Raw genomic sequence first — 63461 nt, 5'->3', positions numbered from 1 at the left:
CCAACAAAGGCACTATATATACCCCTCAAAGGGCAAGGTAAAGGGGTCATTCTCTAACCCTAGAGAAGCCACCCTACTCTCTCTCTCCCCTAAACACCTCATTTTATACATCAATTGTACTGACTTGAGCGTCGGAGGCTCCGCCTCGGGGACCCCCCCTTGGCCCGGAGTTCATCTTGCAGGCACCGTACGCGATCGAAACTCAAGACATCAAGGACGCTCCTTCCATCGTTTCAACCCCGGAACAATTTGGCGCCGTCTGTGGGGATCGAGAGCAATAACCCATGAAAATCCACATTTTCATACTATTATGTTCAACCGCAAAAATGGCCGGAAATCTGAAATAGCCGACCAAAAATTACTGTTTGTCAACAAATTACGTTATAATGGGTAGTGTGGTGACAAATAATGTTGCTACAAATTGTTGCTACAGATCGTTACTACATTTTGGTGGCCCAGTAGCCTCAAGGCCAAGTAAAGATGCTTTCCCACTCTCCCAGATCTGCAAACTCATTTTCAGAATAAAGAGGATTCATTTTGCTTGAGTACAGATTTTTGGAGCCAGTAACAGCTCACGCGTGAAAGTTATGAATTTGGAAATAAAGCAAGTTTCCACAACTCAGACTCAACTGAGCCCACAATCACCTTGCACGATTGGTAACAACAGCATACATTGGCATGATGGCACTACATCACTTCCGAAGGTAAAAATCCGAAGGATAAAACCGAGCCGAAGGTAAAAATCCGAAGGATAAAACCGATCCGAAGGTAAAAATCCGAAGGATAAAACCGAGCCGAAGGTAAAAATCCGAAGGATAAATCCGAGCCGAAGGTAAAAATCCGAAGGTAAAAATCCGAAGGATAAAACCGAGCCGAAGGTAAAAATCCGAAGGATAAAACCGAACCGAAGGTAAAAAGCCGCTCCGAGATTACAACTCGAACCGATGTTACAATCCGAGCCGATTTTAGAAGCACGTTCTTGAACAGATCTTCGGATTTGAAGAGCGAGGTTAAAAATCGCTCCGAGATTACAACTCGAATCGACGTTACAATCCGAGCCGAAGTAAAGAAATCGCTCCGAGATTACAACTCGAACCGATGTTACAATCCGAGCCGATTTTAGAAGCACGTTCTTGAACAGATCTCCGGATTTGAAGAACGAGGTTAAAAATCGCTCCGAGATTACAACTCGAATCGACGTTACAATCCGAGCCGAGGTAAAGAAACCGCTCCGAGATTACAACTCGAACCGATGTTACAATCCGAGCCGATTTTAGAAGCACGTTCTTAAACAGATCTCCGGATTTGAAGAACGAGGTTAAAAATCGCTCAAAGATTACAACTCGAATCGATGTTACAATCCGAGCCGAAGGTAAAAAGCCGCTCCGAGATTACAACTCGAACCGATGTTACAATCCGAGCCGATTTTAGAAGCACGTTCTTAAACAGATCTCCGGATTTGAAGAGCGAGGTTAAAAATCACTCAAAGATTACAACTCGAATCGATGTTACAATCCGAGCCGAAGGTAAAAAGCCGCTCCGAGATTACAACTCGAACCGATGTTACAATCCGAGCCGATTTTAGAAGCACGTTCTTAAACAGATCTCCGGATTTGAAGAACAAGGTTAAAAATCGCTCAAAGATTACAACTCGAATCGATGTTACAATCCGAGCCGAAGGTAAAAAGCCGCTCCGAGATTACAACTCGAACCGATGTTACCATCCGAGCCGATTTTAGAAGCACGTTCTTAAACAGATCTCCGGATTTGAAGAACGAGGTTAAAAATCGCTCAAAGATTACAACTCGAATCGATGTTACAATCCGAGCCGAAGGTAAAAAGCCGCTCCGAGATTACAACTCGAACCGATGTTACAATCCGAGCCGATTTTAGAAGCACGTTCTTAAACAGATCTCCGGATTTGAAGAACGAGGTTAAAAATCGCTCAAAGATTACAACTCGAATCGATGTTACAATCCGAGCCGAAGGTAAAAAGCCGCTCCGAGATTACAACTCGAACTGATGTTACAATCCGACCCGATTTTAGAAGCACGTTCTTAAACAGATCTCCGGATTTGAAGAACGAGGTTAAAAATCGCTCAAAGATTACAACTCGAATCGATCCGAAGGTAAAAATCCGAAGGATAAAACCGAGCCGAAGGTAAAAATCCGAAGGATAAATCCGAGACGAAGGTAAAAATCCGAAGGTAAAAATCCGAAGGATAAAACCGAGCCGAAGGTAAAAATCCGAAGGATAAATCCGAGACGAAGGTAAAAATCCGAAGGTAAAAATCCGAAGGATAAAACCGAGCCGAAGGTAAAAATCCGAAGGACAAAACCGAGCCGAATGTAAAAATCCGAAGGACAAAACCGAGCCGAAGGTAAAAATCCGAAGGATAAAACCGAGCCGAAGGTAAAAATCCGAAGGATAAAACCGAACCGAAGGTAAAAATCCGAAGGACAAAACCGAGCCGAAGGAAAAAATCCGAAGGATAAAACCGAGCCGAAGGTAAAAATACGAAGGACAAAACCGAGCCGAAGGTAAAAATCCGAAGGACAAAAATCCGAAGGTAAAATCCGAGCCGAGATTACAACTCGAACCGATGTTACAATCCGAGCCGAGGTTAAAATTCTGAGCTGAAATCGACTTTTACTTGGAAGTGATCAAAATCAAAACACAACCCATTTTTCAAATAGAATTGGGTCTGGGGGGCATTTGTTGGGGTGTTAAAATGGGCCCACCATTTTAACCTAAAAGCCAATAAAATCCACTCAAGCCCAATATCCCTTACAAGGCCTCAAAGGCCCAACAAAGGCACTATATATACCCCTCAAAGGGCAAGGTAAAGGGGTCATTCTCTAACCCTAGAGAAGCCACCCTACTCTCTCTCTCCCCTAAACACCTCATTTTATACATCAATTGTACTGACTTGAGCGTCGGAGGCTCCGCCTCGGGGACCCCCCCTTGGCCCGGAGTTCATCTTGCAGGCACCGTACGCGATCGGAACTCAAGACATCAAGGACGCTCCTTCCATCGTTTCAACCCCGGAACAACAACCAATTCAATCATTCACACTAGAACAAAAAAAACTTAAAATTAAATGCTTGATGGCTTTGGCTATCAAATAATAAATATGGTCCTGACCATCTATTTGGCTCTGAATACTTTGACTGTTATTCCATGCTCAATTTTTTTTTTTTTTTCTACTACGAGGAGTTCCCACCGCCTTCAGCGTGTGGACTAATCTTCTGCGGGAGTTTGCATGGGTATCTCGATGGGCAGCATCCCTCCCAGTTGAGATTTTTTCCATTTCCAAGGCTCGAACCCGAGACCTTGGTTAAGGAGCAAGAGTCCCTTAACCACTCATGCCAACCTCAATTGGTCTATTCCAGGTTCAATTGATCATTCCTAAATTATTCCTGTCTAAAAGGTTTTGCCTGCATTCATTGATAATAAATTTATTGTTTAATGGGATTTTTTTTACTCAATTTTTTTTGTAATTTTTAATTACTCCGGCGAGAATGGCATATTTTGACTAAAAAATAAGTATCTTTTACATTAAACTGAGGTAACTTTTTAAGTATTTTGAGGTAACTGGCTTCCACCTTACAATATTTATTGTATAGTATTCCATGCATGCAATGCGTGCATATATTTTTAAAAATCTGATTCGAGATATATATATATATATATATATATATATATATATATATATATATATATATATATATATATATATATATATATATATATATATATATATATATATATATATATATATATATATATATATATATATATATTAACGTTTTATAATTTTTTTTAACAATTTTTATAAGTGTATTATAGATATCTTATGTGGACACCTAAGTGCTAAGTTATTAAACTAAAGTTTGATCATAATGAATTAAAATAATATTTCAATGACTTTCTTCTCTAATTTGTTAATTAAAACATAGTCCTACATACTACACATTCTTAAAAGTATGTACATTTTCTAAAACATGTAAGAAAATTTATTTAAAAATAAAGAAAAAAATATACATATTTATATGTAATAAAATCTATTTAGTAATTAATGTACTACAAATTAACAAATTAAACGTACAAGATTGTGTTTTTTTACTTGTTCGTTTGTTTTGCGTTTTTTTGCCGCAAAGTGCTTGTATAACCATATAAAATTAGGGTATGATTAAGGGTAAGACTAAGTTTAATTGGGTAATAAAAAAAATGTAAGATTGAAGGGATGAATTCCAATTTTTTTAACTGCCTTAATAATTGCTTTCTTGTTTGGTATAGGAATTAAATTAAATTATTGTTGACTTTAGGTTGTCACATGCAATGAAATTCTATTTTTTACAGTATGACATTAATTATCAATTTTAAGAATTATTATAATTAAAATAAATTAAAGCTTATTAAGGGTATTATAGTCTATTTCATAAGGGGACACCAAAATGACATTTACTAAAATGACCTCATAAATTCCCTTATATATATATATATATATATATATATATATATATATATATATATATATATATATATATATATATATATATATATATATATATATATATATATATATATATGCACGCGATGCATATAAAATTATTAAAAAGTTAAAATTGTATTTTTACTGAATATTGATGTATGGGCGTAAGCAAAGATCTTGTACTTACTACGTGCAACTATACTCTTACCGTCTTTTCTACATAATCATATCTTACCATATATTCTTATGGAAAATAAATGCCATAATAGTTTTCTAATTTTATCGAAAGTCAAAGATCTCCAAATATTAGACCATTAAATTTTTCACGTATGGGAATTATTCCAGAATGCTGGCACCAAAAAACTTTCCTGATTTGTTATTGCTTTTCAGTTTTTAAAATCAATAAATAATCAGATTTTTAAATCAATAAATAATTAGCTTTTTAATTGAATTTAATTGTGGAATTTTAGAAGGTAATTTAATCTTATCCAAGGGGACACCAAAAGTGATGTTACCGAAATACCGCTCCCCTCTTAACTTATATAATAGAGATATACCCGCTTTTATCAAAAATATGTGGGGCTTATCATTTAAGAAATAACACGGGTTTATAAATTGTTATTGTTCTATTGGGTCCAATAATAAAAATTAACAACATCATATGTTCGAAAATTATAAATCCTCCAAGTATAACATGTTTTCTAAAAAAGTTTACATTTCTTATAACAAAAACATGCGATGAGATTAAGATTTAATTTTGCTTTATTTTGACTTATTTCAGATAAAATAAGCCCAGATAAGATTACGTTTAGATAAGTTAATTAGGTATATGTTTTGAAAAAATTATTTTTTTCTAGACCTTTTTACTCACAAATAAGTTTCTTTCGGAAAAAAATAAATTTTTACGAGATAAAATAAGTTCAGAGAAAATAGATAACTTCATATAAGATAAGATAAGTTTAAATAATACTTTATATGACTTCATATAAGACATATAAGTCTATTACAACTTACCATGAAAATATAATGCATAACGAACAACAAAATGATAGAAAGTGATTATGAAAAAAATTAGTATTTCCTGCCCTTGAAAGGTGGTAAATATCTTATATCTAAACAGCTAGTGCGTCTCTTGTGCGACCGGTCACACCATCAACTACCTGGTGTGACGCACGCGCGCACAATTACTAATCTTGATTTGTGTTACTTGAGTTTCTATACTGGTGTTACTTGTATTTTATGTTAGAGATTCCTTGTATATATAGACTGGTCTTACTTGACTTTCTATGTTGGTGTTATTGTACATTGTATTTGATAGAATATGTAATTATTATTTAGTAAATATTAATATTATGTATAGTTAATTTTCTAATTTTACAAATCAGTAGCCTTAGATTGTGCTTCAATGTAACTGCTAGTTGTATATAATGTACGCTTCTCAATCAATACAATTCAGGGAATTACTTCTCACATGGTATCAGATTAGGTTAGCATCCTAAACCTAGTTGTCGCCCTCCTCTTCTCTTCCTCCTCCAATCTTCTTCTCTCCTCTGTTCTCCATAGCCATGGCATACTCTTCAAAAATTTCACTCTGCCCTCACCGTCACCAACGTGAAATCCCTCATTCCGCTCACGTTGGACATGAAAACTGGAAAATATCATTCAAGGGCTACCCTACTCAAGGTTCAGGCCAACATCCATTCTGTCCTTGAACATATTATGTTAAGTTATGATACATATGACAAAACATAAATCATGCGGTAAAATCATAAAGCCAGGAAACATATTATTTACACATAATCATTTAGCATAGTTTAGATGCATACACTTTGTTGCGTGCCCTCCCTAGCTGCGCCCGAACCGAACAAGAACAAGTCTTTAGGACTCCAAGTGTCGTCCCTCCGTAGATAGTCCACAGCACGTCCGGATCCGCCTTAAGCTTGACCAACTAGAATCGCCCTTAAGGTTACTAGGAATTTCGGCTATTTGGGTTGCAAGTGTTTGGCTGATTTTTGCTTGAAAATCTTACCTTTTGAATACTTCAAATCTCGATGTAAATATGTGACCCTAGGCACCTATTTATAGAGTTTATGGAAAGGAATTATAATCCTACTAGGATATGGATTTATTAATTAGAATCCTATTAGAACTCTAAATAATAAATTTAATCTTTTAGGATTAGGATTTAATCAATGCACGAATTCTGATAGGATTAGGATTCGTTACGAACACGAGCGTCGCACGACCACGAGGGAAGCACGCACCGCGCAGGCCTTGCGGCCCACACGCATGAGCGCAGCCTCGCAGCCCACGAGCACCCTCAGCGCGCTCACCAGCAGCCTTGCTGGGCCTGGCGAGGCTTGTGGCCTTCGTGTTGAGCGCTTGGCTTGCTGGGCGCGGGCCTGGCTTCGTGCTGGGCCTTCGTCTGGCAAGCCTCGTCCGATGCTAATTCGTACGATGCGCTTCCGATTAAATACGCGGTTCCGGAATTAATTTTCGATACGAACAATATTTAATATTTCCGATTCCGGAATTAATTTCCGTTTCGAACAAATATTTAATATTTCCGTTTCCGGAATTATTTTCCGATTCCGATAATATTTCCGATTCTGACAATATTTCCGTTTCCGGCAATATTTCCGATTCCGGCAATATTTCCATTTCCGGTGATATTTTCCGATACATACCATGTTTCCGTTTCCGGCAACATCTACGACTTGGATAATATTTATATTTCCGATACGATCCATATTTCCGTTTCCGGCAACATCATCGTTTCCGGAGTATTCATTTCTTGCTTGTGACGATCTCAGCTCCCACTGAAACCAAGATCCGTCGATTCCGAATATCCATAGATGGAGTATTAAATTCCATTAAATACTTGATCCGTTTACGTACTATTTGTGTGACCCTACGGGTTCAGTCAAGAGTAAGCTGTGGATTAATATAATTAATTCCACTTGAACTGAAGCGGCCTCTAGCTAGGCATTCAGCTCACTTGATCTCACTGCATTATTAACTTGTTAATTAATACTGAACCGCATTTATTAGACTTAACATTAAATGCATACTTGGACCAAGGGCATTATTTCCTTCAGCCTCCCACTTGTCCTTAGGGACAAGTGTGCATTTCCTAATTCCTTCGTCGCTCGATGCTTGCTCTTGAACATAAAGTAAGAGTTGTCATCCTTATTATGTCCAGAGGTGTTTCTCGGTTTCAGAGTTCAACTGATCAAATAAACAGATAATCATAGCCTATGATTCATTCGAGCACGGCCATGCATTTCACAGTTTCTAGCTCTCCGAGTGGCCTTGTACAACTTTTAAGCATCTCATCCCGATTTACGGGAGGACAATCCCTATCTTGCGATCTTGATATTAGACTTCGTTTGATAGGTGATTACCTGAGCGTTTCCTTTATAGCCTCCTTTTACGGTGCGACGGTTGGTCAACGTCAAAGTAACCAGTTCTCAAACAAGTAATCTCAAGTCACTCAGGTATTGAGGATTTAGTGTCTAATAACTTTAATGAAAGTTACTTATGACAGATTTTCATCTCTTACAGTAAAGTTTCATAGGTCTGTCCGATACTAGTCTTCCCAAAGTAAGTATCTATGCAAATGGTTATGACATTGCCATGTCCACATAGTTCAAGAAACAGAACTACTAGTCATCTTTCATTCTAGTCGTCTAACGTTTTCTATGCGTCCATCTTTATAGAAAACTCCTACCAGGGACCATTTTCAACCTTTGACATTCAAGTTCACTTGAGAGACATTTCTTAGTCACAGGACTGGTCCTGACAGTCTATCTTGAATATATCGTCAAATTGAAGGGACTCATCATTTAATACTAAACCAAGATTAAATGGAATATGAAAATACATTTCATATATGATAAATGTTCAACCCCAATGTTTTACAACCATGGGCCTCAAACCCATCTTTAAAACAGTTCATGGAATTCAAACCTATGCTTGATTTCCAGTGCCACAATGTGAGTGTTGTTTCTCACTTGTTGCATAGGTTTAGTTATCATGCTTTGCCAATCTTAATATCCTTTTCATCGAATGTTCTTCGAGATAGATGATAAGATCTTTTGAGTATGTTTATTTTGTGATCTAGTCTTTTCTTGCTTCAAGAGTGGTTCTACGCATTTTTCAATGAAGAACCATCAAGCCAGAAGACATGTGATCTACCCAAGTTCAGTGAAGAACTCTTTAACATAAACAACCCTGTTTTATTGCTTCTTAGGCAATAAGTACTTTTACTTCAACTTTATAGGTTGCTAGTGATGCTTTGTTTGGAATTACTTATCCAAGCAGTTCACAGATATGTGGAATACTTTCCAGCTGTATCTTAGAACATTAATATTTTAATATCCCACGCAACAACTCATGGTCTCCAATCCATGTTGCCATTGCAAAACACGATGTTCTATAGCTTGTCCTTATCAATGGTTAACTCCAAAGGGTCTTGCTTGATCCTTTGCCAGTGTTTATGCGTGTAGCATCAATATTTAGCATATCTTTATTTCCTTGAATCAAGAACTATTCCTATGTACCTTTTCAAGTACCATAAGTATTCTTGATCTCAATCTAGTTGATCTTCACTTAGATCAATAGAGATTGGTATATGTTCGTCATGCCTAAAGTCATACGATACGTTTTTGGCAATCCTCATATTATATCATACATGATAAATTCTTTTGCAGAATAATTCCCAATTGAATTCTATTCATGTAACTTTAGCTCATCTAGTTTCAGTAGATACTAAATCCAGATAAATTCTTTGACATATAATATAGGTTAAGAATCTTACTTAGATCCTTTGATGTTTAACTTAGTAAATGCTTATACATAGTTCAAACATTCTTTACTTAGATTTATTCACATGGGTCGAATATCTCCAATGGAGTCTTTCGTGTTTGATTTAGTAAATGTCATTACTTAATCCAAAACATTAATATAAGATCTTTGTAAATACATCTTAATACCCACTATGTACTAAGTTTCGCCTTGGTCCATCATTGATGAATAATTTCAAATCTAAGTCATTAGCATTTGAATGTTATTTCACAATAGAGAGATATGTGTGTGATACACATAGGACCAATTAAGTTTTTATGTACTCCCACTAAACTTCTTATACATCTATAAGAATCATGTACATTTTATGAAACTAAAATGCTTATTAGCTTCACTAAAATACAGTTCCAATTCCCAATTGCTTGCTTAAATCTGTACTTAGATTTCATAAGCTAGCATTCCTTTTCAAGCATTTATTTGGATCCACAAATCCTATGACATGCCATGTACATAGTTTTCTTCCAACATTTGATTGAGGAATATGTTTTGTCATCCAATTGCCATATGTACCAATATGCAATCATTGCTTGAATTATAGACTTAAGCATTACGATTTTGCATGAGGCTTCAACACAATCTACGTCGTGAATTTGCTTGTAACCTTTAGCAACTAATCTAGCTTTGTGTGTGAACACAATTCCATGTTTGATGGTTTTTATCCTTAAAACAAACTTGCAACCAATAGGTGTGAAACTATTCTTGCAAATCAACAAAATTTCAATTTTGTCATCAAAACATTGAGTATGTTTAATGGCCTCTAACCATTTAAAACATTTGAGTCTATATATGGCCTCTAACCTTTTTAGGGAATCTGGGTTTCGTCATAGCTTTCTCACAGGTCACAAACACACGATAATAGTTTGACTGCAAGTTGTAGGTTTCTTCACTATCTAATAGAAGAATCGCATAGCTTCAGTGACCTGAACTCAATGTTTCTTCACTATCTAATAGAAGAATCTCATAGTTTCAGTGACTTTAACTCTATGCCTACATGGGTATAGAACATCAAACAATAGAATATCAATAGCCACTTGAAAGTCCTTTGAATATTTGTTCTCCTTGAAGCACTTGTGAAGTCTTCTAAGAGATGTCTATTCTTTAAAAGCCACTTCTAAAGTCCTTAAAGAATAAGTTCGGATTTTCTGAAGCACTTCGAAAAGCCTCCGGAATGTCCGTTTATGTTTGTTGTTCGCCTCGAAGACTTTCGAGGTCTATTTTCTCCCACTTGTCATTTTGGAAAGAATCTCCGAAAGGACATTATTTCGAGCAAACAAACATTATGTTCTCAAAAATTCGTGGTAGAAACAATACCCTTGTGTCTCATTTGAATAAATCACAATGAAACATATATCTATACTTGGGCCTTAGTTTGTTGAATAACAAACACTAAGCTCCCACTGAGTTTAGTAACTCTTTAGATATATTTGAAAAAGTATTCTGAAATTAATTTTTCAATAGCTTTGACGAATTTGGTTTAGTTTGGTGGTAGTTGAGCATTTTGTTTTAGAAATTATAGGAAAAGTCTTTATGATCCATCATTGATCGAATCAAGTACTAATTGACTTCGATCATTTCAACGTAGATATTTCATATCTTATGGACCTCGATCGTGAAATTACTACACACAATCATTGATGATCATTTTTGGTCTCAAGTAATCATCAACGTGATCTAACCTAGATCTTTATGATTTCTTGCCATGTGGATTTTATACTTCTGAATCTTTGAACTAGCCAAACAGATTCAAACTTATATCACATTGAGTAAATAAACTTATATTCACTCAAATCTGTGTGAAATAATAAAGTCATAAAACCTTTCTTTAGCTTTAAACTCTATTGTCTAGGCGTTCTAACAATAGTTCATATCTTTTGTTACTTTCAACAAGTAAGACTAGTTGTCTTAAATTGATTTAGAAATCAATGAACTTTCAAAAGTCCATCAAAATAGAGCTTTTGAATGTTAACTTGTTGATATGGTCTAAGCGACAATGCTAAAGGTTAGTGGAACTCAAATCAAGAGATTGATTTGAACCTAGTAAAGTTTTATTGTTAAAGATTTGTTTGTTTTAATCAAGCATATTGACTCAACCCGTAAATGACCATTTCATTCAAATAAACAAACAAACATTGTTTTTGTTCTTCTGAATGTGAGTCTTTCTGTGTTTGAAAACAGAAATTTAGGTATGCTGATTATGGAACAAAATAGCCATTAAGTTTCAGCCTTTGAAAGGACTTAAAACAAACCAGATGACCCTACAATTAATGTAGCATTGCCATGCTTCATTTACCACTTGTAGGCCATTAGTGTAGCCTAGCTTCCATTGTTTGAGTTATTACCGAAGTAAGAACCTCAAGCGGTATATGATACCAAGGAAGTTTGATTGCTAGGTCACTTTTCTTTAAACATAAACTTTAAGGTAGAAACGGAACTGTAAATTCCTTTCATTTGTTCCTTGTTTTCCTATTTCTTATACCCTTTCTTATAGCCTTAAGAATTGAATTCTCTAGTGTTGACTTTTATACTTTGTTTAGACATGTCCAATGTCATTCCAACAAAGTTCTTACCATTTTATTTATGTTGAATGTTTTGCTTCAACTAGATGATCTTACCAGAAGCTTCTAAAGTTCTCTAAGCATCAATCTATTCGAATGTCTAGGGACTAGACTCATTCGAGAATTAAATGGACAAAGATATTAGGTTGTTAACCATTGGTAAAGTTGAGCGTTTAAACTCAATGCTTTATGATCTCAAAACTACATTGTATTTTGAATTCACAAGCACCAATCGGTTTGCCATTCGACTTTGATACTCGAAAACAACCATAAAAGTCGCTAAAAGAAACGTACATTTTAAATTGCTCACATCTCTCATTTCCGTGAATCGTTCTTGGATTCACTACGAATTGAGGAAATTTACTGTTACCTTTCTAAAAGGATTTATTGCAGTGCAAGATATTTAATTATAAACAATAATTAAAACATACATCGAAGCATGCAAAGTCTAAACATTTATCATGAGTAATAACTTGAAAATTAAAGCAATCATGCAATTCAAACAAGTTATTAGCATTTTATTCGATTTTATTGTTCCGGCAGGTGTGAATAAAATGATTCCAAGACCCTAAAACCATTGAAGAATTAAGCACATTATTTATTTTGACTCAATTCTAAAACATTTTAGGTAAGCAAAAACCTTTTGTTGATAGTCTAGAAACTACTCTTGGTTGATAGGTACGTCTAAGAACTTATTAGGTAAACCTATCGATTTTGCCACGACATAAAAGGACTCCTTACTTATATCGTTGAGTTTCACCAAAACTAACATGGACTCACAATTATTTGTGTACCTTACCCCTTTAGGACCAATAAGTAACACCTCGCTGAGCGAAAACTATTACTAGATTGATGTAAAGGATATCCAAGCAAGTGTTTATTTTGGCATGGCACCTTTTAACTCAATTTTTAAGTTTGGAACTTAAGGCTCTTACTATGTTGGTTAGATTTTAAGTGAACTAAAATCCTTAATCATGCAACATAATCAAGCCACAATCTCATGCATAATTAAGAAATATTAAAAGCAATAAATAACTTAAAGCATGCATAAGATAAATGTGATCTAGTATGGCCCGACTTCATCTTGAAGCTTCAACTTCAAAGTCCGTCTCGAAAATGGTAACTTCGTATTGAATTTCACCGTGGGAGGCGCCATTTTCTTCAAATAGGATAAGCTATAATTAAACTAATTACAACTATTTGATGGTACGCAGACCATATTTAAATTGAAAAACAAATTTGGTGCATTAGACCAATTACATTCAAATTAATGGTACGCAGACCATATTTTTTATCCTATTTGGGCCATACTAGTCACTCCATAACCTGCAAAACAGTACATATACAATATATACCATTCACCCATTCATTATCATGAATGGCCCACATAGTTGGTTAGTAAAACACGTTATGCATCACATAAATATTTGCAGCAATTAATTAAGGGCACCAATAATCTACCAATTATTCAGTCCTTATTAATTCTAATCAAGTTGTTTAACCTTAAATGATTTGTAGACCTAATCAAGAGTTTATGACTAAAAATGCTCCCACTTAAACCAATAAATTCATATGCTTTACTAATTTTAAACATAAAAATGTATTTCTGGTCTAACCGGAAACATACAAATTTAATTAAAATTTAAAGCTCATATAAATTTATAATCGAATCCATTAATTTAATTTATTTTAGTAAAATAATTAGTATAAATAAAATTTAAGATTTAAATTAAACGAATTTAAATTAATTCAAGATTTAATTTTAGTAAAATAATTAGTATAAATAAAATTTATAATAATTATAATATTCAAAATTAAAATCCAAGTAAACAATTTAAATTACGAATTTTAAAATTAATTAAAATCGTTTCCGAACTGAAAATTAAAAAATTAAATTCAAAATGCATCAATCGGGTCAAGACGAGGCCATGGGCTTGCGCCCATGCCCCGTCGAGTCCTCGAGGCAGCATCGCCCCTCACGAGTGATCGCACAGTAAGGCACGAGCAGCTGCCACGCGCAAACGCAGCAAGCCGGGCCACGCTTGCGCGCAGCATCGCTCGCTGCTTCGTAGCGCAGCAGTTGCTTGGCGAGGCTAGCTGGGCGAGGAAGCGCTCGTGCTGCGAGGCACCCCTCGTTGCCCCCGCGCGCGCGCCTGACATGCTCGCTCGCCTTGCTTCTTCGCCCATCCACCCATGCATCATCGCAGCACTCGACGCAAGGCTGGGCTGCTGCCTTGTGCTCGCGTGCTACTAGCCTTGCTTGCTGCATTCGTACCCCATGGGCGACGAGCTCCCTTGCTCGTCGTCGCATGCCCGCACTATACAACACCCCTTAAGGGTAACACGTAGCGTCCATTGCTTTGTGCGCGCAAGTTGTATGAGCGAATTTCATAAAATTTAAAACTTTTATTTCCAAAATTAATGACAAATTAATAAATCATATTAATTTCATAATTTTAGGGCGAAAAATCGAAAATTTATTAATTAATTGATTTCCGATTAACATGGATTCAAATCTAGGTCATAAAAATTTAAATTTAACATAAATTAACAATTTTTATGGTGGTTTTTAATCATTGCTACCTAATTAAATTATTAATTAATTATGAAAATCAAATTAATTCTAAATTATTCGAATTTCAACAAATTAATCATAATTACAAATTAGGTTGTAAAGTTAACAAGGCTAGGCATTCAAACTTGTTAAACATATACTGTAGTTCAATCAAAAATTCAAGATTTATCAACAAGAATCGCAAATATTTAATTTAACATCTTAAATTTACAAACTTTTGCGTTCGAAAAACTAAAACCTCCGAAAAGTCATAGTTAGGCTTCGAATTTGGGAATTCTGGCTTCGGCCGAAAAATAGTTATTTTGTCAAAATTTTAGAATGCCTTTTACATGCGGAATTGACACAAAAATCACTCGATTTGGATGAGTAACGAAAAAACTGCCGAAAAACTGCGTACATATAATTAAATAAACGCAATTTGCAATTAATTAACAATTACGAAAATTAATCACCCCTTTTAATTCCTTGCAAATTTGTAAAATTTAACCATGTTCATGCAATTTAGATTATGAAAATAATAAGAGGATCGTGATACCACTGTTAGGTTATGATACATATGACAAAACATAAATCATGCGGAAAAACCATAAAGCCAGGAAACATATTATTTACACATAATCATTTAGCATAGTTTAGATGCATACACTTTGTTGCGTGCCCTCCCTAGCTGCGCCCGAACCGAACAAGAACAAGTCTTTAGGACTCCAAGTGTCGTCCCTCCGTAGATAGTCCACAGCACGTCCGGATCCGCCTTAAGCTTGACCAACTAGAATCGCCCTTAAGGTTACTAGGAATTTCGGCTATTTGGGTTGCAAGTGTTTGGCTGATTTTTGCTTGAAAATCTTACCTTTTGAATACTTCAAATCTCGATTTAAATAGGTGACCCTAAGCACCTATTTATAGAGTTTATGGAAAGGAATTATAATCCTACTAGGATATGGATTTATTAATTAGTATCCTATTAGAACTATAAATAATAAATTTAATCTTTTAGGATTAGGATTTAATCAATGCACGAATTCTGATAGGATTAGGATTCGTTACGAACACGAGCGTCGCACGACCACGAGGGAAGCACGCACCCCGCAGGCCTTGCGGCCCACACGCATGAGCGCTGCCTCGCAGCCCACGAGCACGCTCAGCGCGCGCGCCAGCAGCCTTGCTGGGCATGGCCTTGCGCTGGGCCTGGCGAGGCTTGTGGCCTTCGTGTTGAGCGCTTGGCTTGCTGGGCGCGGGCCTGGCTTCGTGCTGGGCCTTCGTCTGGCAAGACTCGTCCGATGCTAATTCGTACGATGCGCTTCCGATTAAATTCCCGGTTCCGGAATTCATTTCTGATACGAACAATATTTAATATTTCCGATTCCGGAATTAATTTCCGTTTCGAACAAATATTTAATATTTCCTTTTCCGGAATTATTTTCCGATTTCGATAGTATTTCCGATTCTGACAATATTTCCGTTTCCGGCAATATTTCCGATTCCGGCAATATTTCCATTTCCGATGATATTTTCCGATACGTACCATGTTTCCGTTTCCGGCAACATCTACGACTTGGATAATATTTATATTTCCGATACGATCCATATTTCCGTTTCCGGCAACATCATCGTTTCCCGAGTATTCATTTCTTGCTTGTGACGATCTCAGCTCCCACTGAAACCAAGATCCGCCGATTCCGAATATCCATTAATTCCACTTGAACTGAAGCGGCCTCTAGCTAGGCATTCAGCTCACTTGATCTCACTAAATTATTAACTTGTTAATTAATACTGAACCGTATTTATTAGACTTAACATTAAATGCATACTTGGACCAAGGGCATTATTTCCTTCATATTATCCCACCCACAGAAACCGAAGCTGCTAAAGCATACCTCGTCGCAAAAGAGCCTGATTTATCACTGTGGACGCGCCTCGACAACGTGGTCTTTCAATTGATTTATGCCACCGTATCTCCTGACATACTGGACACCATTCTTGTTCAAGATGATCTTGCAGTAAAGGCATGGCAACGGGTGGAAAACCTATTCCACAACAACAAGAACACACGAGTAGTGTTCCTGGAGACTCAATTCACCACCACCGTCCTGGCAGATTTTCCTTCCATCACCGCATATACCAACAGGTTGCAGTCCCTCGCCACCCAACTCGGTAATGTGGGGGCTCCGGTGTCCGAACACCGTCTGGTTCTTCGTCTTCTTGCGGGCCTTCCCGAAGCCGATCGCAACTTTGTCACCAATATGCATCAAAAGAAAATCTTCCAGGGTTTGTTGAAATGTTCTCAAGGTTGAACATGGAAGACAACACCAACAAGGAATGGGTCGCTCGTGATTCCGGTGGGGCAGCCCTCCTAACCATTGATGATGACACACCACCACCTTCCCAACCTCATGGTGGCTCCCACAATCACAATGGTGGCAGAAACAATCATTATCGAGGAAAGAAAAATTACAGGGGCAAAGGTAATAACAACCACCAGCACCGCGGCGGACATAACGGTGGTGGCAGTGGCGGGAACAACTCAGGCATCATCCACAACAATGGGGGCAATGCAGGTCGTGGTTGTGGTCAGTATAACAACAATAATGGCAATTCATCTTCTGGCCCATATTGGCAATTCCCACAACTGTAATACCTCGTATTTTTCGTAATTTATAAATATAATTTATTGTATTTATAAAGATTTTTACAAATTTAATTGCATTTAATGAGAATTAAATGTTTTTTATTTTAAGTAATTTAATTATTAATTATTTACGAAAACCGGATTTTTATTAAATAAATTAAACGGATTTATTTATTCGGGAATTGTTGGGTCGTATTTTGAAAACGAATTTAATTCTAATCTAAGCAGGATCCAATTTCATTCACAAACCCAACAGGGCTTGCAAGAAACTAATTTTAATTAAGACCGTATGCAAGCCCAACTCAAAACCCTAAAACCTACCCAATGAGGGAAGGAAAAGCTATAAATACAACCCTTTCCCTTATTAAATCCCCACATTAATTTCAGAATTTTCACTGTCTCTCTCCTCTTGCTCTCTTTCTTCGGCCGCAAGCAAGCAAGCCACAAGGGCCTTGCTCGCTGCCCAGCCCGTGCATCCCGCGCCCATCCTCGTACAGTGCCGCGCAGCGCCCAGCGCACACCTGTGCCTCGCTGCCTGCCTGCCTTGCCCCGTGCCTCACGCACTCCCTCACACACTCCGCACATTGCTGTGCGTTGTTGCTGCGTCGTGCCGAGCAGCCCGCTCCCCACTCGCCCCTGCTCGCCCTCCTTGCAGCGCACCGCGCACCCCTGCTCGCCTCTGCTGAGTGCTCGTGCTGCTGTTGTTGCTCCGTGCCGCTGCCCCACACACAACACAATCGTGTTGTGTGTGTGTGTATCGTTGTTGATCGATTTCCGTATACTTTTTAACTTTTCCAAATTCCGTTTTAAATTATTTAATTATTATTATTGTTTTAGATTATTTAAATTGCTGGGAACGGTTATGAACACTGTATTTTAATATTGTCGTATTTAAAATTGATGAGATTGATTTTAATTATAAGAACTATTATTTTCAGATTTAATGATTAAACAAAGTGTCAATTTTTAAGGTCAAAACATGGTTTTATTGATGACCTATTGATAGGATTTTAATTCCAATTGTTCAAGCAATTGATTCACATAATTTAATGACGATTTAAATTATGGGAATCAACTTAAATTTTCAGATTTATTATAAAGCTTTAAAGTGTTGATTTTAATGATTTTAAAGCCAAAAAGTCAATGTTTTTATGCTAGGACTTGAGTTGACTATTTGAGACAATTAAATTAAGGAATAACGATTACCTTCTAAATAAACCAAAGGTTTTAGAATCTTAAATAGTTGCTGGAAATTTAGTAAACATGGATAATAATTAAGTTTCTCCTTTGTGTTTATAGGAGTTGATTTCTAGCTTGATTCGTGATTCGCATAGTGGTCCCCGTACTTAGGTATTCCAGGTACGTACATGACTAGGGTGACCACCTATCCCATGAGGACTTTATGATGTGTATGGATTGTGAATCATGTGGACTTAAAGTGTTGAGAATTCATGTTTGATGTGTGAACAAGCACATTGGAAATTATTATTGAATCTATGTATTCTACGTGAATGAGCATGTTATGGATTGATTAATACTTTATAGATTCTATTGAACAATCATGTTATGGAATTTTATAATCGTTGAATTATGTCAAGCATGTTGTTCAAATTGATATGCATGTATGAGTGTTTCGCATGCATGCAAGTTATTATGATTATGCTATTGTACGGGATGTCTAGCATACTTTGAGCCTATTGAATATTTCCTCAGTACATCGTTTATTCTACCGCCGTGTAGAATACATTTAAGAAGTTTATGTGAATTGAACTAAGGACTATTCGTGCTAAGGGCACACCCCGCTTGTTAACAGGCAATGTCGGGTTATCTCAAACAGTGTTTTTGAGAAGGAACAATGGAGTAATTTCACTTGAGTCCTATGTTTGATCACAAGTCCTAAAGGATTAAAATGAAGTGTCATTGTTTAATTATTTAATTGTGTAATTGTTGAATTGCTTGCACGTTATGTCTTTGGGTTGAGTCTTGAACATAACACACTAATTAACGTAAAGTGTAACCCGAATGAGCTTCAAAACTCTTGGAAAGTATATACCTTGAGTATGAACAATGGGGGGAGTCGCGTCGGAGAAACTCGTACTCCTTGAATGCTACAAGACGTTGTTTCATTCTTTTGGTTAATCGCTTATAAAATGCGCAAGAATTCCGTCGGTATGGTCCGACTGTCGGTAGAAATCCCGACCTTATTTATTTGGTGCTTGGTGGGCTCCTAACACCCTAAGTTTCCCTCAGTGGTTTTTGTTATAATATTTTACCCGTTCGAAGCTAATTCTTATTAATCTGTGAGTTAAGAGTCGTGTCAAGTATCGAGTCTGTCTCCATGATTAATTTTTTAATTAAATGGCTTTTGCATGTGGATTATCATTATCGTTGAGTGAAGCATGTTAGACTAGGATTTCATTATAGCTTGTTCGTACTCAGCTTTTGCTGACTTCGTGCTTCATGTCTTTCGGCCATGGCCTTCGCCTTAATGACCCTATGATGATCCATCATTGCACTTGCATTGTTGGGGAGTAGTTTTCAATAAGCAGGTTTGTAGAGATAACTTGCGGGAGAAGTTATCATGGGAATAGTGTTGAGAGACTATTTCATCTTCCGTAATTATAAACTCTATTTTGATTTTTAGTAATGACTACTACTATTATTTCTTAAACTATAGTTAATGGATTTTAAACTATTTTATGCTTTGGGTTGGGCCGTAATGGTTCCAGTTTGTTAAGTGACCATTAACTATTTAATATGTTTTGAAAGTTAGTTATTTCCGCTGCGTAATTCTGGTAAATAGCCTTAGCCGCTATGACGGTGTTGGTAATATCTTGGTAATTCTTTTATATTAGTCGAAAAAGGGTAATTATAAATATAAGGAATTATCAGGGTGTTTCAATAACAGTGGGCCTGGGCTCCTCCTCAATGGGCCGTTCCCTCCTGCTCATACCCCACTATTCATTGGCAGCAGACCCAACGACCCAACAACAATGCAGGGGTACTTGGTGCACGGCCCCAACAGTCATACAATGTGCAAACTGCCCCTTCAACCGGATACACTCCAACGGATATAGAAGCTGCTATGCACACCCTCTCGCTCCATCAACCGGATGCAAATTGGTATATGGATACCGGTGCTACGTCTCATATGAATGCAAACTCAGGTAGCCTCACGTCTTATTTTAAATTGAGAAAAAAATAATGGTATTTTTTTTGGTAATGGTAGCACTATTTCTATTCATGGTTATGGTCATAAATCTCTCACTCCGTCCCAACCCTCCTTAATCCTTTCCAACGTCTTGCTTGCTCCTAAACTCATTAAAAATCTTATTTCCATTAGAAAATTCACTAATGATAATATGGTTTCAATTGAGTTTGATCCTTTTGGGTTTTCTGTGAAGGATTTCCGGAGGGGGAGCCGCCTAATGAGATGTGAGAGCTCGGGGGAACTTTATCCTTTCACTATCGACAATTCAACCATAAAAAATCACTCAACTTTTCTAGCTGCTGCCTCCTCAAACATTTGGCACTCTCCCCTAGGCCATCCGGGAGATGTCATACTTAATTCTCTTCGTAGTAATGTATCAAATGTAATAAATCTCGCAATTTTCGCAATTCTTGTCCTTTGGGGAAACACATTAAGCTGCCTTTTTATGACTCTTTGAATGTTACTACTATGCCTTTTGATATAATTCATAGTGATTTGTGGACATCACCTATCTTGAGTTCTATTGGTCATCGTTATTACGTGTTGTTTTTGGATAATTTTAGTAATTTCTTGTGGACTTTTCTCATCTCCAAAAAGTCTCAAGTTTACTCTATTTTCCAATCCTTTAAGGCATTGATTCGGACTCAATTTGAACGTGACATCAAAAACATTCAATGTGACAATGGGAGGGAATTTGCAATGGCCCATTTCAAAATTTTCGCAACACTAATGGCTTACAATTCCGCTTTTCTTGTCCACACACTTCCCCTCAAAATGGTAAAGCGGAAAGGAAAATAAATTTAATCAACAACATTGTGAGAACATTGCTTGTTCACTCTTCCATGCCACCTTCTTTTTGGCACCATGCTCTACAAATGGCAACATATCTTCTTAACATTCTTCCTACCAAACTCCTAGAATACAAGTCCCCTACGCAAGCCTTGTATCACCGTGATCCATCCTATTCCCATCTCCGGGTTTTTGGTTGTCTTTGTTATCCATTATTCCCTTCTACTACAATCAATAAGCTCCAAGCCCGCTCTACACCTTGCGTATTTTTGGGATACCCAACCAATCATAGGGGTTACAAATGTCTTGATTTATCGAAGAATAAAATTATTGTTTCGAGGCATGTTATATTTGATGAGTCACAATTTCCTTTTTCAAAGTTCGTTAATTCCACTTCTCAAACTTATGAATTTCTTGACAATGAAATATCACCTCAAATTCTATATAACTTGCCACAAAGCCAACATATTGCCCCTGATGTCTCAACTACAGGCCAGTCCAGTGGGACACAACAGCCCACGACCCAATTGGATCCCACAACTCCAGCTTCCCTCTTTGGCTCACCTGACAGAACTATCTCAAACACTCAATAGATTGGGGCACCTCCTAGCCTAATCTAGTTGAGCCCAACTCAGCCGCCCCAATCCACAAACCCACCACCCTCTCCTACTCCACCTCCTAGGTCCACGGTACAGTAGCCCCCACCATCCCGTATGGCCAAAAGAAGCCAACACGGAATTTTCAAGTCTAAACGACCATTCAACTTGAGCACTTCTACTACCCCCTCCATCTCCCCTATTCCTTGGAATGCTATAAGTGCTCTAAATGACCATAACTGGAAAGCGGCTATGACTGACGAATATGATGCTTTAGCTCAAAATAAGACGTGGGACATGGTTCCACGCCCCCCGAATGTGAATTTAATTCGTCCTATGTGGATTTTTCGACATAATATTAAATCTGATGGTTCTTTTGAGAGGCATAAAGCCCGTCTTGTAGGTGATGGAAGTGGTCAATAGGTTGGGGTAGACTGTGAAGAAACTTTCAGCCCGGTGGTAAAACCGGCTTCTATTCGGATTTTGTTAAGCATTGCATTGTCCGAATCTTGGCCCATTCATCAATTGGACATCAAAAATGCTTTTCTTCATGGTAATCTTAATGAAACCGTGTATATACATCAACCTTTGGGATTTAGGGATCCAGCACATCCTGATTATGTCTATCTGCTGCGGAAATCATTTTATGGGTTAAAGCAAGCTCCACAGGCATGGTACCAACGGTTTGCTGATTATATTTTCAAAATTGGATTTACCCATAGCAAATCCGATCATTCATTATTTGTTTATTGTTGCGGCACTGACGTTGCTTACAGTCTTCTGTATGTTGATGATATTATTCTCGCAGCTTCTTCAGATACTCTTCGCAAGTCTATCATGTCTCTTCTCAGCACCGAATTCTCCATGAAAGACTTGGGTCCCTTGAGTTATTTTTTGGGAATTGCAGTTTCCCGCTATACAAATGGTATGTTTCTTTCTCAACGAAAATATGCAGAGTAAATAATTGACCGTGCAGGCATGACCCATTATAAGCCGTGTCATACTCCGGTAGACACGAAAGCCAAGCTCGATGCAAAGCTTGGAACGTCCTACGAGGATCCCACATCATACCGCAAGCTTGCGGGTGCACTACAATACCTCACTTTTACTCGACCAAACATCTCTTACGCCATGCAACAGGTTTGTCTATACATGCATGATCCCAAAGTTGAGCATATGTACGCACTCAAGCGTATTATACGTTACATACAAGGTACTATCACTTTTGGCCTGCATTTGTACAAGTCTTCTATTGGTTCCCTCACATCCTATACATATGCACATTGGGGTGGATGCCCGGATACTCGTCGATCCACCTACGGATATTGTGTTTTTCTTGGCAATAACTTGATTTCTTGGTCTGCAAAACGACAACCCACACTATCTAAATCAAGTATAGAAGCCGAGTATCCCGAAGTAGCTAATGTTGTCTCATAATCTTGTTGGCTACGTAATCTCCTTCTAGAGCTACATTGCACAATCCAGAAAGCCACATTAGTCTACTGCGATAATGTTAGTGATATATATCTCACAGGTAATCCCGTTCAACATCAACCCACTAAACATATTGAGAGGGAAATTCACTTCATACGTGAGAAGGTTGCACGTGGCGAAGTTCGTGTCCTACATGTTCCGTCCCGTTACCAGATTGCTGACATTTTTATGAAAGGGCTTCCGCGCGTATTAGTTGATGATTTTCGGGACAGTCTCAGCGTACGCCAACCTACCTCTTCGACTGCGGGGGTGTGATATAATATTGTAATTATTTATTTAGTAAATATTAATATTATGTATAATTAGTTTCCTAATTTTACAAATCAGTTGTTAGGTTATGAATAATATAAACAATATAATTCATGAGAAAAACCATAAAGCCAGGAATCCAAATTAATTGCCACATAATCAATTAGCATAATTTAGGTGACACAAAATGTGATGTGTGCCTTCCATAGCTTCTCCTGAACCGAACAAGAACAAGTACAGGACTCAAAATGTAGCCCCTCCGTAGATAGTCCACAACACGTTCGGAACCGCCTTAGATTCAACAAACTAGAATATTCTCTAAGGTTTAATGTGCACTCGGGAAACTCACAATGGTGATAGGCAAGTATTAAATTCTCCCTTGAATTTAATGTGTTGGAATGGGTTTTAATTAGTTCATAAATTGTGATCATGAATCACATATTTATAGGGTGGAAATAAGGAATTACAATCCTACTAGGAATCAATTAACTAAATCTATTAGGACTCTAGTTAATTAATAATATTTGAATTCTAGGGACAATCAAATACTCAGTATTTCAGATCTACCCTTAATGTGTAATTTTAGTAGAATTAGGAAAACTATAACTTGTGGCCCAAACTACTTGCCGCGCAAGTAGCTTGGCGCACAAGCTTGCTTAGCGTGCAAGCAACCGGCCGGCCAAAGGCCTTGCAACTTGTGGCCTAAGCCCACGTTGTTGCGTAATGCTTGGCGTTAAGCCACAGCACGCGACCCAAGAGCTGGGCGCTGCTGCACTTGCTCGGCCCAAGCGTGCTTGCTCTACGCGGGCTTGCTTGGCGCTGGGCCTGGCGCTTGCACTGGGCCTTGCGTCTTGCAAGCTCGTTCGTCGAGCACTCGCACGTCGCTTTTCCCATTCGTTTTCTGATTCCGAAATTTATTTCCTTGTTTAGATCGGTGTTACTTGACTTTCTACGATGGTGTTACTTATACATTATATTCGTTGTTACTTTTCTTGTTTTATTGCATGTTCTTTAATTTCATGTTAGAGGTTCTGGTATTAGACCGGTGTTTCTTGATTTTCTATGCTAGTGTTACTTTTAGTTATTGCAGTTCTTCAATTTCTTTTTAGAGGTTCCTTGTATAAACTGGTGTTACTTGACTTTCTATGCTGGTATTACTTATACATGTTATTTGTTGTTACTTTTCTTGTTTTATTACAGTTTCTTCAATTTCATGTTAGTTTTTTCTTGTATATATTGTTGTTACTTATTTTCTATGTTGGTGTTACTTTTAGGTTCTTAACCAACGCCGTAGGCTTATTTATAAGTGTGAACATGTCACACCATTAAGTTGATGGTGTGACTGGTCACATATAAGACTTGAGGCTATCTAAAATATGCATTAAAAATGTGTAGTTAGAAGAGTAATTGAACCCCAATCTCATGTTTGAACAATAAATCATTAAATTCTAAACCATTCAGCTATGTTAACTTACATTTTATATTTCCTCCATTCCGGAAATATCGCACCATTTGTTTTTTACACTATTCACACTACGACTTTAGCCATTTGTTGTGATTCGTACGTAAGAAAAATTTATGCATATTAGGTCATGTTAGATTCGTATCGATAAATATTTTTCTAAATATTTTTTTTTATATAATTTTTACTTGCACACAATTTGAGATATTAAGAGTCAAAATAATGGTTAGAAGAGTAAAAGTCAACCATGGTGCGATATTTATGGATCCCAAATTTCACGTACAAAGACATAGCCATCTATACTGCTATATTAAAAAGTCTTTCTAATAACGTATACGCATCACATAAAACTCCTCTATTCACTAGATCGTACATACATGTAATATTGATTTCCTTATCATAGGATATATTTCCTCCGTTCCACAATAGATGCATCGTTTCTCTTTTGGACGCTATTCGATCATTAACTAACTTTGACAATTATTCTTTCACATTATGTAAAAATAAACATATATAGTCAAGTGGGAACTTTTTAAATTCGTATCAATGTGAGGATTCCAAATATCAATTGTTTATAATTTTTACTAGCATGCAATTAGAGATATTAATGTTCAAAGAAGCATGTTGGGATGCGTGAAAAAGAAATGATGCATCTATTACGAAACAGAAGAAGTATATATACATACAACAAAAAGTCACAACAAGAATTTGTATCTTTAATGACAACCTAATAACGACGGGTCAAAAATCCGGTAGCAAAAGTCTTTTGAGACGTGGATAACAACCAAACAAAGACGGGAACAACCGTCGCAAATGTCTTTTACGACGGGTTGACGACAGAATTTTCCATTAATGACGGCCCCCTTTTATGACGGATTCACGACAGGAAATCCCGTTGTTAATCAACGATTATTTGGCCTTTAGCGACGGGATTTCCCATCGTTTATGGTACAATTTCTTATAGTGAGTTCTTATAATAAAATTCGAACATGAGACATGTCACATGCAAAGTACGTGAATGTCCTTTCATCTTAGCCAACCATGAGATATTATTTTTTCTTGCACATAAATATATGCAACTTGAAACATCAAATTATATAGTCTATACTAACTTTTTACGTATTACACACCAAAGTAGGATATCCAAAGTAGTAAGCCGCGCTCGAAATCACCCGGTCCAAACACTAGTAATCCATGTAAAATCCGCTACATGGTCTGAACCATGCCAATTAAAACTACTCCATACAAAGAGAAAAAGTCGTGCATGGTTGATATAGGTAATTAACCAGAAGAGCAATTCAGGTGAAGTTTCCATAAGTATGCAAGTGTCGGCTCAAAAACTAAGTAGTTATACTTTGAAGTTTTAATTGATGCATATTTTTTGAGTCTTCACTCGTATATATTTATTTGACCATATTTATTAAATTAAATCCATACATAATTTGAAAAGACTTCAAATCAATAGAATTGACGATGATAAAATTCTTGGATTAGTTTCAACGATTTTCGATTTCCAGATGTAAAGATGTCTAAGAGCCACGCCATTTTGTTCCTTTTTGGCATGCAACGTTGACTTTCATACCAAGTCAACTTAATTGGTAAACAAATACGAATTATCATCCTACATTCCCATAGGAATATACGTTCGATCTCTATATAAAGGGCACCAAATATTGCTAAGAAAATGCAAGAAACCCATCCACAATAGTACAATACTAAACCAACCCTTTAACATTAGATCGACGATTTCGCAACACATATATTAGCTAACAGAATGAATAATCTTGCATATTTCTTTGTCTTTTGCCTCCTAGCCTCTCTTTCTCATGCCATAGAACTCGACTTTTGTGTTGGGGATCCTAGTCTCCCTAGGGGCCCTAAAGGATATGCCTGTAAAGATCCTGCTAGTGTCACAACTGATGATTTCGTTTATACTGGTTTTCGTGGTGAAAGAACCATTACAAATGTCTTTGGGAACAACGTGACTTTAGCATTTTCAGATGCATTCCCCGCCTTAAATGGTTTAGGCATCTCGATGGCAAGGTTAGACTTTGGCGTTGGTGGAGTAATCCCACTACACTCGCATCGTACATCAGAAGTTCTTATTTTGGCCAAAGGCTCCATCATTGCAGGATTTATTGATGCAAACAACACTGCATTCTATAAAAGATTACAAGTTGGTGATGTCATGGTCTTTCCACAAGCAATGCTTCACTTCCAAATCAATGTTGGTAGATCCCCGGCTACTGCATTTGTGAGTTTGAATGGTGCGAACCCAGCATTGCAACTCACTACTCCCTCATTGTTTGCTGGTAATTTACCTGCTAATATAGCTGAGCAAATCACACTTTTGAGTCACGAGGAAGTAATGCGGATGAAAAGAATGTTCGGTACAGCATAATAAGACTCTTACATAAATTATTTCAATGGTCAATAAATAATTTTTTCAATTAATGATTTAATAAAGAGTGTAGAATTTCCCATTTCTGATACTTTTTTCTATTGATAGTTGATTTTCATGATGTATACTCAGATTCTATTTGATGATTAATAAAATACTTCCGTTTTATTTTATACCCTTCCTCCAAATTAATGGTTAATGTAAGTTTTCATGATCTAGTCATGAAGAACTTCAGAGAAAACTATAAGCTAAAGCTTTTAGAGAGAGAGAGAGATTGGAGAGAATCAATCATAAGATCCTGCTAGTGTCACAACTGATGATTTCGTTTACACTGGTTTTCGTGGTGAAAGAACCATTACAAATGTCTTTGGGAACAACGTGACTTTAGCATTTTCAGATGCATTCCCCGCCTTAAATGGTTTAGGCATCTCGATGGCAAGGTTAGACTTTGGCGTTGGTGGAGTAATCCCACTACACTCGCATCGTACATCAGAAGTTCTTCTTTTGGCCAAAGGCTCCATCATTGCAGGATTTATTGATGCAAACAACACTGCATTCTATAAAAGATTACAAGTTGGTGATGTCATGGTCTTTCCACAAGCAATGCTTCACTTCCAAATCAATGTTGGTAGATCCCCGGCTACTGCATTTGTGAGTTTGAATGGTGCGAACCCAGCATTGCAACTCACTACTCCCTCATTGTGTGCTGGTAATTTACCTGCTAATATAGCTGAGCAAATCACACTTTTGAGTCACGAGGAAGTAATGCGGATGAAAAGAATGTTCGGTACAGCATAATAAGACTCTTACATAAATTATTTCAATGGTCAATAAATAATTTTTTCAATTAATGATTTAATAAAGAGTGTAGAATTTCCCATTTCTGATACTTTTTTCTATTGATAGTTGATTTTCATGATGTATACTCAGATTCTATTTGATGATTAATAAAATACTTCCGTTTTATTTTATACCCTTCCTCCAAATTAATGGTTACTGTAAGTTTTCATGATCTAGTCATGAAGAACTTCAGAGAAAACTATAAGCTAAAGCTTTTAGAGAGAGAGAGAGATTGGAGAGAATCAATCAACTATATTGAATTATGACTGAATGAATAAGTTCTTACAACCTTAGCTAGCTTAAATACTACATCAGCTATGAGGTGTTACAGCCAATCAGAAGTAAGCATAAATATGAGAGTCAATCAGAATGATTCTGCTCGTACACCTAGGATGCAACTAGCCTATTACATATAACTGAAGTCATAACAAACTTTCCGAAATCAAGGAGAGGTTGTTATTAGTTCAAGCTTCTAGAAACTAACTGCTGACTTGGTGCTGACTGTATTGCAATGCTTGCTGCAGTGAGGTGTTGTAGTAGAGTTGCACTGCATGCTGCAGTGAGATGTTGATGCAGCATTACTATGGTGTAAACCAACACCCCCCCTCAAACTAGGTGTGGGATAAACATGAACCATGCCAAGTTTGGAGGATAATGACTTGTGTTGAGGACTAGGGAGGATTTTTTTGAATATGTCAGCTAGTTGATGTTGAGTAGGTAGATAGCTAAGTTGAAGCAAGCCTTCAACGACCTTATCCCTGGTGAAGTGGAAGTCCCCTTCTATATGTTTGGTATGCTCATGAAAAATGGGATTTTTGGCAATGTGTATAGCAGACTGATTATCACAGTGCAGCTCAAAATGTTTTAAATTAGTGATGCCAAATTCTTCTAAAAAAGGAACAACCCAGGTAACTTCACTAGCTGCCTGGGACATAGCCCTATATTCAGCTTCTGATGAACTCCTAGAGACAGTTGATTGTTTCTTGGACTTCCAGCTGATAGGATAATTACACAATAAGAGAATGTATCCAGTAACTGATCTCCTAGTGGTAGAACAAGCAGCCCAATCTGAGTCTGAAAAGGCTTGTAGTGTGAGTTGGTCTGTAGCTCTTAGTAAAATTCCTTGTCCTGCAGTATGGTTAACATATCTAAGTGTATGAGTGAGGGCTACCACATGCTGAATAATAGGTGAATGCATGAACTGGCTTAAGGATTGAACAGCAAATGCAATATCAAGTCGAGTGTGAGTAAGGAAATTCAATTTTCCCACATAACACCTATATAACTCAGGATTATCATAGGTTTCCCCATCAGGAATGAGGTTTAGATTGAGGGGAAAAGGAATGAAAGCAGGTTTAGAAACATCAAGTTCACATTTAGATAAGAGTACCTTGGTATACTTCCTCTGTGTGAAAACGTAACCATCCTCAGTCTGACTGACTTCAATCCCAAGGAAAAAATTGAGAACACCCAAATCCTTAATGCTGAAAGTTTTATGTAAATGTTCTTTAAGGGCAGTGATCTTATCTTCAATGGATCCAGTGATGATAATATCATCAACATAAACTTCTGCAATAGTAAGATCCCGGGAATCTTTGTTAATGAACAAAGAGTAATCATTCTTAGATTGAATGAATCCCTGTGATTTAAGTTCATCAAGGAGCCTTGCAAACCATTGTCTGGATGCTTGTTTAAGGCCATAGAGGGACTTGGTGAGTTTGCAGACATGGCCAGGAGGTGCTTGGACTCCTTCTGGAACTTTCATATAGACTTCTCCATCAAGAGAGCCATGAAGGAAGACATTATTGATGTCTAACTGGTACAATTTCTTGTGTTTGCTAGCAGCAAGAGAGATGAGGCACCTCACTGTAGACATTTTGACAACAGGTGAGAATGTCTCATGATAGTCAATCCCATATTTTTGAGTCAAGCTCTTTGCAACTAATCTGGCTTTGTACCTTTCAAAGGTTCCATCAACACTTTTCTTGATTCGAAATACCCACTTACAACCTATGGCTTTCTTGCCTTTAGGCAAGAGAACAAAATCCCATGTTTTGTTTGTTTGGAGAGCTTGGATTTCCTTGTCCATTGCAGTGATCCATTGTTCATCAGAAATGGCTTCTTTGTATGAGGTGGGTTCAATACACTCCATGTGTGCAGCAATGAGAAGTTTGTGCTTCTCAGGTAAATTGTCAAAAGCTACCAGGTTACACATGTGCTTGGTTGTTTAAGGACAAATATAATTTTTTAAATGAGAAGGTGGTTTGGTGGATCTGGTGGATTTTCTAGTGGGAAAAGAAGTAAATGAAGAGGGAGTAGAAAGGGAATCAGGAACAATAGTAGGAGAGGAATCAGGAATAGGGTTAGAAATAGAATCAGTAATTGTGTGAGTATGAGTGTGTGAATCAAATGGAGGATTTGAAAAAGAATGATCTTCTGTAGAAAATGGTGTAATGATAGGTAAGAAGAACTGAGTAGGATAATCAGTAGATGGAGTATAAGAAAAATTAAAGGGAAAGTGTTTTTCATAGAAAATCACATCCCTTAAGATTATTGTTTTATTTGTGCCTAGGTTCAGAACCTTGTAAGACTTTTGATGGGGAGGATAGCCAAGGAGAACATGGATCAGCTCTAGGATCAAATTTTGATCTATGGACTTTGGATGTAGTAATGTAACATAGGCAACCAAACACCTTTAAATGAGAAAGATCAACATGAGCTTTGAACAATTTTTCATATGGTGTGTAGAAAATTGAATGCTCTTGAGAGGCATTGTTGATCAAGTATGTTGGAGTCAGAATACAGTCACTCCCAAACTTTTCTGGTAGTTTAGATTGAAAGAACAATGCCCTAGAAGTTTCCAGAAGGTGCTTGTGTTTTCTTTTCACAACACCATTTTGTTGAGGTGTATGGTTGCAACTCTTTTGTTGTAAAATACCCTTGTTGATAAGAAATTGTTTCATATCACCCTCAGTTAGATCAGGGGCATTATGATCTAATGTGTTTGACAGATGTACCAAATTAATTCTCAACATACAATAGGAATTGAGTCATAATTTGAACTGAATCAATTTTACTTTTCATTAGGTGAGTCCATGTCATTCTTGTGTAATCATCCACTATGGTGAGAAACTGATTACATCTTGAGGAATCAAATACAGAGTAAGGACCCCACACATCAATGTGTAACAACTGAAATGGTGCAGTAGTTTTGATACTACTAGTTGTAAATGGAAATCTAGTTTTCTTAGCCATAGGGCAAATCTGACAGAAACACTATGCTAAACAACCTTTAACATCAATTCCCTTTATGTTCTTTATTTTTCCAAAAGATATATGACCTAATCTAAGATGCCAAAAAAACTTTCTTTAAGATCAAGCCAGATTTCCCTAGCTTGTTGTTCTTAGGTATAAAACACTTCTTAAAATTGAAGGTTTAAGAGAAGCTAACATCCAAGAGATTACCGGATCATTACATTTGCACTAGATTTTGTAATTGGAAGAATTTGTGGCTGGTTGATTTAAGCTTCCATCAACAAAGCATAACTTGTTCCTTGCTGATAATGCAATCATCATAGAACGTTTCCAGTCATTCAGATCATTGTTACTTTAGTAATAAGCAGAACTTGGATTGAGGGAAGGATCTACTTGATTAGTAGGCATTTTTCTGGATTTCTTGATGAAATTTTAAAGAATTTCAGTTGAACAAGCAACAGATTAAAGAGAAATTCTACTTAATTTAAAGTGAGAATGAAGAAAAACTTGCGGAACTTATGCAGGATCTAAAGATTCTGCTCTCATACGATGTAAGTTTTCATGATCTATGAAGAACATCAGAGAAAACTATAAGCTAATGATTTTAGAGAGAGATATTGGAGAGAATCAATCAACTATATTGAATTATGACTGAATGAATCAGTTCTTACAACCTTAGCTAGCTTAAATACTACATCAGCTATGAGGTGTTACAACCAATCAAAAATAAGCATAAACATGAGAGCCAATCAGAATGATTCTGCTCGTACATCTAGGATGCAACTAGCCTATTACACATAACTGAAGTCATAACAAACTTCCTGAAATCAGGGAGATGTGGTTATTAGTTCAAGATTCTAGAAACTAGGCTATTGACTGCTGACTTGGTGATGACTGTATTGCAATGCTTGCTGCAGTGAGGTGTTGTAGTAGAGTTGCACTGCATGCTGCATTGAGATGTTGATGTAGCATTAGTATGGTCAGAGCCGGTCCTGACATTTAATGGGCCCTAGGCAAAAAAAGAAATATGGGCACCGCATATAAATAAAAAATTTAAACTTCAAAATCTACGCAATATATAAAAAATAATTTAATTAAAATAACAATAATAATATGTTTGTTTCTATTTTTAATGTACATTTATCTACGGAGTACACCGTAAATATAAATATGTTGATGCAATAATTTTTTTTCATCTTATCTCCATGATGTCGTTATAAAAAAAGATGAAGAATGTTCATATCTTGTAAGTATATAAGGTTTCACAAAAAGAAGGAACACGTGAATGAAATTGATCTTAGATCGTGCAAGAAGTATTTGACGAACTAATTTAATGTGACAATTAAATTTCTTAATACAAATAAATTTGTATATGCTAATATTTTGAAAAAATGTTGAATGATCTTCATTAGAAGCTACTCCCGTAATTCTTAGGAAGGAAAAGACTTAAATACATTTTTAAAAAAACATAAATTAAAATATGAAAAGAGGAAAAAGAAAAAGAAACGTTATCAAAACAAAAAAAATAAATAAAGAAAAGACTAAAAAAGAGATTTGAAAGAAAGACAAAAAGAAAAAAGAACAGAAGTACGGAGTAAAAAAACGAAGGAAGCGGAAAAAGAGGGAGTCGGGAATCGATCCCGTGATTTCCGAAAAATTAAACAAATTTCAGTTAACACTGAGCCAGGAACTCTTCTACTGACATTATTGTGTTACATTATACTAATACTAAACAACTGGACGCGAATTATGTTAGGGACCCCTTTCGACTCTGGGGCCTAGGCCGTCGCACTCCTCGCCTATGCCCAGGGTCGGGCCTGAGTTTGGTGTAAACCAACAGTTACCTTACCCAGCTCGTAGAACTTGCTTTTCAAAATTTAAATTTTCACAACCAATGTTTTGACTCTGTAACAATATTGTACCAAATATTATTTAGTAGTACTCCCAACGTTCCTAATTTATATTATTGTCCCTTTAACATTTGTACATTAGTTTAGGAGAAGAAAATTATATGTTGTTTTGTCTTATACAAAGTATTATTGAAATCATTATTTAAAAACATTGGTTTTAATGCACTGTTTTTTGGTGTTAGCACCCAGTTTACCCCTAGAGTTAATTCGGATTCAGAACGAATTATGGCTGGATAGGTTTCAGTTCCCTCCCAATTGTTGTTGCGGGATATCGAACACGGGGTCCTCTTTACCAAGTTCAGCCCCAACCACTACTGAACTAACAGTCAATTGGTTGGTTCCAATGCACTGTAATTGTAGGAGTTCTTATGAAAGTATTGTAAGTTACTCATATATAGGGTGATAATGAGCCGAGCCGAGACCTAGCCTATAAAGACTCGGCTCGAGCTCGAAGCTCATCAAGCCTGGGAAATTGGGCTCGAGTTCGAGCTCAAAACATTAAAATCGAACTCGGTTCGACTCGAAGCTCGATAGGCTCGTTGAGGCTCGATAGACTCGCTCGAGGTTGATCATCAAATGTTTAATTAAGAAACATGTTTATCCACTTTTACATGTTTTATATGTTAAAAATAAATATCTATTAAAATTAATTTCTGCAAAAATTAATTTATAAAAAATACATATATTAAAAAGAACTCGATCTTGCTCACGAGCTTTTGAAACGAGCCATTGATAGCTCAGGCTTAGCTCGTTAAGTTCTCGAGCTGAACCCGAGCTCAACTCGATTTTTTACCGAGCTTTGTCGAGCCGAGCATCGAGCAGTTGCGAGCCGGCTCGGCTCGTTAACACCCCTACTCATGTACTCTAATTTCTCTTTTTCATATGCATATCCTCATCGTTCTAACACACTTTCATAATAATCACTAGTATTTTCGTGATATTAATTAAATTATCAATGTGGTGCGTGAAATAAATTTTATGTATGCGTTCACATTGTTTAAATTAATACAAGTATTAAATTTGTCGGTGGCTTGACTTTTTCATAAAAACCCAAGGTATAGTATACACTACCCCATTCATTTTTTCTATCTTTGAAGGACCCCCATTCAAATTATGAGGGCTCATTTAATAACTATCAATACAATTATTCACAATAGACATTATAGATTTATATATAGTACTTCCAAACTTGGTGAATCGCAATTTAGAAGGTGGACTATGGTGCACATAGAGCATGGTGCATCTTAAGAACACTAGTATATAATTGAAAGAACATCTAGTTACGAGAAAAGAACATGAGTATTTTTTTTATTTAGGTTTTTAATAAATAGCAAAATAATATATTATTTTTATAACAAAAAAGTGAAATATTATATCGCATGTTCTTTCGCCGTAGTGTCATGTTCTTTTGCTTATGCACATATGTTCTTTTGGTACACCATGCTCTATGTGCACCACGGTCCATAATCCACGGATTGCTCGGTGAAGGCTTTGGTCATCGATTAGAAAAAAAATGATGGCCTTGGATATGGAATAAAACAAAAATTACGTGAACGGTAGATTGAAAAAATAATTTAAAAATTATTTCATCCGTCCTTTTTTTATACAACTTTCGTTTTAAAAAGATCTTTACACTTACTATTTGCACGGACTCTGATGCAATGTTTGACCGTTAATATATCCAATTTTGTATGGCAAAAAATTATAAAAAATTGATATTCATAAAATACATTTCGAGACGAATCTAACAAGATATCTCATGATAATTTTTTATAGATATAATAGTGAGAATTTATGGTCAAAGTTTTTATTGTTGGACACATTTTTCAAAGCGTAAAGAACTTGATCAAACGGAGGTAGAATTCTGTACATATTTCGTTTTATATGTCCCATTTTGATTTTTACGTTTAGAATATTTCTTTTACATTATTGTAACATAAATGTTCTTAATATTATGTCCAAAACCGTGCAAAATATTATAACTTTAGTCAATCAAATTCATTGGAGAACTAAATCGTCTAATACTTTCCCATTTATTACAGTATATACTTAAACATACACCATAAATGATACATGTCACTTTCTGGTGCAACATTTTCCCGCCAAAAACTATTGTTCTAAAAAAACATATCTACTTTTTTTAATTCTCTCTCTCCTTTTATATAAACCGTTTATGTATGTATGAAGTATACGTGTGAAAAAAGAAAATACAGGATTATAAAATATGACCGTATTAGACGATTTTGGTGATATTTTAGTCAAATCGTCATATCAATAATAGAAATATTTTTACTCAATATTTTTGTCAAACTAACATATTAATTAGTCATATAGAATATTTTGGTCAAATTATCATATTAAAACATACTACGTATGAAATATATAATACGTAGTAAGTAGGAAATTGCATATCTATACTAATATATTAAAGGCGTTGCGGAAAAAGTTTATGTGCCACTTATAACTCTCCTGTTACGCCACATCATCCACTCACTAAGGCTATGTGATGTTATTGACAACCAAAAATAAATGCAACAAGGTTTGAACACAAGACCTCAAGTTTGGAGAATAACTCTCATTACCATCTTTTTTTTTTTTTTTTTGCTAGGCAAGCAAGATCGAATAATATTAAGCTCAAAACAGATTACAACCTAAACTAACTCAAGGATGAAACAAACCAACTAGGTTGGACCATTCCATCAAAGAGCTAGAAACAGAAAACTATCTTACAGAGTAGCAAACCACGAGCTATCTCTCCTAGATACATGTTTAGGTAAAACAACCAAAATTCGATCTCTAACATTTTTCTTAACTCTAGCTACCATATTCTGAACAGTTGGAAAGGAAGCATTCCAAAAACAACCATTCCTACTTGACCAAACAGCATACACTGCAGCAGCTAGCATTGCAAAGCTAGCTAACTTGCCTTCTAAACTTTGACATTCTGCCATGAGCAATGCACCTCATGAGCTGCTTCAGATTACCAGTGGAATAAGTAATCCCTAACCAAGTTTTGAGAGCACTAATGCATCTGCTGCTATAGGGACAAGCAAAGAATAGATGCTTATGATCTTCATCAGCTTGTCCACAAATCAGGAAACTTGCAGTATTACTAACACCAAATCTTGCCAATTTTGCAGTGGTTTGAAGCCTGTCCTGCACTGCCAACCAACATATGAATCTATTCTTAGGGATATTCAGCCTATTCCACACCATATTATCCCACTGAATCACAGGTTTTGGTCCAATGATTTTCTCATAAACTGTTTTCACAGAATAATGAGGCATAGCAGCTAACTCAGTTTGAGTATAAACTAGTTTCAATCTCTCTTTTATGGCACATATCTTCTTCCAATACCAGCTAGCAGAAGCTACAGGTTTATACTCCCACCAATCCCCATCCTTAATGTACACAGCATGAACCCATTTGATCCAAACATTATCCTGCTTGGAAGCAATGTCCCAAACATATTTTCCAATGCTAGCAATATTCCATCTGACAACATCTCTAAATCCAAGTCCACCTTGCTTCTTATCACAACATGAACTTTCCCAAGAAATGTTACTGTTTTTCTGACTGTAAGCTTGCCCACTCCAGAGAAATGCTCTACAAACTTTAGTAACTTCCTGCAGAAATTTCTTGGGTAAAATAAATACCTGAGCCCAGTACATATGAATACTCATCAACATAGAATTAATGAGTTGCATTCTTGCTGTGTAGGAAAGATTCCTTGAACTCCGGACTTTAATCCTAGCAACCATCTTATCCACTAAGACATCACATTGAGCAGCAGAAATTCTTTTAGCACAGATGGGAACACCTAAGTACTTAAAAGGAAGCTGACTCCTAGTAAAACCAGAAACATTGACAATTCTGTTGATTTCATTCTCGGCCATACCACAGCAGTAGATAGTTGACTTCTACTTGTTGGCTAACAAACCAGAAGAATTGGAGAACAGCTTAAAAGCTTGAAGCAGAAGATACACAGAGGGGAACTCACCTTTACTACATAGGATTAGATCATCAGCAAAGCATAGATGAGTGAGCTTAAGTTCTTTGCATCTAGGATGAAACTGAAATTGAGACAACTCACTCATTTTGTAGAGAATTCTGGACAGGTATTCCATGAAGATCACAAACAGAAGGGGAGACATGGGATCACCTTGTCTTAAACCCCTTTTTGACTTGAAAAATCCATGCATTGTGCCATTAAGCATCAGAGAGAACCTAGGGGTGGTCACACACTCCATCACAAGAGCCACAAAAGCTCCAGGAAAACCCAGCTGTACCAACATTTCTTGCAGGAAATCCCAATCAACTGTGTCATATGCTTTTTAAAGATCAATCTTCATCATACAACTTGGTTTAGCACTCTTCCTACCATACTGTTTTACCAAATCCTGAACCACCATGATATTATGCACTATGTATCTGCCATGTACAAACCCCCCTTGATTCTCAATGATCAAATCTGATAATACTTGCCTCAATCTACTACAAATCACCTTAGTAATGCATTTATACAGAGTATTACAACAGGATATAGGTCTGAATTCACTCACATTCTTTGGACACTTAGTCTTAGGAATGAGAGTAATGACTGTATGATTTAACTCCTTAAGAAATCTGCCTTGTTGGAGAACATCCAGAACAGCATTGATAACATCATCACCAACAATGTTCCAAGCATCTTTATAGAAGTAGGATCCATACCCATCAGGCGCTGGTGCTTTCCTACCAGGAATAGAGAACAAAGCTTTCTTCACCTCACCAGCTGTATATGGAGCATTTAGAATATCTCTATGAGCATCTGTAATCAAGGGACCAGCTTGGACAATATGACTAAGAACAGGTCTTCTATTAGTGTGAGTATTACCGAACAAAGTTGTGTAATAATCCAAGAAAGCTTGAGAGATATCAGCAGGATTATCTCTCCAAATCCCATCCATGCCATGAATGATGTAAACTTGGTTATGATTATTCCTAGCTTTGATACTCTGATGGAAGAGGGAGGTATTTTCATCACCATCCCTAATCCATGAAGCCTTTGCCTTCTGTTTCAAAAACTCTAAATAAGCTTGATGTTTATTTTTGTAATTTTGCACTGCACTGAGTTCTGCATCAGCGAGACTCTGATCAGCAGGATCAAGATGTATTGATGTCTGAGCTGCAATCATGTCATGGTATGCTTGAAGATCAGCAGCTTGAACATCAGAGAATCCCTTTCTATTCAACTCTTTGAGCACCAACTTCACCTTCTTCAGTTTGTGAACAACACCAAACATCTTGCTCACTTGAACTGTACCACTCCATTGTTCTTGGATAAGAGTCAGAAAATGAGGAGCAGATTTCCACATTGTAAAATACTTAAAAGGCTTTTTTCCCCCCCTGTATCCCTAGGATAGACAGTCAACAATCCAGGGGAATGATCAAAACAACCCTCATTCATAAAACACACTTCAGCTGAGCTATAAACACCTAACCACTTAGGATTAGCCATTATTCTATCAATTTTAGAAAAAACTCTAGCTGTACCATGCTGTTTATTATTCCAAGTATAGAAATTACCCACACTCTTAATATCTTCCATGCTACAGAAATGCATACAATCACAAATATCCATTATTTCAGCATTCCTAACAGGGGAGCCAACTCTCTCATCATTACTCATAACACAATTGAAATCTCCACACAAGATCCAGACATCCTGAGTGTTTAAAGCTTTCAAATCTTTCCACAACACTTCTCTATTAGAGCTATCATTGAAAGCATAAATGAAGGTACAGAAAAAAATAGGCATACCACTCACTGGTTGTATGAAGCAATGCATAAACTGACTAGAAGCTACTTGGATACTCACAGAAAAGCTTCCTGGATTCCAAGCCAAAACAATTCTGCCACCATTATGGTAACTTGCATTACTAGAGAAACACCAATTTGGGAAAACTCTTTGGTAAAGCTTCCCTAAGTTAGGAAGCTTAACCTTATGCTCTAGGAGACCAACTAACCCCACATGATATTTATGAAGAAAATGCTTCACAGTATCCTGTTTCTGAGCTAGGTTGATACCCCTAACATTCCATGATAATATCCTATCCATAAGATCTGGAAGAGTTCCCTCTTCCTGTGCTACCCTCCTCAATGTCATCTTCCCTATCCAACTCAGCAGTACTGCAAGCACTATGACCACCATCATCATTCAGCATTTGGAAAGAATTAACAACGTGTTGGAACCAAGTTGGTAGGTCTAACCCTGATTGGCCTGAGAGTTCTTTGAAACCCCTCCTGATCCACCTCTGGTGCCACCACTTCTGTGTGATTCTGAACTTGTTGTTTTTTCTGCACCCATATTCTCTTAGTTTTCCCCTTCCTACACTCAATGGTTGAATGTCCAACTAGTTTGTAGTTATCACAAACAGTTGGTCTCCACTCATAGGTGATAGGTACCTGAACCAGCTCACCATGCTCATTCATAAATGAAACTTGATTAGGAAGCTTTTGTGTGATTGGAATATCAACCAACACCCTAGCATACTGAAGTTTATCCCTACTCACAGTGGCTGCATCCCTCTTAATTGGTTTGCCTAACTGACTCACAATCTTGAAAAGAGATTTTTCACCCCAATACTTAAAATTCAGACTCAACTGAATCCAGATGGGGACAGATTTGATCTCTTCCTTCTCCATATCCATATCAACACTCCAGGGTTTCACTACCATAGGTTTTCTTTCAAAGAAAAAATGGCCAGAAGTGACTTTGTCTCTCATGTCCATAGTCAGAAATCTCACTAAGTAGATTCCCTTTTTCACCAACACCACCTTATCAACATTAAATTTCTTCCAGATTCTCCTAATAAACCCTTCCATAACATGTATTGGGGGATTAGCACCAATAATATAGTAGATAATGGAAGAATTCCAAAAATCCACCTCATCCTGTATATCATCAAGGTAAATCTGTACAGGGCTAGAAACAGGATGCATTTCAATTGGATCAGGTGGCCTAAATTCATCATCAACACTATCAGCATGTTCAGTCATTACTTCTTCAAATTGTTGCAATATTGGAATGGAAATCGTACCAATATCAACATTAGATGGAGTATTATTCACCTTGTTAGCTGATCTGTGAACAGATTGCATCCACTCATTGAAGGAATGCCTGAGTTGAGAACGAGCTTGCAAATGTTTCAATCCAGATTTGGGGGCGAGAATCTCATTTTCAATCGTCAAATCCAGTGCTTCGACCCCTAAAACCTCCTCAATCGATCGAGTCTTAAGAGCCTGAGAATCAGATGAAGGTCCTCTTGGTTTCTGCTTTGCATTGCCATGCTTACTACCTTGCATTTTGCCCCCAGACTTCCTTGCCATGGCAGCAGTGCACAATGGAAATCATGCACCGAAGGGAAACTTGGGGGAGAAGGCAAGGTTTTCTCTCGCTTCTCTCTAGAGTTTTGATAATTATTTTATTTTCTTGTTTCTCATTACCATCTTAACCAACCACTAATTGTTGTTTATCCATGCACATTAATTTATAAATACGTGTCAACATGAAGTCTAAAACATTTAAACCTTTATGTTACCTTTTATTTCTTATAGACTATATTGGAATAAAAATAACATATAAAAGCATTAGGAAAACCATGAATTAAACATGATATCATATCATAAGTCTCATAAGCATCAACTATAAAATGTCCAGCATATATCTAGTTTTGTGTTTATTAATTAAATGAATTGTAAGATGATCTAATTGAAAAATTAATTGACATGATACAAAACACACTGTACATCTGTAGATGATCAACTTAATGAATCTTTTCACTTTTTATGGACTACACATACTTTGGTCAAATATTGAGGTGAATTGAGAAGAATATCCATATTCAATTATTTAAAGTAACAACCGGGACATCGCCCGGGCCACACACTAGTTAGATGATTAAATTAGAACATTCAAAAATTTATTAATTACGCATTAGGTTTAAAGGATAAATATTTCTGTTAAATATTTTATACTCCGTTAAAAGATGTCAAATAATAATTTTTGAATATTCTTGCGGGCAAGGGACTTAATCTTGTTGATATATTAAATCACCGACACTTTTTCATTGTCCTATTTGTATAAAAAAATGAAAATATTATCAATAAACGTAATCTACATTGTTTATATAAAAAAGGAATAATCTTTATCAACATTAATTATTAGTTTTTAAATCTCTGATACCAAATGTAAATAATAAAAAAGGACGGGGGAGTAGAAATATTTCAAGAATTTTGACGTTTTCTAACATTTTAGTTGGGAAATGAACTGAATTTAATAAATGGGTTTATGACAAATACGGCTCAAATCTCGGCCTTCTCATTAATCTCCAACATATATATAGCACATTACAATTAACCTAGTAAGGCTAAACAAGTAACTTAACATATTTATCGCTTTACAATATTAACAATAATAATACTCCGTATATTCCGTAACAGTTTAAAAATAAATAAATGTCAGTAAATTACAAAACCAGATAGATTCTCAACGCACACATTAAAGAATTAGCTGATAGTTAACCAATTAGATGAGATATTCAGGTAATACTTTGAAGTTTTAATTTGATGTATATTTATGGAGTACGTCTACTGATCTCGTATGAAAACTTTGACCACATTTTATTCACAATAAAATCCATAATTAATTTAAAAGACTTCAATCAATAGAATAATGATGATAAAATGATTGGTTTAGTTTCAAGATTTTCGACTTCTAGAAGTGAAATAGTCAACAGCCACGTTATTCGGTCCTTTTTTGCATACGAATACGAAGTATCATCCTACATTCCTATTTTAGTACTATAAGTTCTCTATATAAGGGGCATCAAATGTTGCTAAGAAAAGGCAAGAAACCAATTCACAATACTACAACTACCCTTTCAAACTTATATCTATAACTTACAAAATGAACAATCTCACACTTTTCGTCGTCTTTTGCTTCCTAGCCTCTCTTTCTCATGCCATCACTATGAGAAAAACATACAAATCTAGACGGACTAACTGCGACGGTTCACGAAAGGGTCACAGGGATTTCTGGGGCGCGGATAGGAGTTTGCAAATATTGACGCTTTAAAGGGTCGTAGCATATAAAGATGCTATAGAGCGTCGTTATTAGCAAATAAAAGACACGTGTACCCACATGTCAGCTAAGCCCGCTAAACTATAACTTTTCGCTTATAATTTTAGCCAAATTTCCCCCCTTAACCCCGCTTAATTCTCCCATACCTGCTCCCACAACATATCAAACACTCAACCTAGTCAACCCACACTCTCCAAAAACCAACTGCTCATTGGAAAATTTGAATACACTCCCAGAGAATCGCTGGTGTCATCTCAGAATCCCCTTAATTTCGTTTACAACAGGTTATCACAAACGAATCACCTCAATTTCTTTTGCAATCTGCTAGTAATCTTGTCATTCCTCTCAATACAAAAGGAAGGAAACCCTGATTGATAGTTTTCACAATTCGCCAAATATAACCATCTCAAGCTTCAATAAGTTAGTGTTTTTGTTAGAGATATTCGCTCTAAGTTGCGGGTTTTGGATTTCCGGCTTCTTTGGTTTGTCAGATAAATTCTCCCAATTCACGCGAAGAAGTTCTTGAAGGTTTGATTTTATTTATTGTTTTCATTTTTGTTGCCGAAATTTTTGTGCTTGAACTTTCTTGTCTACCTACTCATAGTATATTTCAGGCAATTAAAAATATTTATATAAAAATTCAACATATTTTAAGTTTGAATTTAGGGTTTATTTCTAGTTTGTTTGTTGATTAATTTTAATTTATCTCTGGGTTTTATTTTTAGGTCTTTATTTTTTTCTATTGAAGTTTCTAAAGTGGGTTTTGGAAATTAAGGTTAACTTTTGCATAAAATTTATGAATTTTGTTCTACATTGGGATCACCTAGTTGATAAATTAAGCATTTTTAGGAGCATTGAATCGACAAATAGTATAATTTAGCTGAGTGTGCATTTGTAACAAGGAGTGATGCTATGTTGCTGCTTGTTTCTTGAATTTTTTAGAGGTTTTTTTTTTTGAAGTTACCACATTTATTTGGTTGGAATATGTCCTTTATGGCTAGGTCTTATGGGTATTACATTGTCACGTCACATGTGCCTTCTTTGAGACCAAATTCAGCGATCCTTACTGGTCTTGTTTAAGGTACAAAGCGGAAAGACAACACTCGTGATTGAGATATAAGGGTCTTGACTCAAATTCTATTTTTAGTTCCCGATGAAGTGTTTATATTTTCATACTTGATTGATGATTACAAAGATGTCTCCCTTTGTTTCTCTGTTGCATAACTTGTATAGTTAGATTTTTTTTAAGTATCTAGTTAATGTCAGGCATGGATTCTGTTGATTATGGCCAGCTAGACAATTCTTTGCTTACTTTGTATAAACAAGCCTCTCTTATCAAACTATTCTCTTTTTCTTGGATCTCTTTTTTATTTGCAGGGAGAAGATTTGAAGGAGATTGATAGTCTGAAAGACAGGATAACAAAACTCCAATTGAGACAAATGTATATGTCCTCAAAACTGTCATTGATTCGAGTTTGTGGTCTTTTATTATAAACTCTGTCATAGGCCGGGCTAGTAACAACCATTGTCAATTACAGGAGGATGCTGGGTAAAGATTTATCAAACTTGAGCTTGAAAGAAGTGCAGCAGCAGGAAAAGCAACTCAGTGAAAGCCTACTGTCTGTAAAAGCTAAGAAGGTGGCTGTAGTTTGTAGTGCCTTCCCTTTGGTTATTTGTGTCTTTTATTTGAGGCTATTATTGTACGACAAGCACCCAAATTAATATCGATTTATGCGAGTACTTGCTACTGCAGGACCAATTGCTGATGGAACAACCCGAGCATTCACGCAGGCAGGTACTTCACAGTATTTATATGACTAAATAGTTATAATTTTTGTTTGATGTATGTTGTTGGTCTTGTGACATGGTACTATGTGTTTTACCTAAGACTAAAGATGCAGTTTTTACCTATTTTTTTAATAATTTAGGAGCAGAGGGCCTTACTAGACAAGTAACTATATTTCTTTCTCCCATTCATGTGATCGAGTTTTACTGTGTGGGGTGGACTAATATAGCAGTTTTAAATCTGTATTTTTATGATCTGTAGATTTATGAGCTTAGAGGATTTCATACACCATCTGAACGCCCGAAACCTATGTATCTTGAGTACTACCCCATAGCAACCAAGGTTTCTTCTGCGACGAATGGGACTTCAGGTTCTGATGGAGGCTGCAATAGTGAATTCGACAAAACATATTCTGATGTTACTTTGCACCTAGGCCAGGGTACTCCTCTTTTCCCCAAATTTCATAAATTAGTTTTTTCAAATGGTTTGATTTAAAATTGTTGCTTCTTACATTCAGGCTACCATGTGACAACATTCGAAAGAGGAAAGCAATCGAGAGGTAGTGCTGAAGCCTAGAAGAGTCTATCTGGTTGTCCTTCTCTGCCTCATTGCTAGCTGCTGCTGAAATTGGCACCAGAAATAGCATGTTTTGGTAATCTAATATCCAACAGTATATGTGTGGCACTTAGTTAACAACTTGACATCATATATAAAATAAGCTATAAATATTTAGTTAACCACTCGCGAGTGTGGAATAGTCTACTCGCGAGTCTACTCCTCTCCTGGCGAAGAGCTATATCATTTCATACACAAGGAGCTTTATAATAGTCTTCTAGGTTTCGTTCATTGGACTGTATTATCAGAACTCAAAAGCGACTAATAATATCTTTTTATCAGAAATCGAAAATGGAGCTAAAGTTAGAAGAGAAGAAACGACTAGTAGCTGGTATGGAAAAAATATCCCTGGTATTCAACACTCTCCTTTTTGCTTATTTAGCATAATCAGATCGTTATTTTGGTGTATTAATTCTGGATTACCTAAACCTTATGGTGATAATAGAAATTGGACGAGTTATTGATTTCTGCTAAAAAAAACAATCTTCAGTACGTCAAATGCGGCAGACTAAGGTATATACTTGGATGATTTTATTAGCACATTTTTCGATGTCGGTTTGGGCATTTGAAGATTAAAGGCTTAGTTTTTTGAAGATATGGGATTGCTTGCAGTTACATAAAGGTCTCCAGGAAGTAAAGGAGTATGGTGAAAGACTGAAAAGTTCTTAAGAGAAACTCCAGGTCAGTTCTCAAGTCTTTTAGTCATATATCTAAGCTACACTATCAGTAACCTTTTTATGCGTGCTTCATACTAAAACATACCTGATAATGTGACTAAAAAGAGTATCGACTTTGTTCCTTTAGAAAGTATAATCTAATTTCTGAGTTTGCTTGAATTTTTTATCTATTTTGAATCATGTAACATAGCTTTTTTGTGTTCTTTCTTGTCTCCACATAATTGCCCCCCCCGTCACATGACCAATTCAAGCTCATACATGAAGCTCGTGCCCCTGTGGATATGCTGATATCCATGAAGCATCTATTCATTATCTCTAGAGTACCTTCTTGGTCTTCAGTGTATTTAACAAATAAGTGACGACCTTGTAGTCCAGAATGATTTTGTTAGCAACCGTGAAGCTAGAACCTGCAATCTAGTAGACACCAGCACATTGTGGCATTCTGTGATTTAGATTCACCATTACATTGTGGAATTACGTGACTTAGATTCACCATTTACTTTATTGTGGAATTTATGGAAGATTAGCCATGAAATTAGATTCTTTTATCTAGATTCTCAAAGTGTACTTTGATTCACATGCTAAGTACCCGAACTAGGTTTACTTTCTTTGCTACGAACTTCCCTTCATCACAAATCCTATGAAGTTAAGAGTTTGTTGAACTTCCTTATATCATGTATTACACTTTGTAATTGGTTATCTTTCTCCTGTCATGCGCTGGTCATGAACAACCATTTTGTGTTTCTCAATAGTATTAAAAATATATATTCATTATGGAGCTGAAAGTCGCGCTTAGTATTCTCTGTATTACCAATGAACAAAAGGAAAAAGAGTTTTGATGCTTCAACAACAGTTCAAAATACAATAAGATTTAAATTTTATGGAACAAACACATTGGAAAGATGCTAATGTCACCCTCTTGCCATATTGACTGATATGTTTCTTTACTATGGAAAGATGTTTTTTATGTTTTTGGATTGAAGTTACATAGTGTCGAGGTTTACATGGACTGCTTCCTGCATGCATTTTGAGTTTTTGAGCATCCTCTTACTCTTTGATTGACTTTGTACCTGCCCTAGTCCCTAAATATGTTGCTATTCAGTGAGTCTAATCTTTTAACTTGTTAACGATAATATTCCCATCTATCAATCAAAACAAACTTGACTTAAATTTACCTAGATCATCTGTAGAAATTTTGTGTTGCCTATCAAAACAAACTGAATTATATTGCTAGTTAAGGTCTGTTTTCATTACGATGAGAATGTTGATTACTTGTCTTATTTTTTGTATGAAAACACGCATTAGATTTCGAGTTGCACTAAAAAAAACGAGAATTTATTTTAATATTTATTTGTAGTTTATGCCTCTTAGTCATATCCGTATTTCTTGAGAACATCTGCTAGATGAGGGTCTGTAGACTCATTTATGCATCAATCATGCAGTTTTGTGTGAAATTTAACAGCTTACGTTGTCTAGTGGCATCATTGTTGAAGGAGGTTGACTTGTTTGGTTTTATGTCTCTTTAAATTCTATCCAATGCCTTTCTGCACATTCCCGTCCAATAAATTTGTTATGCATACAGAATCGCATAACGCTCCTTCTCTGTGATTACCGACAACTGCAGGGTGCCCAATAATATGATTGAATTTTCACTTGGTATGACCTCAAAATTCTCTACAAAATGCAGTAGCCATTAAATATAATATTTCTTCCTCCTTTTTTTCCTCTAACTATTATTTTTCTTCTGTTTTATGGTACAGTGAGATCCTAGAAATAGCTGAAAGACATGAATTAGTAGATTAGGACATGAATACGTTGAGGAGTTCTTTTGCTACTGTGAGTCTGTGTTGGCTACTGATGGACTTTTTGTACTCCAGGTAATCACAAGCGCTTGTTTACGCAGTTTAGAGTTATGTAAATTCAGTTAATTAGTTCTATTGGATAAACTATTACTGCTCCGTGCCAAAAGATTCTTGTGAAGGTAGAAAATATTTTCAGGTAACTAGTACTTATTTTGAAACATGTCTAGCAAGACTCACAACAGGGTTTTTAAGTATGCACTTTTTACAAAGGTTTTTCAATATCTTTTTTCTAATCTGATTGTTGTAACATACAAAACTGGATAGCTGTAGGTTTCTTGAGCTCTTGACATCGATGTTAATAGAGGAAGACATTGTGGCTTCTGTCCCATTATCTAATTGTTGAAATTTTGTTATTAATGAGCAGGTACATATCAAAATATGATGCAGAGGAGAACTCTAATATGTCATTTTCTGCAAGTTTGATAAAGGCCGTGGATGTGATTGGGGAAGTCAAAATGGTTTGAGCGGTTTGTTTGCACAGAAAACTAATGCAATAATCCATACTTTTGGAAGATGATCCAGGAAATCATCCAAGTTCACAACGTAAGTGATAATGTAAGTGTTATATCTTCTCAATCTGACTCCTGTATATATGCTTGTTACATTAATTATGATGTCTAAGTTTCCGACTTCCCTTTTGTAAGTTGTAACAACTCACAAATGTTAAGACTTAAAAAGGAATGCATAAAATGGATATAAATGCAGCTATACGTGGCCTTGTTTGAACATTGATCAGTAAAATCATTTTTAATAAATATAAATCAGTTATTATCAATAAAGACCAATATTATTCAACATCAACTCATTTCAATTGGTGTAAAGCACATGGCCTTACGTAAAATGATATAAATGAGTAGGTGTAAACTTCAGTGTAGATTAATATTGCTTCTATCTGTTTGTTTAAGCTTGATGTTTGATGTTCTTAATATTTTTACACTGATTGCTTTTCTGACGACTTTTAAATCATGCATTTCTATGCTTGATTATTGTTCTGATTTGTTTACATGAATTGTTACTATTTAATTTAAACTGGGATAAAGCATAAGGGAGAGGCACTGTCACTTGTTTTTCCAGTCTAATTATAGTCTAATTATGGCCAGGGGGGAGGGAAGCTGTATGCAAATAATCATTTAAGGTTGAGAAAGTCTTTCTTTGTGATGCTACGGTTTAAAAATCACAAACCATGCATGTAAGCATTAGCAAGGCCTAAACTAACACTCAAAGATTACAAATTGTCAAACTAAACTAACACTCAAAGATTACAAATTGTCAAACCATAAGTGGTCATCCTCACTAATTCTCTTTTTCTTATACATGTGTTGTTCTAGTCGTTACAATTCTTCTAGTTAGTTATGGTATTAGAAAAATATTATTCAAAGTATGATTTACTGTCATATCTAGTGTTTTGTCCTAATTCCTTTGAAAATCTGAAATTGATGTCTGAAATGGTTCCCAATTTCATAAATAAAGAGAAAAGGAGAGAGAGAAGAATATGACAATAATAATACGAAGTGTCTGATTTTTTCCAGTTTGATTGGGTCTTATTTTTTTCCAGTTTGATTGTGTCTGATATTTTCTAGTTTGATTGAGTCTAATTTTTTCCCCATGTTCAGAAAAAAGAAAATATGAGAAATTGAAATGGTTGTTTTAGTGCAGTGGCGTTTCTCTCTTTTGCTTTATTGAATTTTCTTGGTTGAACACATTAATGGAAGGATGATACAGACAGTGACATTAGGTAGCTTGTCCAGTGAAATTGTATGTGCATATAACACTATTGTATTCTAGTTGGTAATGGACTCACATTCTATATATTTTTGTGCTACTAAGGATTCAGTATATGACATCTAGATTTGCGACCAATTTGTAGTAGTTTCTCTCATGGCACCATGTTAATACTTTATTTAGTCCTTGCATATACACCATAATATTGTTGACGTAATCTTTCATTAACTGTCATGTATGTTATTTACGAATTACACTGGGGCGTGTATGCATTTGTTTCCATGTTTTTGTATTTCTGTTACAGTTTTGGAAAGGGGCGAGTTACTATTTTCAAAACAAATGAGAATTTCTAGCTTATGTGGACCCAACTTAGCTGTTTTGTGCATAGAAACCAATCTCTCCCCTCCAACACACTAATCGGTCCTAGATTCTAGCTTAAGGGTGCGACCAGATTCACAATTGAGAAGAGAAGATCCCTGACATTCTTGTTATAGATTTCTAGTCCAGAAATCCTGCTAGTGAATTCTCTTTCCGGGGTCTGTAATCATGGGAGAAGCGATTAGTTTGACATGTCAACTATAGGACGAAACATACTAAGCTTAAACTGAGCTTTTACTTTCTATGATCAGAACCTTACATTCATTATGTGGTTGTAAATATCTGTTACAGCTTTTTCTATAATTCCTCGCATTGTATATGTCTTGCCAATTCTTCTCTGTCCATAAGCAAATATAGTTGCTGCAAACAAAATCAGTGTTCAAAGTTTAAAGTATCAAACCACCACAGCACATAAACAATCTGAAATAAACATAGGAATGCTGAATGAAGCTATTAATAATTTTAAATGACACTAAATACTTTCAAATGACACTAAATATGGCTTAACCATGGTCGTTAAAATTCCACCTAAAAAGGATTAGGCTCCAAATTCGATCGTGAGCTCAGACCACAACAAAGTACCAAATTACCATCATAATGTGTAAGCCAAGCCAAGACAGCACCAACTTACTCTCCTGATAAAAGCTCAGTCGAACACTGACCATAAGTGATAGATAAGTCTGAAATCAACTACTATAAAGAGTTATAGTTGCGCATAGTAAAGCTTGTTTTATGTTTGATTGAATTCTATAGTCTGTTTTGTTTTTGGTCTGTTCACTTATCTTTATGTAGCAGCTCCATACTAGTTATATGAACAGGCTATCTGATGTCTTGTTGCTCAATACAGAAGTTTCTTCTATCTGTTTTGTTTACTGTTACTTGTGTTGAGGTAATAGTATTGTATGAGAAGCACATGGTTTATTGAAGAAACACTCTTCAACTGAGTCTAGAGGTATCATCCATGATTTATCCTTACAGACAATGTATTAGGGGGGAAAACTAGACAGAAGTAGAAGCTAATTTCTTTAAGATTCAGTATTTGTCACAGCTGGACTCTCCAAATCATTTAAAAAATCATTACCAACACTATCTTAACCTAAACAGACTGATAAACATGAGAAAGGAAAACCCGTCTACAAGGGCTACAACAGGTGGATACCAGACCCAATATCACAAAGACGCACACCAAATTTGTGTCTGCAGGAGTATAAATATTTATGTATTCCTGCTTAATTTCTAGCGTAGAATGTTAAAATAGAGAGCTAGGGCGCTGGTAAACTCTTGAGCACCTGTCTTTTGGTTGTGTCTATAGCAAGGCTGCTTTAGACCAGATTAAGCAGTGGCTAGGGATAAGAACTTCGAGAATTGATCTGTTATACCTGCTGAAATGGCTATAGAAGGACTACAAATGCTCTAGATTCCAGAAAAGGGTGCAGTAAACTGCTGTTCCTGCCTTAGTAATACCAATATGGAGAGTTAGAAGTGATGCAATTTGGAATTTTGAAGTTATACATACTGATTCTTTTGTAAAAGTTGTTAAGGATACCATAAAGAGCAGGATAGGAAGAATCATAGGGAATTAAGTGTAAATATCACAGATCTCTGGCTGCGATACCTAGACTTTTTTTTCTTTGTTTCATTTTCCGCGGAGATACCTGGACCTTGTTTTTTTAATAATGTTCATGTATGATTGAATTTGCTGAACTATAATTTAGCTCATTATTCAAAGATCGTAGATTGAATAAGTGTTTGCTTGATCTACCTTGAAAAATATAATTTGAGTGATTCAAATGATATTGTTAATTTTTCTTTGATTTTAAAATGTGTCATCATGCTTTATATATATATATATATATATATATATATATATATATATATATATATATATATATATATATATATATATGTTTGAAATATTAAATTTTCTTTGCAGATTATTGATGATTCAAGTGGTAATGGTATATGAAGATCAAGATCAACAAGTTCTCTTGAAGCTAAGCTGGCATAGCAATAGGTTTACTTGGTAATTAGTTTGTACGTAGTCAGGAAGTAGTTTTTATTTAGTTTTGGACTATCTTGTAGAAAATATGATGTTAGGAAGTTGTTTTTGTTTTAACTATTCCTTTTATTTCAGTTAACTAGACTCTGGAGATTTATGGATGATTTATATTGTTATATAAATCACTTTTTCTAAATTAATCAAAGCACGACGTTACGGTGTTTTATGATAATGTAGTAGAGTATTTGATTACCATCATCTATGGTCAATAGATATTTTATAAATAATTTGTGATTTTAGATTAATTGATTAATTGATATATATGATGCAAATTGTGACGATCCAAAGGGTCTAAATTATTTTGGAGGGAATGAGGAGAACTCGCACGAAAGTAAACGTATAGGGACTCTAATAAGAGTCTATATATTTCGGGTGTCTAAAGCGTCTCTATATGGTTTATAGTGGCGGAGAAATGTGTCTATAAGCATGCAAATAGTGACGCTTTTTGCAGTCTAAATATTGCGACTATCTATAGAGTCCCTATACTCCAAATAGCGGCGGCGAAATACATCGATATTTTGCAAATTATGACGCTCTAAAGCGTCGGTAAATAGCGGCAATGAAAATAGCGACCCTCTCCCAAAGCGTCGCTATGTGAAATAGCGACACTCTATACCGTCGCAATTTGTCCCAAAAAGCGTCACAATGTGCCGCGTTTTTTTGTAGTGCATAGAACTCGACTTTTGCGTCGGAGATCCTAGTCTCCCTAGGGGCCCTGAAGGATATGCTTGTAAAGATCCTGCTAGTGTCACAACTGATGATTTCGTTTACACTGGCTTCCGTGGTGAAAGAACCATCACAAACGTCTTCGGAAACAATGTGACTCTAGCATTTTCAGACGCATTTCCAGCCTTAAATGGTTTAGGCATCTCAATGGCCAGGTTAGACTTTGGAGTTGTTGGAGTAATCCCACTACACTCCCATCGTACATCAGAAGTTCTTATTTTGGCCAAAGGATCAATCATTGCCGGATTTATTGATGCAAACAACACTGCATACTATAAAAGATTACAAGTTGGTGATGTCATGGTCTTTCCACAAGCAATGCTTCACTTCCAAATCAATGTTGGTAGAACTGCAGCTACTGCGTTTGTTAGTTTGAACGGTGCAAACCCAGCATTACAACTCACTACTCCCTCTTTGTTTGCTGGAAATTTACCTGCTGATATAGCTGAGCAAATCACACTTCTAAGTTATGAGGAAGTAATGCGAATGAAAAGAATGTTCGGGACAGCTTAATAAGATCAACCTCTCCTGATTCTATTTTAGTGCCCAACAAATAAATTTTTCAATTAATACTTTGTATTTTGGTAGAGTTATAAATATTAGCATATCCCATTAATTTGTTAAATTAATTACTCCCCCCGTCCCGGAATACTTGACCTGTTTTCCTTATCGGGTCGTCCCTTAATACTTGACCTGTTTCTAAAAATTGAAATATTCTAACAATATTATATTATTTCTCACTCCACTCCTATTAACTCACCTACCCCCTACTCCATACAAAAAATAATTAAAAATTCAACCCATACTCTCCCCCAACCCCACCTCTTAACCCACCTCACACTAACTACATTAAAATAATACCCCACTATCAACTACTACCTATTAAATTAAATAAGTCAATTCAAGTCCCTTAAACTCTGTGCCGATCAAACCGGGTCGAGTATTCCGGGACGGAGGGAGTATTTTCTATTGATAGATGGATTTTATGATGCATGTATAATCATATTCTAATGTATGTTTAATAAAATAATTTCGTTTATTTATACCCTTCCTCCATGTTTTTTTTGATAAGCAAGTATTAGTATATATATGCATCAACATTTACAGAATTAGCAAACTAGTGGATTAAGTGGAACAGACTCCACCACAGGTCCACAGCCACAAAAAGAAGGCACAAAGCCAAAAAGCTACCCATCAACAAGGGTAAGAAACCATCTATGATCACTAGAGCTTATAGCTTTAGGTAAAACTGAACTAATTCTAGTATTAGCATTCTGCTTTACAAGACTACACACTTTATCAATGCACCTAATTTGACTGTTCCTCCAAGTTAATGGTATACTCCCTCCGTCCCGGAATACTCGACCCGGTTTGACCGGTACAGAGTTTAAGGGACTTGAATTGACTTATTTAATTTAATAGGTAGTAGTTGATAGTGGGGTATTATTTTAATGTAGTTAGTGGGAAATGTGTAAAGGGGTGGGGATGGGGAGAGTAGGGGTTGAATTTTTAATTATTTTTTGTATGGAGTAGGGGGTAGGTGGGTTAATAGGGGTGGAGTGAGAAATAATATAATATTGTTAGAATATTTCCATTTTTAGAAACAGGTCAAGTATTAAGGGACGGCCCGATAAGGAAATCAGGTCAAGTATTCCGGGACGGAGGGAGTATACTTTATTTAATATGTATAACTTCTTTTCAAAATTTAATATTTCACGTCAAATGTTTTGACCCTCGAACAACATCGTACCATGTAAATGGTTTGTCAATGCATGATTTTAAGCTTTAATATATTCAAATGTGGATAAGAAAAAATCATAAAACGTTGATATTTAAAACTATTTATTGAGTCGAATCTAATAAGATACCATAAGACTATGTTTTTTCTTAAATATAAATCACAAAAGAAAGCCAAAGAAACTTGTGTGAATAATGTCAAAAACCCAATTATATCATACTTCTTTCATTCTTTTCTCTAAACGTTTTGTATCCTACTTAATACACAAGTTTCATAACCTCTTTTTGTTGATTACTCTTCTAATTTATTTCTATTTTGACAAAGTTTTGTTCCCTAATAAGAAAATTTGACAAATACAACATTAAAGTACTCAATTTCCAAATTGCATCCTTTAAAAAACGAAATTGCAACTTGCAATCTGGAAAGTAAATTTACTTATTATGCTCATTTGCCGTCAATACGTGCCTGAAAATGATGTCATCTCGACGTACTTTGTCGTAATATGATTTGACCATAGTGAGTTAAGTTCAATGTAAAAGATAACAAAGCGGTGATCAAAGACCCACAGAGCACCGAACCTTCTCTCTCCTAAAAAATTCTTGGTATTGGCAATCTTTTGATAGTCCGCATGAGCTAGTCGGAGACGAGGAAGGACTTGAATTTCCTGTTCTAGTCTCCAACGAGTTTCGTTTCTTCAGCCTTGAATCCTTGATATTCTGTTAGTCTCTTGGATAGCTCTATTTGAGATTTGTAATTTTCTGATCGAAGAGTCATCATCAATTGAAATAACAAAAGGTTCATCGATCTTCTTCTGTTTAATTGTAAATCTCTCTTTCTAGTATTTGATTCTAGAAATTAGTTCTTGTTTTACTTTGGTTTCTTGGGTTAGGGAGTCTTACGTTTTGTGTGAAGTGTTATTATCTATTAGTGGTTGTTTTTTTTGGGGTCTGCAATATGTGTTCCTTGGAGGTTTACAATGAATTCAGAGGGGAGCTCAATCGAGTTCTTACAGAAGGGGATAGTCTTATGGAGGAAGTTGAGTTTTTAATTGAATTAATCTCAAGCTCGAAAAACCCAAGGGGTGTCTTGGATCTTGCAAAAGATATGAAAGAGGCAGGAAATCTTTTTTTCAAACAAGGTAGTATGGAGGATGCTTTAGAGAAGTATGGTTATGCTGGGGTTATTCTTGGTTGCTTTTGGTTTGAGGATGATGATGATAGAGTTGAATTTTTTGATCTGGCTATTTGCATTCTACTTAATTCAGCAGCTTGTTTTGGAAAAAAAAATAGAGTTTGAACAGGTAGGTCAAATTTGCTCGATTATCTTGGAATTCAATCCAACTAATGTTAAAGCTATGTTTAGAAGAGCCATGGCTGCTATAGAACTTGGAAGAAATGACTTGGCTTACTGGGACTTGTTAATGGCTTCCCAAGTGGAACCCAAAAACTCAGAAGTATGTAGGAAACTTGAGGAGGTAAAGCAGTACCGAGTAAAAAGGGAGTCCGAAAGACAATTTCGAGGTGATGTTCCACTTGGATTAAGATTAGGCCTACCTCCTCCAAAGAAGAAATCTAAAGGGGATTTGGTGAAGGGTCATTCCAATTAGCAAGCTCTAGTTTATGAGAAGGATCACATTTCCGTTGAAAGAGGAGTAGAATGTGATGGTGGAACGGGCTTGGATAATATGGTGGTTGAGCAAGGCTTACCTATTATGGAAAACAAGGAATTGTCGGATTGTTGTAGTGCTAATGAGGAAGATAGTATGGAAGGGGAAAAGGATGAGATAATGGATGAAGAGGCAAGGGAAGTGGCAAGTGTTTCGAACTTTGAGAATTCTAAGTCGGTGGAGCCCAATTATCGGTTTGTTAACCGAAGAAGGCCGGGTTCTTCATTGTCCATTTCAAAGAAAGACTACCAATTGTTATTGAGAGGGGAATCTTTTCAATATTTCAACTCGAGGTTAGGATCTCTTATGACCGTTAGAATAGTTGGTGATAATCCAGAGAGTATCGTGAAGAGAAAATGTGGAAGTCAAGAAGAAAATGTGAAGGACTCTTTTATGGGTGACATGTCCAAAAAGAGTCAAAGTGTTGATGGTAAAAATGAAGTGTCAGAAAAGCAATTGGAGAGCTCGGTTATGGATGATAGTTACAATCAAGTTGATTCAGAAATAGGAGATTCAAAAAGTGAAGCCATGAGCACTGTTACAGACAACCATCATCATATCGGAGGAGTAAGATCAAGGAATATGACTGATCGTTGTATAGAGAAGAAGACCATGGGGAAGAAGGCGACCAGGAGGACTACCACCCTTGTAATTCATACTCACCCCGTTGTTTGCAGGGACACAGATGGAAGAAAGAGGAAGGTTGTTGCCCCTTTGCCAGAAAGTATCCAATGTCCAAGGAAGAAGTGTTTAAGCTCGTCTCTTTGCAATAGTGTTGATTTCTCGTTGTTTCAAATTAGTTGTGCGAAGTCTGGGTCTAGTATTGTCGAGTCTTGTGTTAGTAGTGTTGATTATGGTTGTTTGAGTTGTTCTGATAGTGTTAGTTGTGTTGCCCATGAATTGGCCGTAGGCTGATAGTAATGGGCTTTTTTATGTTTCCTTTAATTTTGTTACATGTATGTAATTCCTGCCCAAAAAAAAAACGTGGTGCTTTTCAGCTCAATTACACTTGATTACCTTAATAAATATCATTAACTGAACTTAATTAGGTTCTGAAATCAAAAGATCCAACATTTAAAACCAAATTTAGCTCATTGTTTTTTTTTTTTGTGCAAATGAGCTATAATGGCGGGGATGAAAGTTGTAACCAACTGAGCTATTTATCACTCTCAAATTTAGCTCATTCTGCATGTTGATTGAAGAAGTGACAAATCTTGTAGTCATTATCAGGCTTGTAATGTCGTCAAATAGATGTTGGTGTCAATTACTAGCTACGTTCCTTTTTATTTGTCGATTTTGCAATAGACTATAAGCAATTTATTGTGCAAGTTGTATCAATAATCTAAAAGAGACTATATAATTAAAAAGGAATGAAGAAAGTTAGTTAAAGCCATAATTAGAAACTAATGAAACGAAGGGAGTAACAAATAAGCATATCTATTCGATCGTAATTCGCAATTATTTTTAAAAGACTGCAATTTACAAAGTTAGATTCGTTGTAATGTATAATTTTAGAGTATCGACTTTTTATTATTTTTATGCGTGTCTAATTAGACATCGTGAAAAGTCAAATGGAGAAATCTTTCAGGGGCGAAGGAGTATTATCCAAACAAAAAGTAATCAGTTCTTTTCCTGATCTCCCTCAATTCTCTCTACCCTAAAAAATGTTAACTAATTTAATAAAATCAATTTAATAAATAAAAATGGATATTTGCTCCTTCCCAATTTAGAGCGTCCCATTTCCTTTTTGATCTATTTCAGTTTAGTTTAACCTCTCTTTTTTTTTGGCAAGGAGCCCATTACTATTTTGTTTATTCTCTCTCCCAAAGAATAAAATCGAGAGGCCAAAAATGTATTACTAAGGTCATGTTCTACTGGACTTTATTACTCCCTTCGTTTCTTTTTGTTTGTTACGTATTCTTTTTAGGATGTTTCATTTTGTTTGTTACATGGAAGAATCTTTCTATTTATAAATTTATTATAGTGTTATTTTTTGTGCCCATTTTTAGTTTTAATTGGTCAACTTTTTCAACTCATTAAATTTATTTATCATTTCCCAAGTATGTTAAGTTAGCAATTTTGGTGCTTTTCCATTATTGGTTCATTTTGATAAATAAAATAATCTTATTGGTTGTTGTAGTGATTAGTGGATTGATGTCTTATTTGGATTTATTTTTTTAATAAAAAAAATCTCTATTATACGTTAATAAACGTGCAAAAGTCCAAACGTAACAAACAAAAAGAAACAAAGGGAGTACTACCTTACCCTTCCGTAATAGATAACTTAAAAGGTTCCCTTCATTAGGAAAAAAATGAATTATATACTACCTCCGTTTCAGTAAGTTTTTTTCGCTTTGATAAATGTGTCAAAGAGTCAAAATTTTGACCATAAATTTTCAATTATATCTATAAAAAATTATCACGAGATATCTTGTTAGATTCGGCTCGAAATGTATTTTATAAATATCAACTTTTTATATTTGTCGTACAAAATTGAATATATTAACAGTCAAACATTGTGTTGGAGTCCGTGCAAATAGTAAATGTAAATAACTTATTGAAACAGAGGTAGTATTATTTATTGATTATTAATATTTTATTTAATATTTTATTGTATACTATTCATTTATTTCCATTTATTTCATTTCAGATCAGTTTCATTCAGTTTATATTAGTTTAGTTCACTTAGTTCAGTTAAGTCCAGTTTAACTCAATTTTATTTATTAGTATTTATTACTTCGCTTATTATCACGTACTACATCCGTTTCAAAAGATCTTTACAGTTACTATTTGCACGGACTCCAATGCAATATTTAACTACTAATATATCCAATTTCGTATGTGAAAAAATTATAAAAATTTGATATTTTGAAAATACATCCCGAGACCAATCTACAAGATCTTACATGTAACGTTTTGATGTATATAATGGTGAGAATTACGGTCAAAGTTTTTATACTTTGGACACATTTTCCAAAGCGTAAAGAACTTTCTGAAACGGAGGTAGTACTATTTATTATTTTGAACAATTTTGTGAACACTTCTACTTCCTCCGTTTTAAAAAGATCTTTACGCTTTCCATTTTAGTCCGTTTTATAATGTTCTTTACACTTTACTTTATTCTAGGATTTGAAAATTTCCTACCTTACCCTTCTTACCCCACAATTTTTATTTTTTACTCATTTTCTCTTACTTTATTCATTTTTTTCTTATACTCACTCATTTTTTTACACATTTATCTTACTTTATCCCCATTTTATTATATTCAACCAATTCTCCTACTTTTTTCTTAATATTTATGCAAATAATAAATGTAAAGATTTTTTTAAAACAGAAGTAGTAGTATATTCATGGGAACAATTCTTTGATACGCGCATAGCCGCATATATAGGACATTATTATTGAAGGATACTTCAGTTTAGCATTTTCTGTAAGACTCAACGAAGTATTGTCCCTCAAGTTAAAAATAAGGAAAACATGATAAATGCAAAGTCAATGGAAAATGATCCTAGTTGGTAAACAATGTCACCGCAAGTCCGAGACACCACGTTTGACCAAAACATTAATCAAGTTTTATTTTAATATATAAAAAGACACTTGTCTCGTTGACTTCCATGCTCAACCAATTCTATAAATAGGATTCCCAATACCAAATCCAAATAAACCCATCCATCCACAAGCATTTGCACCACTTATCTCTAATTTACACAATGAAAAATCTTTCCATCTTCGTCATCTTCGGCCTCTTAGCCTCTTTCTCACATGCCATAGAACTCGACTTTTGTGTCGGAGATACTTCTCTCCCTAGAGGACCAGAAGGATACGCTTGTAAAGATCCTGCTAGTGTCACAACTGACGATTTCGTTTACACTGGTTTCCGTGGTGAAAGAACCACCACAAATGTATTTGGGAATAATGTTACTCTAGCATTTTCAGATGCATTCCCAGCGTTAAATGGGTTAGGCATCTCCATGGCAAGGTTAGACTTTGGCGTAGGCGGAGTGATCCCTCTACACTCCCATCGTACGTCGGAAGTTCTTATTTTGATCAAAGGTTCAATCATTGCAGGATTTATTGATACAAACAATACTGCATACTATAAAAGGTTAGAGGTCGGTGATGTCATGGTCTTTCCACAAGCCATGCTTCACTTCCAGGTAAATGTTGGAAAAACTCCTGCTACTGCATTTGTTAGTCTGAATGGAGCAAACCCAGCATTACAACTCACTACTCCCTCCTTGTTTGCTGGCAATTTACCTGCTAAGATAGCCGAGCAAATCACACTCCTAAGTCATAAGGAAGTAATGAGGATGAAAAGAATGTTCGGCACCGCTTGATAAATCCTCTCCTTAATTTCCCTTTCCGATATGTATTCTTTATGTCACATAGTTTCATCTTTTAGTTTATTATCAGATAAACTTTTGATTTATTTCAACGTTCAAGTTAGTAAACTTTTAATTATACATTGTACTTCTTCCGTTTCTCAATACTCGTAATGTTTGAACTTTTTAACTAGCTATTCACATATTCTATTTTAATTACTATTGGTGATTTATGATAAGGATTGACATAGTCTTGATTGTCAATCCTTATTATATTAATAATATCTTGTAATTATCTTCCTTAATCAACTCCTATAAGCTAGCTATGCACATCTTCTCATTACCGTAATTACCTAGGATGTCTTTAACTTATATTATTAGGTTCCTCCTTTTTTTCTCTCCTCTCTTTTACTCCTCAAAACCCTAATTTTTTAGGGGCTACCATAAACCATTAGGTTGATAGTAAACCATCTTTTCTTTTTTTGTCTAGCTTTTGATTTCATGTTTGGAATAAGAACTCCATTCTCTCTCTATTGGAGGTTTTCTTTACCCATTTATTGGGTTTTATCTATCCATTTATTGGGTTTTACTATCCCCTTGTGAGAGTATGGGGCTAGGGTTTTAATTTCGCAGAAAAAAGTTGATTCATTAATGAAAATGTGTGATATTACAACGTATGTAAGTTCTATGTCTACAATCAATTGAATCGAATTTAATACAATCTCAAAACTACAACAAATCGAAAGACCCCCTCGTTGAAGGTTGTAACAACGATGTGAAGAGGGTATTCATCATTGTCAGATCTCATTCACAACGTAACTATCGTGGTTTTGCGGATTAAAATTTCGTTTGATCCAAATTATTTTGTATTTTGTTAGTTTTGGTTTCTATTATCGTATGACTATAATGAACTAATTTTACCTTAAATTTTTTTGTCTAAGTTAATTTGTATTTACTATATATACATCATACATGTAACATAGTGAAGAAAATATTAATATTTATACAATACATTCTCTATATACATCAAACTTTTCTTTCTTTCACTCACGCATCAATATGGCAATTAACTCTCCTTCCTACCAAGCCTTAATGGCAACAACCCAACTACTCCCAACGTTGTGTTGTTTCTTCATGTGCGCCCCTTATAATGGCAACGAGGAGCTAATCATCGGTGATGGTACATGTTTGCATATATCTCACATTGGGTCTCTTACTCTATCTCTCATTCCTCTTCTCTTCTCAAACTAAATAATGTCCTATATATGTGTACCGTGAATGTCACGGAACATCAATTCTATTTCTCAATTATGTGTCCATAATAATGCATCTATTGAGTTCTTACCCAACTTCTTTTCATGTAAAAGATATCAAAACGAGGGCGTCTCTCTTTCAAGGCCCGGTTAGGTCAAGAATTTAGGAAATACAAAAACTACTCAACCTCACATTTTTGTAAGCACCAAAATGACCTCTCTTGATTGGCTATCACAAATTAGGGAACTTCTCATTAGAGGCTTTTAGGAAAATGATTTCCAAAAATAATTTGAATGTAATTCTTGTTCTTGTAATAAAAGTCATCAACTTCCTTTTTCTAACTATACTATCTCCTCTACATCTCCTCTACATCTCCTCTACAATATATTTATACAGATCTATGGACTTCTCCTATCTATTCTCATGATGGCTACAAGTAAAAATTATTATGTGTACCTTGGTGCACCGTGCATCCAAAGATATATATTTTTATGTCTACTGATGATCTCTATAACATTTTCTCCTCACATATAAGGATAAAATGTGAGAGAGTAAACTGTGCACCCGGGTACATATAATATTTTTCAGGCTACAAGTACGTACTACGTAATTTTTGTGGAACATTTTACAAAGTATATATGATTCAATCCTTTGAAACAAAAATATATAGGATACAAAGGGGGTCTTTCTTCGTTACAAAGCTCTAGCCGAAAAAAACTTCCAATTGCCTATTATTACTTTGTATTCGGATAATGGGAATGAATATGATGATCTTAAAGAATTTTTAGCCATTGACGTGTCTCTTGTTTAACTACTCCGCCTCATACTCCTCAACATAACGGCTACTCGGAAAAAGACATAGACATATAGTTGAAACATGTCTTACCCTCCTTACACATGCATCCATGCCTTTATAGTATTGGACAAATGCTTGTTTCACTGCGGTTTATCTTATTAATGGTCTTCCAAACTCTACCTTGGAAAATGAGTCACCATTTTTGAAGCTTTTCTTGAAACCTTTGAATTATTTAAAATTAATAAGGAGCTTTGGTTGTTTATTTTACCCTTGACTAAAACCATATACTAAACGTAAATTAGAGTCCAAATCCACACCATGTGTTTTGTCTTAATCCCCAAATCAAACAAAATATATACCTCTAGACATGTACTTCATATTTTGTGGAATCAAAATTCCCTTCCTCTGACCTTAGAAACAAAATGACACCTTTTCAAGAATTAATTGATGTGGTGTCCATTATCTATTCCAATAGTTATTATCTTGATAATATCTTGTAATTAATTATCTTCCTTAATCAACTCCTATAAGCTAGCTATGCATATCGATCTTCTCATTACCGTAATTACGTAGGATATCTTTGACCTATATTCTCTTAATTGATTTGTATTTACTACATATACATGTAACATAATAAAAGAAATATTAATTATAATATTAATTATACTTCATAATTTATATTTAAGATAAAACATATTCGATTATATCTGAATCGTTATTCCAAATTGGATGTTAGAGGAGTAGTTTTCCAAGAACATATTGGAGTGACCAACTCAAACTATATGATTGGCAACGAATGATAGGACGATGATATAGGTCGCAAGTTGCGACAACAAAATGTTGTCGCAATCTTACGTGTCGGCATTTCATTGGTACAAATAAGCACCATGTAGGCTACACGTCATCAATTTATTTTTACTATCAATTCAATATTTTTACTATGAAAATATATAAATAAGGCAGTCGATACAAAGAAGGAAACAAATATTTATTATATTCATAGTAAATATATATTTCCTTTTATCTTATAAATTACAAATTAAAAAAATTAAAATTAAATCTAATAATATATTTTTGTGCAATTTAAAAAATACATCAATTTAATTTAAAAAATACATCAATTTATAATAAAATACGAAGTAATATATTTTATGTAAATACGGAGTAGCAAGGAACTAAAACTACTGACTCTATCAAGAAATATTTCCCTTCGTTTTGTTTTGATAGTCTGTAGTTTTTCGTTTGTTTTGGGTTCCTTTGACTTGTGTTTTCTTTTACTTAGGGGTCTGCCCCTCGATCTTCTTTCACCCAAAAAAATAAATAAATTATTTTATGTAAATAAATATTTATAATTATACATTACTTTAAAATATTGTTTTAATTTTAATGATTAGGTTAGTTTTAATTAGG

General features: G+C 35.6%; 4 protein-coding genes and 2 long non-coding RNA genes across 6 annotated transcripts; all 6 read left to right on the top strand.

Moving 5' to 3' along the window:
- Positions 1-26598: 26598 nt before the first annotated feature.
- LOC110798503 (auxin-binding protein ABP19a-like) lies at positions 26599-27490 on the top strand. Its single transcript, XM_022003682.2, has one exon. It carries the CDS (start codon positions 26694-26696, stop codon positions 27318-27320), a length of 627 nt encoding a protein of 208 aa, XP_021859374.1. The 5' UTR covers positions 26599-26693; the 3' UTR covers positions 27321-27490.
- Positions 27491-27752: 262 nt separating this feature from the next.
- Positions 27753-28118, top strand: LOC110798510 (germin-like protein 8-14). The gene has a single exon (XM_022003690.2). The coding sequence runs from the start codon at positions 27753-27755 to the stop codon at positions 28116-28118; it is 366 nt and encodes a 121-aa protein (XP_021859382.2).
- A 15456-nt stretch (positions 28119-43574) lies between these two features.
- LOC110775019 (uncharacterized) lies at positions 43575-44361 on the top strand. The gene is made up of 3 exons (XR_008926930.1): positions 43575-43892; positions 43989-44088; positions 44204-44361. It is a non-coding gene; the product is annotated as an uncharacterized lncRNA (long non-coding RNA).
- Positions 44362-45295: 934 nt separating this feature from the next.
- On the top strand, positions 45296-47840 carry LOC130466775 (uncharacterized). The gene is made up of 5 exons (XR_008926929.1): positions 45296-45364; positions 45464-45532; positions 47111-47184; positions 47289-47405; positions 47755-47840. It is a non-coding gene; the product is annotated as an uncharacterized lncRNA (long non-coding RNA).
- A 2476-nt stretch (positions 47841-50316) lies between these two features.
- LOC110798507 (auxin-binding protein ABP19a-like) lies at positions 50317-53289 on the top strand. The gene is made up of 2 exons (XM_056835658.1): positions 50317-50379; positions 52216-53289. The coding sequence occupies exons 1-2, from the start codon at positions 50317-50319 to the stop codon at positions 52786-52788; spliced, it is 636 nt and encodes a 211-aa protein (XP_056691636.1). The 3' UTR covers positions 52789-53289.
- Positions 53290-59325: 6036 nt separating this feature from the next.
- On the top strand, positions 59326-60168 carry LOC110798501 (auxin-binding protein ABP19a-like). Its single transcript, XM_022003680.2, has one exon. The coding sequence runs from the start codon at positions 59390-59392 to the stop codon at positions 60014-60016; it is 627 nt and encodes a 208-aa protein (XP_021859372.1). The 5' UTR covers positions 59326-59389; the 3' UTR covers positions 60017-60168.
- Positions 60169-63461: the final 3293 nt, after the last annotated feature.

This window comes from Spinacia oleracea, chromosome 2 (assembly GCF_020520425.1).
Source record: "Spinacia oleracea cultivar Varoflay chromosome 2, BTI_SOV_V1, whole genome shotgun sequence".
Classification (NCBI taxonomy): Eukaryota; Viridiplantae; Streptophyta; class Magnoliopsida; order Caryophyllales; family Amaranthaceae; genus Spinacia; species Spinacia oleracea.
The sequence above is the reverse complement of the archived record's forward strand: the minus strand, read 5'-3'. Positions and strand labels throughout refer to the sequence as shown.

Bases quoted from the DNA above. Each gene is read 5' to 3' on its own strand.
- LOC110798503 (XM_022003682.2), top strand. From the start codon at position 26,694: ATGAATAATCTTGCATATTTCTTTGTCTTTTGCCTCCTAGCCTCTCTT.
- LOC110798510 (XM_022003690.2), top strand. From the start codon at position 27,753: ATGGCAAGGTTAGACTTTGGCGTTGGTGGAGTAATCCCACTACACTCG.
- LOC110798507 (XM_056835658.1), top strand. From the start codon at position 50,317: ATGTCTTGTTGCTCAATACAGAAGTTTCTTCTATCTGTTTTGTTTACT. The intron at 50,380-52,215 runs GTAATAGTATTG...GTTTTTTTGTAG, and splicing joins TTACTGTTACTTGTGTTGAG to TGCATAGAACTCGACTTTTG.
- LOC110798501 (XM_022003680.2), top strand. From the start codon at position 59,390: ATGAAAAATCTTTCCATCTTCGTCATCTTCGGCCTCTTAGCCTCTTTC.